This window comes from Lepidochelys kempii, chromosome 4 (assembly GCF_965140265.1).
Source record: "Lepidochelys kempii isolate rLepKem1 chromosome 4, rLepKem1.hap2, whole genome shotgun sequence".
NCBI classification, from domain to species: domain Eukaryota; kingdom Metazoa; phylum Chordata; order Testudines; family Cheloniidae; genus Lepidochelys; species Lepidochelys kempii.
The window spans coordinates 43105342-43177430 of NC_133259.1; positions in this window are offsets into that span (position 1 = coordinate 43105342).

The following is a 72089-nucleotide window of genomic DNA, read 5'->3' on the forward strand; positions in this document are numbered from 1 at the left end:
TGTACTAAGCATAGTAGTTACCAACTTTTTCAGGCAATTGAAACAGTTTATCAGACCTACCCCTAATTTATAAGTTCACAATCAGATGCTACTGCCTCCAATTTGTTGTCCATACTATCGTCTGCAATCAAGCAGATTTCTCCAAATCGCAGTCTCACAATTAGCCCAGACTCCACTGCAGTTTAGAATGCACAAAACAGAAGCTCATTTCGAACCCAAAGTGCATGAACTAGTGAGCATATCCAGGGGCAGGAACCACTGTATGGCAGGGAACCACTGCTATCATAGAAAATGGAGGAAAACTTCTCCCTTACTATGTATGTACACTGACTAAGTAAACCAGTAAACAAAGGAGCCAGGCATTCTAAACTACACTTAGAAAGCCAGGGAAATCTGTAAATCTTACCCTGATTCCTAGGAACTAATGCTGATCTTATTCACCAGCGTGCAAATTAGGAGAAGTAATTCAATGGAAGCCAATGGAGTGAGGCTGCGCCTGCTACTGAGGGCAGTGGAGTTTCTCACCTTATACGTATAATGTAAGCTCTTCAGGGCTCTTGTTAGAGATCTGTACAGGGCCTAGAACTATACAGAGGCTGAGGTCCTTGGCACTGCCATAATAATACCTTATCTGAAGAAAGCTGAAAAATGGGCTTTTGAGCTCACCCAACTACATGCCTGTTGGTAGAGGCAGGTGTGTCCTCTCTCAACTCCTTTGTATTGAGAGCGAAGTATACTATTTTCATAGGACAGGAAGGTTCCTATTGTTAAAATTTCCTGCCTAAGCCAGTTCCTCACATAAGTCTGATCCAACGTACCTTCTGACCTAAAATAGCAAAACTCAGATTGCCTTCATTGGGATAAAATCAGACTCTAAACTCAAAATGAGGTTGGGCCTATTAGTGTCCAGCATTATTCACATATCTTTTAATCAGTTCTGGATTGTTTTAATAGATTAGCTTTTCTCATTTTCTTCCTTATTTGTCTTCAGCAAGTTGATTTATATTTCCTTGAGTAACAAAGCATAATGCACGAAGATGAGAGACTACAAACATATTGGAACTAATGTGCAAAGCAATGTACCATTCAAAGCAAATGTTAATTTCCTTTCCCCTGAAGAAATGCTTCAGTCTTCCAAACAAACTACCAGTACATCATGGAAAAGAAAATCCAGAAAAGCTATATTACAGACCACAAGAAAGCAGGCAGAACAGAATTTTGGCAGAATCAGCTTAGCATGGAAACTCATACTCTTCCTAATTATTTCTGTTTTAAAAAATACTGTGTCAAATGATTTCTTGGTCCAGTTTACCTGTTATTAAGATTCTATAAACCAACCAGCATCCCCAGATCCTCTTATTAATATAATTTAAATAATGTGTAAAACCTTTGCATATTTAATCTGTCCCATAAAAAGCAAAAAAACCTAGCTCCCTCTCCCTCCCCACTTTGGACAAACCAAAATGAAATAGCAATTTTAAAAGTTCAAGTGTAGAAGCTAATTGTAATCTTTTTAGAAGAAATTAGTCATTTAAGACTTTATCAGGTAATATGAAATGAGAAAGAATAAGAAAGACATTAAAGAGGTAGTGAGACACAGAAAGGAAAGAAAGTGAGAGAGGAGAAATAGACAAAATGAGAGGGTCAGCAGTCAAATGCCAACTGAAGGCAATAGGAGTCTTTAATGGGCTTTGGATTGTACAAAAATGAGGATCCCACTGGCTTGTACTCAGTACCTACAATAAAATCTGATCACCCAAAAAACCTTGTACAGCATGAGGCTGCCTTGCACATCTTCTGGAACAAGTCCAGATTGCCTCTCCCTGGACTGGATCCAACTCCCACTAAAATCAATGGAAGCTGAGTCAGGTCCCTAGCAAGCATGGGATTTTTTTAAATTATTTTTTTAAAATTTTATGATATGATAATGTACTGCTTTCTCAGGACTTCCAGAACTGTAAATCACATTCTTACCGTTCTGCCTCAACAAGAGAGAGATTTGTTATTGCTAAACTGTCTGTCTGCTTCCTGACACACCAATCTGTTATACAGCCCAACAACAAGACTCTGCCAGTCCTTTTCCTTGCCTGGCAGGTAAGTCTAAGTGCCCCCATTTCCCAACCGCCCTGAAAGAATATCCCTCTGTAGTACCCTGCCTGTCACTGGACACTTACAGAATTACCAAGTCCACTGTCTCCAAAGGGAGAGAATACACACTTACCTGCTGGCTCAGCTGAGGATGTACACCTCACTTTAATATAACAGTACTGAGATAAATTTAGAATAAAACAAGAAAAGTTTATTAATAAAGAATAGAGATTTAAGTGATACTAAGCAGAGATACTAAAAACAGAAAATTGTTACAAAAATATAATCATGCTTCCTAGTGACTAAAACTTAACTCAGCAGGCTACAACCCTGACTAAGATAGTTCTCTTACCTAAAACAGCCTTTCAGCATCACCTTGCCACGTAGTAGGGGATTCACCCTTCAAAGACACAGAAAGCACTGACCTGTTTGTCCCATAAGTGATGAACAACAAAGGGGTTCTCTCCTCTTCTTCTTCTAGTCCAGTAAGCCTTTGAAATATATTTTCTGTTGAAGTGTATCCCCAGATAAAGTTCTCTTCCCCTGCTGTTTGTGCCCCAGAGAGCTGGCACCATGCTATCTTCCTCACCTTTCTCTCAATTTGCCTTCCTGTTGACTCAGATGCAAAGGTAACTTCCATTGTTTCTGGCCTTAGGCAGACAGGTACATCAACCTTCTTTTGCTTAGGACAAACTTGTTTATCAACTCTGCCTCTAAAACATATTTAAGGAACCTATTTCCAGCACACATGCATAACTCTTCACATACCATCCATACATGTCACGCCATGATATTAATGACTAGTGTATCACCAACTTTCATTTGATACTTCACATGACACTCTTTAGAGATAAATACTAAAACCACGTGTTAGGAGTTAGAACAGTGGGCCCTCTGCCAGTTGGCATTAAAAAGCTTTTAGGGTCACAGATAATAAAAATGATTTCCACTCTGAGATTGAAGGGAGGTGTTTTTTTCCACTGTCTCTGCAAAACTCTGTTGTATAAAATAAGAGCTGTGAAGGCAAATTTTAAAGATAGGATGGCATGGGTTCATCCTCATCAAGGCCCAGGATATGGTTTAACAGAGGTTAATGAGGTAATGTGGTGCCCTTGTCCATATGAGGGCTACTATCTGGTAGGCTCAAAGAACGGTGACAGTGTCTTCAGAAGATTGCAAGATAAAAGTCTAACAGAATGTGCAGTCTGGCTGGTGTCTATTCAATATTTTGTTTTGGGTTAGACATAGTTTGGGAAAAGATGAAGTACCAGATTCATATCCAAGTTCATGCTTCAGAGAAATTTCAAGTTTCTTATTCCAGTTTTTCCTGGATAAAGGTGAGGATGACAGTATTTAACCACTGGTACCACTGGCCAGAGAAATAGCATCTCTCTGTTTTGGAGGTAAACTACTGAGTGGAAAGGTGATAGGTTCAGAATTACAATGGCCTGGTGAAATTTCCTCAGTGTGATGTCCATGGAAGAAAGATTCCAAACCATAGGAGATCTGACAGAAATTCACCAACACTTAAGTATAACAATTTATCTTTCCTAGCATCAAACATTTTACTGTCCTATAAATGAGCAGTTTACTACTGGTAGATGAAACCCATTGCTTCCTGGAGATTAAAACTATTGTTTTTGAGTGTGATACCTCGTATTTTGTCTTGATAATCCATGACAGGGAGATAGGAGATTAGGCAAACCACCTGTCCGCTCTCTGCCTCAGTTTCCTCATCTGTAAAATACAGATTATGGTAATATCTGTCAGTTATTGAAAAAATGATACTTTTCATAACTGGATGTCAGACGCTAGCTTCACAAATCCATATTTAGGCACCTAAATAAGTGGCCTGGTTTGTAAGAGGGCTGAATCCTTGATAGCTCCCACTGACTTCAGTTCTACTAGATATCAGATAGATTACAGGTTTCAACTTCATTGGAAGCTTGTTCTGGGCTGTCAGGTGCCTAAATATGGGTTAAGACCACCAGCTTTAGGCATCTAGCTTTGAAAAAATTGGTCAATACCTACCTACCTGACAGGGTCATTTTGTCAAATTTCTTCATGTTTGTAGAATAATCTGAGGGTCAAAACATAATGCAGTATAAGTGCAAAGTATTGGAACTATAAATGTTTTGGGGAAAACATGTTCTGTGATCATTATTATTATTATTATTATTAAAGTAAAATCCACTATGATCAATGTAGGGCTAATCAAAATACATTTTTGGATAATGAGCATCCAAAGTCATGTTCTAATTGGACAGTTGGGTCTTTCCAATTATGTCAGAGCCATGAACCAATTCCCAAGAATATATGTCTGGATCTAATTGAGGAGATAAAAAATAAGAAAATCCCTGCAAACTTTGTGATAAATGTGTTTTTAAACCGCATTTAATAAAGGGAAGCATCTAAAGCATTTTTTTTAGAATCAAGATTTCTATAAACCCAATATTTTTCCTTTGTTGCTATAAAAATCCTGAGCCTTCTTCCATACAGATATTGCTGCAGACATTATTTTGGAAACACAACAACTGCCAGAAATGACGACTCAGATCAATTTCATTTCACTTGGGATCTTTTGCAAAGGATCCTTTCTTGAGTACTATAATCTACTCTTACAATTTCATCTTTTCCAATCTTATTTACACTCTTGCTTACTTTAACTTCTTTTTCTGTTTAACTTTTGTAAATAAAACCTACGCCTGCTAAATAATTGTTTTGTCCAAAGGATATATTAAGGGCACGAGAACTATATTAGAAATATTCTTTTCTATTGGGTGTTTATTTTCACAAACCTGCAACATTCAAAATCATCTGCATATTTGTCCATTAAAATTAGAATGAAAAGTTATGTAATCTTTTCTGGTTTACTACAATAGATTACATTAATAAATACAATAAATATTTTAATCAAAAAATGGATGGTCAGGGAAGTTTTTTAACTCTCTGTCACTGTTACAGGGCAAGCTGCACATCTGTCGTCTTTCTGGTCTCTCAGGGTATGTCTACACAACAACTAGACACCAGTGGCTAGCCTGTGCCAGCTGACTTTGGCTCATGAGGTTTGGACTGCTGGGCTGTTCCACTGCTGTGTATGTTAGAGGGTTTTCTCTTCACCTTCTCCCCTGGTTCTTGTCATGGAGACAGAAAGTGGAAGACCAGAAGTCCGAAGTGCAGGCAATGTGATGTTTATTGGGGTTAGTTTCCAGCAAACATGTGTCCCATAACTCTAACACTGTACAGCCTTGTTTCCCAGTGTTCTGTCTCCTCCATCCTCAGTAGACATAATTATACCTGAAATGCACGCCCACAGTCCCACCGCTTACAGCTTATGGTCATGTTCCATTTTGGAGGGTCGAGAGTCTGGGGTCTTCATCCCACCCCTTTTGTACCCCATGGGAGGGGTAAGGAGTGAGGTTGTGCTACGGTCAGGGCAGGCATTTCTCTGGTCTTTTAGTGTTTTACCTCCTTCCCCGCCAATCTCCTCTTGCCCGTCCTGATTGGTTGCTTGACCTTGCCTTGAGGTAAGGAGTTGAGGCAGTTTTCAAGTGTGCGCACATATATTATACTCCCACCAGGCCCAGTAACACTCTAACTACTCTTTTATCTGTTCTCATTATACTAACAAGCCCTGGCTTAGGCAAAAGCAACATACACAGTATCTTTGTCACATATTAGTAAGGATCCCTTAGTTCACACATATTAATAAGAATATGTATAAGAATAACAATATGCATGTATCTGAATAAGAATAAACAGGCAAGCAAAACCCAAAATATCTCAGGCAAAAATACTGGCCGGGATCCTACATTGGCACTAGCACTCCTAACAGTGTAGGCTTCCAGGCTCGGGCTGGAGCCTGGGTTCTTGAACCCTGCGACCTAGGGATGTAACTAACCTCTGTCATTGTGGTTTGTTCTCTCTCTCTCACCCTCTCCCCAGAGGAAGAATTGCACCTGCAGTAGAGCATTTTGTTTTGTTTTGGTGAACATTGCTCTGTGTTTACTTAAGATAAGGGAAGGTCAGAGAACGGTACCTTGCATTTGGAGCAGAAGGTGGTGAGATTTGCCATTGATTTTAGCCCCGTGAGAAAGCTCTGTCTCCTGCACAGACAAGTTTTACCCTGAAGATAGAATGTGGCTGAGGAACGGAGTTGGCAACTGACTCGGCAACTGTAGTCCTCTTATTGGAGCTTGAGATAGTCTTTTAGATACCCTGCGCCCAGGATACAGAGCTCCTTGAAGACACTGACTGAGACCTTGAACTTGACTTAATATAATAGAGAACAGGTTTGAGGTGCAGCTAGGGATAGGGATATTGCTCTAACGGAATATTAAAGACAATAATTGTATCTCATCCATCAACCCTTCATCACTTTTCCTTCCCTCTCCCATCTTCACTTAACTTTTCATTTTGGGAAGCTGAACTGGGAGACCTTCAGCCAATTCCCAGTTCAGCTTTCTAAAGGAATATTTTGAACTGAAATGTAAACAGAATGCTTCTTTGTCATGGCTTTGCACTGCAGCTGAGCTGGGAAAGGAACAGACTTTTTTCTGGAGCCCCAGCAGAAGAGGAAAGGTAGTAGTGCTACATCGAAAGGGCCACTTCTTCCTCACTCAGCCAAGCTATGGCACTTCGTGGCATAGGGGAGCAACTAGGTTCCTTTTATTAATTTGTTTACTTTAAAAAGCTGATTTGGGAGTCTTATACTAATATTGTATCTAGTGCTGTTTTCAGAGAAAGCCTGTGAAATGGATACATAGCTAATGTTAGAACTAAAGTCAACTGCTGTGTGTCTGATTCCCTCTGCGCTACACTGGAAACCTGCCTCTCAATATTTCTAAGTTATCATCTTTATCAATAAGTCAAGTCATTCTCTGTAATTTTTATTATTTTCTAATATTTATAAAAATATAATAGTACATAAAGTTTTGTTTAAGAAACATTTAGCATCTCTTTCTGAAATGTCCCTGAGATGGTTAAGACTTTATATTTTTTCCATTGTACTTGATTTGTGAGTTAATATTTACTAAATGGCATACTACTTATTATATTTATTTAATGGCATGATTAATCCTACAATTTTTGCTAAACTGGATTCTGGCACCACATGCTGTGCCATATTAACTTGCAATTACCAAGAATGTTAAATTAGCTGTAGAATGCTTCCACATTACCCCTTAACAGCATAAAACCTAACAACACTCACCAATGTACATGTCATCCATTGCCTTTCAATACCACTGATTTCTCATGACTGCAATGTTCATTCATTAAGAGTATGGATATTTTATTGTCAAGTATTGTATACTTACAATATGACTTCTACAGGGCCAGATAACGCTCCTGTGCATTAATGCCCAGGTAGGGGCCAGAAAACTCTCATATTGATCCACAATCTGGTTAGTGAAGTGAATTTTGTTTCACTATGTAAATGAATGCAATAGGCTCGCTATGTTTTATCAGTTTTGGACTCATCAGTATTCCCCACCAGAGTCAACCGTAGTCTCAAATTTAGTCATAAATCTAGCAGAAACTAAACATTGGCCCAATACAGACAGACATCTCCCACAATGCACTAGCATTTCAATAGTGTTGATGTTACACTGCAGTGCACATCTCTTGGCACTACAGAAATGGATGAGGACTATGAAGGTATCCAGTTTAGACATAAGTTTTCAGTTAGAGTCTTCAAAATAAAGAGCAGATACATGACCATACACCATAGCGTATGGAAATTACACCATTAGAGAAGCATGGCCCAAAGGCCAATCCCAAAACATGCATTCTATTTATACCAACACAAACCTTTTCTGGAAAAAAACTACAAAAAAAATCAAGAGTACCTGACAGAGTTGTATACCTATTGGTTTGAAAATTGACATAGTACAAAGGACTTTACAGAAATGTCTCACTGTTATATATGGGTAGATACAGAACAAACTGTGTATAGGATTTCATATACACTAGAAACAAAATTGAAGGTTTCTGCATAGCAAAGAGAAGAGCAACATAAAGAGTTTGGAATGTAAATTCATAAAATTGACATTCTATGACTTTTCACTTCACAGTAGCTCCAAACCAATAAGACAGCCCTCACATGAAAAGCAAAGTAGGCAAAAAACTTAGCAAATATTCTTGTGTGTCATTTGTAAAGCTATGAACTAAACCAAGGGTATCAAGGTCAGTTTGAGAGAATGAGTCGGAATTGATATTTCTCCTAGTAACAGAGGGGGAATGTGAATGCTCTGCATACTTCAGTTGTTCTGTCAGGATTTAGAAAAAGGCAGAAAAGACCAATTATAAATCACACAAGTCTAACATTTGATGTAGAGTTTTAGCACTTATTTCTACAACAGCCCTTCTTGGTCTCTTAAGTTGTTCCGTCACTAGTGATAGGATACTGTTCTCCAGGTTATGGCCTCTTTTTTTGATCAGCAAGTAGTGACACAGGATAGAGAAGTAAAGATCACGGTAAAAGTGGTAGGAGGATGAACTTGGAAGTCAAGGTTGGTTGATGGAACATAAGAACTTTCAGAGGTTACAGAAATGAGACTCAAAACACTGGTTGCCAATGTCTGAATTCTTATCTGAACTACTTGCCTGTTGTACCCTGCAAAACTGGGCTGGCAATCCATGAGAACAAGCACCCAAAGGAGATTTGTGGTACTTCCAGCTTTGGACAGAACTGCCTCTCATGTTATTTCATTAATGGCAGGCTTTGTCCAGTATTTGAAGTGGAAACTCAAGGAAGGGCAGAGAAAATGAAAAAACATATGAGAGTGTTATGTTAATGTAGCTGTATCTCAAACGGGTTTTGTTTGAGTTAGGGATGAAGGGATTTTGGGGGCAGTGGGGTGTACCCTTTACCACTCCTTAAATTGACTTACATAAATGTCAAAAAGACAAAGTGGTTGCAATTTGGAAAAGGGAGAACAAATGAAATGTTAAAATACAGCAGCAAGTTATAGAACAAGTACAATTATGTTTACCTAAGAAGCTTGATGAGTGCCAATGGTTCCATCAAGGATGAGGTTAAAAGGAGGTGTGCTTTAGCTACACGAGCTGCACAGAAGTTGATGAAATTATGGTCTGATAAAAACATTACCTTTAGCACCAAAGTGAAAATGTATCAAACTAGTGTGCTAATAATATCACTCCATGGTCATGAAGCAGCTGCATTCAAAATGCTGGAGGCAGTAAAGGTGAGAGTTCTTCAGAAGATAGCAGAAGTAAAGTGGAATCATTTTAAGATAAATAAAGAAGGTAGAAGGAAAGCAGGATGTGAAGTCAGGGTATGGGATTGGCTGCAATCAAAAAGATTACGATGGACGGGACAGTGTAGAAAACAAACAATGACAGGATGCCAAAGAAAATAATGCAAATACAACCAAAGTCAGTCAGACCTAGAGGCCAACCATGACTAGATGGCAGTGATGTGACCAAGCTGGGCTTAATGGAGGAAGATGCCATCGACAGGAATGGATGGTGCTGCTGCACAGCACACTGACTGTAAAGATGTCTTGGGATGAGAACGAGACGACAAAATGGATTTGGATCATTTCAGCTCCTATTATAGTCAACGAAAGGGCTGCCATTGACTTCAACAGAAGATGGATCATGCCTTTACTGACTACCCTTTGCTCTGGACCCAGAAAAACATTTACACTCAGCCTCAGTACTTTGGTGACATAGGCCAATGCACACATCCCAGGAGCAGTGCATCCCATAGGCCAGTGCACACATCCCAGGGAAGAGCTTTCCCAGTTGTAACTGCTTCCACCTAGGATTAGGCTGCATTTTCAGAGCACATTACAAGATGTCTCTTCACAGAGGCATTTTTCTAACAAATGTGCATGGCCCCAAGTCCAATAGAAATATGACATTTATAGTAAAGGGCTAAAAAGGAACAGAAGAGGAAATCCTGTGCTCCCTTTGTGTCAGTCCTTTTGGTCTATATCCGTGAGACAATCCTATCTAGAGGCTTTAGATGATGGGCCCTTACGTGTAATAAGAATGCTCTAAGTGGAACACCCTTTCCTATTTCCAATTGGTTATTTTATAAAATATATTTTCATTAAAGTTTCAATAATTAGACACAAAACACCTATATTATATAAAGTACGAACATCAAGTTTATGAAACAGCCTTTCATGGTATTTTGATCTTTAAACTGTGGTCCCAGCTAGAGTTAAGAAATGCAAATGTGCACCAAAAGGAAAAACAATGAAAAATCATCCATTTCGGAACTCACTAATTTTTACCTAAAACTGTTGGGCTGAAAATGTGGAACATTTCTCAGCTGGCAGGATGGACCAAATTGGCCATTGGCAGAGTGAACATTTACCTATTAAATCTTCAAAGGCCCAGACTCTTTTACCAAACATCTGTAGTACAGTAAATACGATTCAAAAACCTAACAGGCAAAATCTGCACACTAATGCAATTCCACTGAGGTCCCGTGGGTACAGAGTGGCAAACAAGAACACAGTTTGGCTCACAGTGGTGTTGATATTCATTCTTGCGGCAGGGCGAGCTTCACAGATTGGCACCTAACATTTAGAAAGGAAAGGATAACTGCCACAAATTATCTGTTGCAAAGATGTAAGCATAAAGGCTATTTTCACATTTGTGAGCAGCTATGCTGAAGTCAGGGGAACTATTTGTGTGCTTAAAGTTGTACCTGTGCTTAAGCGCTTTGATGGATCAAGCCAGTCTGCTCAGAATCTTGCAGGATCAAGTCTTTAATGCCTCCATGCTGGGTGGAGTTTTCATGGATGAGGCACTGTATTTTCCACCAGGGAAAAAAACCATTCAAACTTCCAAAGATAGTTGAAATGCATGAAACTTATCCCCCTAGGAAGTATTTTAGATTTGATAGCTTTCAAAAAATACAGTAAAAACATATTGCATTTACATTAGAAATGCTATGCTCATTAGCATAATTGTTGTAGAGTTCTTAAACACATGATTAATAGCTCACATTGCTTATTGGTGATGTCACTGAATGCTGTGCATATGTACATACTAGTATAATGCTGAAAAACATGAGCGTAAGGATCATTCCAGGAGAAAACAGTTAAAAGCAACTGTCAAATCTATGAAATAAAGGGAAGCTAACTTATTTCCCTCTAATACAAAACCTGGACTGTGTCTTAGAATTCTGTGGCTATTCACTGCCCACTCAGATATCGGGCCCAAGTGTGACACCCAGGTCTTCAAGCAGGGCTGCTTTTAAAATTCATACAGCTTAACAAAACAGAATGAGGTCCGGATTTTCAAAGCCTAATTAGTGTGTGCATTCCTCTGGCTAGTAAGCATCCATTTGTTTTCCCATGTTTGGGTGGTGTTTTCAGAGGCCCCAAATCCACTCATATTTCATATGAAAATTCAGCCAAAATGTGCACTTGCAGTAGGTAGCTGAAGGTTTGTGCACAAGCAAAAGCTGTGCTCTGAAAATATTTTCTACATCGTCATAAGCACGCACAAACTCCTGTGCTGACCTGCACTGTTCACTTCAGGCCTGCTGTGAATAATCTGACATCCACTGTAAATAGGGCTGAAGGGCTTGCATGAACGGTGAGCCTGGCTCACATACTACCTACCAGAATCTCTTCCTACAACAATAAGGCTGAGAGCAGGGAGCTGACCTGGTTCCAGAGCAAACATATTCAGATGCTGACCACAGTCTTTCTGCTGCATGAAACTACTGAACACCTTCCCCACAACAGACCATCTTCCTGCTCACACAAAGGTGGATCCTGGATCCAAGATCCAGGATAACGTCTGAGCCAGGTTCAATGCCAAGGAATCCCATCCTGAAAAGGTGGAGAAAATAAACCAAAAGTGGAGGGACCTCTAGAAACAAGCATCACCAGAACCCCCAATAGCTCAGGGAAGCAGCCCTTTCATCATTGCCTGGTAGACATAAGGTAAAACAGAAGCAGTTTAGCTGAAGTCCCAGATTATGGATGAACGGTAGTTCAGGGGAGCAGATGGCACACCAGTGCAGATAACAAATGCTTGAGGTGGAAGAAGCACGTGAGAGTTAATGAGACATAGTATGCCAAGAAAGCAAGAGCTCAGTGAGGACAAAGATGGCAGACCATGTTAGAGCAAATGTGGGGTCAGCCTGGAGATTTTCCACACTCTTAGTTTGGTGACTGATGCAGTATCCTCTCTGCAGTGCCTTAAAGTGGCAAAATCTGAAATCCTATTGTACATTATGTCTTTTTGCCATGACCTTTGAAACTTCATATTCGTTTTTTAAATAACTATTATGGGCATTTTTGTTCCACTCCAAGAAGAAGAATATAATATGTTGAGCATGATTTTGGCTGATCAATTCATGGGGTCAATATAGGGGAGACCAACAGCTGTAACATCGGCACCAGAAAGTCAAGGGAAAACACCACAAAAGCAAAAATAAAACATTGTCTGTTTAATATGTCCACTCCTTGGCATAGGGCTTCTCTCCTTGGGCCAATTTACAAACAGGCAAACCAAGGATTTTCCCCTCAGCTTGACTTAGAGAGTAGAGTCCAGTGACAAACCCAGACAGGGCTTATTTCAGCCAGAGAAATCAAAATAAAGAGAAAAGAAGCACACTTAAAGAAAAAAAGTCCATGTAAATGAGTAAAAGTTTAGCACTCAACCACTAGTTAAGTTTATCCTTGTAAATTAGTCAGCTCTACCAAGTATACAAAACATTATGTATTTGTTTGCCTATATGGAGATCATTAATTCCTTAAGGCCAGTGGCTCTCAACCTGCAGCCCACAAACTGGTTGTGACCCAATCAGCACACAGCTGTGGCCCATGTGACATCCTCAAGGCCATACAGGTAGTAAATATATTGTGTGGCTGCGGCCCACAATCACAGAGAGAGCTGCATAAGCTGCCCACTATAGGTTGGTAAATAGGTTGAGAACCACTGCTTTAGACCACGAGGACATAACAGGTGAAATATGAGACCTCATTGGAAATCTAAAGGAAATTATTCTTCGTATCATCATGTGATTGGTGGTTTATAAACAATATAGACTGGCAAAAAGGAAGACAGACAACATTCAGCTCTCACCTATCTCGGCAGAGTTTGAGTCTGACCATTCCCGCAAACTATAAAATAGGTATCCCAGATTATGTTATAAAACCACTAGAAGTGTTCAAGTTAAAATTAGAAAGATTGATAATATGAGCAAATTAGGGTAATTCTAGTGTAATTCAGTTTGCAAGTTCTAGCCTGAACCTTTTCCATACAGTGATCCCATGTTACAACAAAAAAAACTTCAGGATCCCCCTCCCATTTAGCTGTAAGTAAAGGGAGAGTGGTCATCCCCATAGACTTGTTCTCAACCCTAGATTGAGACCCCTGGACTAGACTCCAGATTACCCCAGAGTTTCTTTCCAACCCTCAATCTAATATATTATTAAAACTGCAGAAATTAAATTATTTCCCCTTCACCTTTTGACAGAATCCAACGAATGAAAGCTTCATTTGTGATAGGCCAAAACATTCTCCACTTCAGAATCCCTCCTGTAGTTATACACCAGCGTCTCAGACTTCATCAACCATATGATGGTCTAGTTTAAAAATAAAAAAGTAACAAATAACCATTCCAAATAATTTTATTTCTCAAGAATGTCGACAATCAAAAAAGGGAAAGGCCTAAAGAATAAATGAAAATATTAGAAATTATTCAATACACTGATATTTTCACTCTGACCTTCAATGACTTTTTTCTGTAAATGGAAGCAGTTTGCTATTGTAATTGCTCATGTAACCTAATACCTAGAAAACACCCAGCTCCAACTTTATTAAATTTAAAAACTAGCTGATAATATGCTTCCTTCAAGCACTGCTGAAAGGGTGGAACTAATGTCCTGCTGCATTATTTGTGTGGAGAGAGAATGCCTGCCAGGCACCATTTAATGCTCCTCCCCGGAACCCAATAGGACTGTTTAACACTCCTCCACACCATAGCAGCAGCAGACATACAGCTGTATGATAAAAGTACATAACACAGTTTCTGACATCTTGGGCTTAATTTAACTGTCACTTATACCGGTGTAAATGAGGAGTAACTGCAATGAAGGCACTGATGTAAGACTAGTCTGAGCAAGTGTAAATCAGGCCCATTTACTTTAGAGATTTTTAATATTCCTCTTGTTTATTCTTTGACTGAAAGGGGTTCAGTGGAAAAATTCAGGGACACCATGGGGAGAGGTATGACTTTTCTCTAGAGGTGCATATCACAGAGGTGAAAGGTATTCCCAATCAGAAGCTGGTGCCTAACTGAGAAACCCTTCAGCTGTTTGCATGCTACACACGAAGTTTATCTTTAATTAAATAAACTGATAGGCCAAAAAAAGTGGGGGCGGGGATACCAGCCACTAGCTCTTACTTCTCCTATTAGAAACATACGGCATACAAATGTTTCCCATTTCAGAGGGATGAATAAATATCTTTATGCGTTGCGCCTGGGAAATAAGTTCTAATACTGAACTTATTTGCAGACTGTGTATAATGAAGACCAGATCTGTTTATAAGAGGAAAAAAGGTTTGTTTTGTTTTTTTGTTACAAGGAAAATTAAATCAAACTTTGTTGGTCACAGTCTACCGGATGTTGGGCTTGATTTGGGAATGCCTGATGGACAAAAGGTTGCTTGAATTTACAATCTATCCAGGGTACTGATTTCATAATGTGAGGCGTGCATTATATATTTTATGTCTTCTTTCCCTAGGCATACTCCTTCCACACACTCATAATACAAAATTTACCTACCTCTCCTACCAACCTCATACAGGAAATACATATAATTTTTATGATACTTTAATGAGTGTATTTATGGCATGTAAATTATGTGCTAGACTTTAAATTAAAATCACCCCCAATTATTTAATTCATGCTCTAAACCAGGTGTACTCCAGAATGGAAAATTAGCTGCCATTTGCACCAGCTAATCTCAACCTTATTCTATTTAATTTTCAGTCAATGGATCTGCTCAACCAGATAGCTGCACAATTTGTGTGGCAAACATTCAGAATACAGTGTGAAATCTACAACTATATAAAGCACAGAGACAGAGTCTGAATGGCCACATACATGCTCAACTATATGTAGTGTTATCTTAGCCAGCACTGTTTTTTCCTGATAGGAGATATTTGCCTATTGGCAAATGTAGACATTGTAATAGTACTCTCTAGTTTTCAATCATAATCATTACTCGTCAACTACCCAGTCAGTGTCCTATGTTCCCTAAATGGCAGATTCATTTATTCTTTCATGGATGTTACGTAGCATTCAGATCATGGGGGAATTCATATAGCTGATCAACAAGAACTTAAAGTCCTTTGCCTTATCCTGGAACACTTCCACTGGACTTTTCCTATAGTACCATACACCTCAATTTTAATAAATCCACATTAGCATCTTTTCTCAGTTTCTACTTTCTACTCTCCCATCTACTGTACGAAAGGCTTTTTCCTCTTTCTGCTTGTGAACGGTGTCAAATACACAATCTTGGGGACCGAAATCCTCTTTTATTAGTAATTTTTAATTTTGTTTGTAGTTGTGGCTGAAGCCTAAATCAGGACTGGGCACTGGACAAATACAAGGGAAGACAAGATTTGAAGAGTTTACAAGACAATATCAGAAGAGTTTACAATATCAGAAGACGAGCATCATGTGAAGGGTTGGGTAGAGGGATACAATCAAAATGTGTGTAATCATTATATACATCATTTTAAAATGAATGTATTCCTGATTGCTCCTCCACCTAACCTTTCTGAAAGGTGTGTAGAAGAGTGGGGTCTTGAGGAGGAATATGAAGGTAAATAGAATAGTAGCTTTGTGCATCCCTTTGGGGAGGGCATGCCATGCATGGGAAGCAGAAGAGAAGAAACAAGACATATGTGGTAAAAGTGGAAATATGGATGGTCCAGGCTAGAGTCAGTCAGTCACTGAGCAATGTGAAAAGAGACAAGAGCAAGACCAGCTATTAGTGAGGACAAATTTGAACCTGATGCAATGAAAGGGAGAAGCCACTGGAAAGATTCAACTTGTATTATTAATCCACATCACAAGCAGTAGAAGACGCTTCCCCAGACTACCCACCACTGTGCACAAACATGGACCTTGAAAATATCACTGCTAGCAGTGCAAAGGTGGTCTTTGTCCAGTTAATCCTTGAAAATACCAATCAGGATGCCAGTCATACCGAATGCTGTGCGTGTGCTAAGCCACCTTTTCTGCTGAGCAGCCAGTGTAACTTCCAGACACAAGAAGATGAAGCTCAATAGCATGAGAGCCAGCACGGTCTAAGATTTAGCAGAAGAAATTATCTTCCAGTTGTTGTTTAAAGTTGTTTAAAATTCTTGTGTGTCAAACTCTGCCCTTATTTCCTCCCCACGCAATGATTTCTACAGGCATGCATGGGAAATAAATCAGGATAGTATTGGCTGTACTGCTAATTTTCTTAAGTTACAACTATGACACTTCGCCCCCATATTCTTCATAGAGATACTGTTATGATGTGAGTATGGCATAATTATGATGTACTTTGTGTGAGATATCATTGGAAAGGTTATGATTTACTGAATATGGTTATCCTATTTGTATGCATGTATCATTTCTGTATCTCAAGTTAGGAATATTGACTATGTATCAATTACAAGTGTGTTTACACCGGAAGAACGCCCACCAGACAGAATGCAATCAATCTAGATGGCTCCCTGAGAGGAAGAGCCATTAGAGAGAACAATCGGTCTCAGAAGATGTTTATCACCCACAGAGAAGCCTTTGAGTTATGGCTGCAGAGTCATGTGATCAAGTTACCTGATACTGGACACCATGATAAAGCTAGTATTTTTTTTTCACTGAGAATAATGGAAGACAAAGGATTCCTGCCATATGTAAAACCTATTTAAGGTAGGGGAATGAGATAATCAGGGGTTGTTCTTCATAGAATCCCCGCCCAGGATGATGGCTGTAAACATCTAAGAAACAAAGACAAGGGCGGCAAAAGGACTGAGCCCAGGCTGGAAAGGTGACTAGCCTGTGAATGAAATATCCCAAGTTTTAAGCTGCAGGCCAGTGCAGCTGCCCTTCAAGAATCTCTGCAATCTGCCTAAAACAACATTTAGGGTAAGAATGTGCTACTTGTAACCAGTATTTAAAGCTTAAATTGTGTTTGTTTTATTTGCTAAGTAATCTGCTTTGATCTGTTTGCTATCCCTTATAATCACTGAAAATGTATCTTTTGTAGTTAAACTTGTTTTTGTTTTCTCTAAAACCAGTTTGTGGAATTCAGAAGTGGGGGTGGAGGGGCAAAAAGCTGTGCATATCTTCCTCCACAATAAGGGAGGGGGCGAATTTCACTGAGCTTATGCTGTATAGTTCTCTGTGCAGCGCAAGATGATACAATTTTGGGTTTATACTCCACAGGGGGTGTGCACTTGAGTGCTGGGCAATTCCCTAGCTGAGCTTCCCCATGCAGAGCTGATCTCAGCATCTGTGTGAAACTGTAGCTGGGAGTGTTCGTACCTGTGTATGAGCTAGGAAAGTGCAGTCTGGAGCCTGTGGGAGGGCTTGCCTCAGCAGTACAGTGAAAGGGGAACCCAGGCTGGTAGGACAGGCAGGCTCAGTGGTACCCCAGTTTCAAGTGACACCCCAGGGGAACTTGTCACAACAACCGGCCCTGTATTTTGTGTGTGTGTGTGTGTGTGTGTGTGTGTGTGTGTGTTTCTCTTTCCTTAGACTATGGTCCTACGAATCACTTTCCTCTTGTAGGGATATGATCGAAATGTCTAATGGGTTTATGCAAAACCTGTACCAAGGCTAATGATTCTGTGAACTAAACCTGAGACTCTGTTGCATTCTGGGAAGCAGGAATTGCTTTAAAGCTGAGCATTGCTCTAAGAGCCATTACTTTTAGACTGGAAAACTGTCACCCTGCGAGGAGGTGGGAAAGGAACAGAGGTGAACATCTTACGCTTCTCCATACAACCATTCATTTAAAAATGTTAATATTACATGAAAAGCGGTTTCTTGTGAGTCCTGGGGAGGAGGCTATTTGGCTGGTTTTTGTAAGGGGAGGGATGGAGAGACTTGGATTGTTTCTCAAGAAATAAAGCATGGGAGAGGAGGAAACCTTTGCTGATTTTACACTGATTTGGAGTTCAAGGTGTAATTTTCATCATCACTAAAGTTAGCCCCATGTTTGTACAGCAATGAACAAAGTGAATGCTTAATAAAAAACAATAATCATGTTATTTTTCATACAACAATGTTCATGCTGTATAAAATTAATACAATAAACTCACTGCAACCACATTCAGGGCCACACATCATGGGCCTGACTGTGTGCTCACATCATTGTGAATCAGGAGGAATTCCACTGAAGTCGATGAGCTTACATAAGTGTACAATCAGAACAAGTGAGATCAAAATGAGGCCCTGTGTATCTTCTGAAACTTTGTAACAATATTCAGACTAAGGCCCTGATCCTGAAAACCCTTATACACAAGCCTCCCCTTGAGCACTTGAAGTCAATGCAAGTATTCACAAATCATGTGGGTAAATGTTGTGGCATAGGGCCTAAAATATTTAAATTCTCAAAATAATAAAAAAGAAATACCAGCGCAAAAGGTGTGTTTTTAAACAGAAACTTTGATCTCTGTATTGCAATAGTTAGCTCACGCACACACATCCACAAGCACCTCTTATGTAACTAGTGCATATAGAAATCTGCATGACAGAGGAAGCTGTGACTATGTGGGGGGGTTATTTCTTTAATAGAATATTTGATTTACTACATGTATCTTGTACAAACATTTCCTTTAAACAATTATAATTTTGCTTGTATTATTTTAAGTTTCAGCGGTTGCTGTTCAGACTCATGCTTATAATTATTCTTTAAAACTGTCATATGTTCTTTATCAGAGATAATTTTGTTAGTTAAGAAATGGAGTCATAATTTGAAAACCTGATGCTGAAAACATCATTTCCTGTAATAGAAGACATGACACACCCATTAGTACACTAGTAGGAATATTCAACACATTTGGACATTGTGCCAGGAAAGGAATAGATTTGATCTTGGCTCATTGACCAGATCCTAATAACTTTCTTGGCAAACAGAACAGATCAATTTATCAAAATTAGTTGTTTCCAAACTGTAATGGCACTAAATATTTTATCTTACTGGCAATGGGTACTGATGCTTTGAACATTAAATCAAATGCTGTAGCAGATTTAACAAGCAGAATAGCCTTACATAAACACACCCAAACCACCTGCCCCTAAATTATATGCCATATGCTTTCAGACAGCCAAGGGCTTCAACCAATCCCATCCCATCCTGTTGTTTCTGTAGGGCTACAGCACCAGTGGAATGTAGCCCATTCACCTCTGCCACTCCAGGGAACCTAGTTTAAAGTTCACATTTTTTAAAAAAAGTACATTAAAAGTAAATATACAACAGGGGAGTTTGTTGGAGTTCTTTGACCCTTTGTAAACCTGACTTATTCCTGTGCTAAATGTAGTGCTGAGCTATACAGACTGGGAGTATTCTCAAAGACTGAGATGCTAAATTACTGCCAAAGTGTGTGACCGGAGTGGTCCTTGGTTGACCTTGGGTGCAGCTCCAGAGGGAACTTTAAGTAACATTTAAAGGCAAAGCTGGTAACCCAGTATAAATATTATTGCATTACAAGCTAGAAGCCTATAAATCCCCTACTATTTTTTGAATTCCCACAAGAGAATAGATGTTAGGTTCCATATGGAGGGGGCATATCATGTGATCTAAAAAAAGCTATAGACCTCTTTGGACTTTACTACTTTATGTCTTCATATCTGTAAACTATGAAAAGCTATAAAGGTTACATTCCTTCCTACTACTTGCTACTTTGTGAAAACCAAACTGAAAGAGTAGCTGCCCAAAACTCTGTCATGTGCATTTTATTCTGGGCACTCTCTCTTTCTTCTTCCTTAGAAAATTGAATCCCCAGATGTGTCTGACTAAATAACAGAGGGGGCTGAGTTGTCTCATTTTTCTGTCAAAGAACCAGAAACAATGACTGTGTAAAGACAGTAGAAGGGTTTTTTGTTTTAATTCTACAAACCACACTGAACACTACCTGGAATTGGACTCCAAAGAACATTCCTTCAGCTGCTTTCACATATTATAAAGCATAAAGTTAACCTGGACATGCTATTTACTTTTGTTTTAGTTTATAATGGTTTTAATTCATACAATTACACTTTTCTTGATTAATCTCAGTAGATTCACACACACTGTATCTGTAACTTTTGGGGCAACTGAGCTAAAAATATCAAAATCCTTTCATTTTCTTCTTTTCTTTTTTCTCTCAAATACTATAATAAAATCAAATAATAAAAGGATCAAAACAATGGTACCCTTCTTGGGTACCCTCAGAAAATACTTTTCTCCATTTAAAAACAAACCAAATAAAAGAAGTTTTTCTGATTTCATTCATGTCATCTTTCAGTCTTAAAACAAACTTTACAAAATGCCAGATTAGCTATTCTTTTTTTCTCAATTCAGTATTCTCTTTTGAAATCTAATTCACAAGACAGCAACATATTGGAACACTGAGAATCAGAATAAAATATTTATCATCATTAGCATGTGTTTCTCTGCTTAACTAATCATTAGTTCTGCAAGATGCTGGATGGGCAGCCCTAGAAAGTGAGGTCCTCTCTGTACAAGAAGAGAGAGCAAGCCTCTTCATTCTCCCTCACCAATGTGTCTTAAACGGGACCTTGAGACTGAATTAATCCCAATTCAATTCTTGGCCTCCCTATGGAGTCTACCACCAATGGATATGTCTACATTGCAATAAAACACCTGCAAGTGGCCATGTCCACGGACTCAGGCTCTGGGTCTATAAAATTGCACTGTAGACATTAGGGCTCAGGCTAGACCGTGTGGGGCGGGGTGGGGGGGGAGAGGTTCCCAGAGCCCAGTCTCCAGCCCAAGCCTGAACTTCTACACCGCAATTTTGTAGCCCCACAGCCCAAATCAGCTGGCACAGTCATTTGCAGGTGTTTTGTTGCAAAGTAGACTATCTAATGTTACCAGTTAGTGCCAAGTGTGGTGGCATTTTTTGTGATGTGGACACGTCCTCCAGCAACTAGACTGAGAAAACCAAATTAGTTTTACCATAGGTAACAGATGGGCTGTCAGAGCATATTTGATTGCCATCAAGATGGATTTGACCCAAACAGTGCAAAGATCTAAATTTCTTTTCAGTTCCCTAAATCTTTTAGTTTCTCTCACAGTCACTCCTGCTTTAATGGAAGATAGAAGACCTGATTCAATTCTCACACAAGTCTTTATATTTCATGTAACCCAATTGACAAAAATGAAGTTACTCCTGTTTTATGTTGCTATGAGAAGAGAATGAGATTTAGCAACTGTAGCCTACAGAATACACTCTGTCTGAAGAAATGGTTTGCTACTTGTACAATTGGATTTCCAAGAGCAAATGGCAGCTTATTTTATTACAGTAACACCTAGAGATCCCAACTGAGATTGAGGCCCCAAAATGCTAGTTCTAAACATGTACAAAGTAAGAGTGTCCCTGCCCTGAAGATTTTACAATCTACACAAGGCCAACAAATGGTAGGAGATAGGAAATTTGCTGTCCCCATTTTACAGATGAGGAACTGAGGCACAGAGAGCTCAAGTCTCTGTGCCTCAGTTCCTCATCTGTAAAATGGGGACAGCACATCAAGGTCTACTGAAGGTCCCATAGGCAGTGTGTGGCAGAGTCAGAAATTGAACCCAGATCTTGTGAGACACAGACAAGGGCCTTAATCTTAAGGGCTTGTGTTTGTTCTACTGTCCAGAGATTCTGCTCTGTCATTCATAATGCCATTTCTTCTGCTGTGAGCACTGAGGGAATTAACTGCAAACATTAAATATAAAGAGAAGGAATTATGCCCTTCCTGAGTTTAACTTTTTTATCCTTTATAAAAAAAATGTAAAGCACTTTTGAACTTTTAATAGTAATAAAGTTATCAGTATGTGACTCTCCCTCACTGATTTCCTGCTTTCTCACTCCTGCTTCAAAGCTGGCCATTTTAAATTGTTTGCCTACACCCACTCAGACTCTGTTGAGTCTGCACCAAAGAATAATATAAAAAGCCTAAAGGTGGCTTACAGATACTGCAATGCTTAAACGTAATGCTTAAACTTAAATATTAGAAGCTGGTAATAAAATGAGCTGAAGGATCCTTCACTGAAAAGCAGATGAAAGTAATAAAAAGGGGCAAGTAACTGAATGTGAAAACTTGTGTGTTCTTTAATGTGCCAGATCTAGGTGGGGGTCAAGGAGGCAGTGTGGAATGGGGGCATAGATCAGGTGTACCTACTGTGGAGCAGACAGAGGACAGAGCTCCCGCTCATTCTGCTGTGAAGCCCAATAGTGCTCTAGCTACTCCTCCATCCCCTCCTTTGGAGCTCTGCAGGAACCCAATGTAGGGAGAAGGAGAAACTGCATTAATCCAGGCTGGAATTTTGAAAAACCACTGAGTTTTGACCTAACTCTGCTTCTATTGAGTTCAATGGGATCAATGGGAGTTAGGTCATTGCTAAGTGCTTTTGAAAATCCTTCTGTAATGTTTAGGTTAAGAAATCATGCTATCAGAAGTTAAGGAATTTCAATAGTAAATACTCAGCCTACATGGTTGCCACCTTGAGCATATGCCCTAAAACATTTTTTTAATAATTTGTCAAAAGCTATAATCCAAACTGGATTTGGCTGTACCTACAGTTCTCACAGCATATGGATTTATACTGCATCGCTGTAGGGCCTGTATTTGTGACCATTTTGTGTAAAATAGCATTAAATTTGGATCAAATGCAATAGCCCTTGTAAAAAGGGACAGTTGAGAAGTACCGTTGGCACAGAGGCAGCTTCACTACAGTAAACATTAGCTGTTTTCTGTCTATTTTCTTTCTACAATCACAGCCACTTCTGTCCCCCTTCCATGTATTCTGAAAAAAAGTTGGAGGCAAGATAGCCTGATTTTGTTTATGTAACTGCAGGACATAAGAGGAGCTTTCACATTCAAAGAGACTCATACCTAGGACTAAGCTAATAGTTGAGTTCTAAATCCAAATGCCCCCACTGCCCAATACTTAGCATTCAGGGGTGGTCGAGCTTGTAACTGAGCGACCTCGCCATGGTGCAGCAAGAATTCAGGGATTTATTGTATGCTATTGGCATTCATCAAGTCCTTTTTGGTGCTCTATATCTCAAAGTGCTTTACGGAGCAATTAACTACATATTGTACCTACAGCACAGTTCCACTGAGGCCATTTAGAGCAGTTTTCATGCCCTTACCAGAACCTAACCCTTAATTCTCACATGATTAAAGAATAGTTAGGAATTCTGAAATCCAAAGCTAAACGCAGAACAAGGGAACACCATGCCCTCTTTTTTTAATATACATTTGTTTTATATATTTAACTATATAGACATTAAAATACGCTTTCAAAGGTGCCTATCCAAAGCTTTACCTGCAACTGGCACATTATATATAATTGGCCAATTTTAAAAGCAATGGCTTCCTTTCTTTTGTTGCCATAGTTTGTGAGTGCAAATCATTGTGGACACAATTTTGTATCCATGACTATTTATAGGTACACTTTAGTCCCTTAGCTTTCTAAAGCTTGGGGAGAGGGTTGGACTTCAGAGTCCAAGCTCCAGCTGAAGATGGAACATCTACACAGCTATTTTTAGCAGTCTAGCATGAGCCCCACAGCCCAGGGCTCCGAAACTCACCCTGTTGGGCTCTGAAACTTGCTGCAATGGGGGACAGAGGATGAGGATGGGTATGAAGTATAGCTATATCCCCAGGTGCAGTCCTATACATCTAAATGACCTAAAATGTACACAGAAATAACTACGCCCACACAATTTAAGAAACAAAGGTCTAGTTAAGGCCAGGCTATAAATCAGGTCCTAAATACTGGGGCTGTCAATTAATCACAGTTAACTCAAGTGATTAATGCAAAACAAATTAATTAGATCAAATAAAATAATTGTGATTAGTTGCAGTTTTAGTTGCTCTGTCAAACAATAATAGAATACAAATTCACATTGATTATAAATATTTTTGGATGTTTTTCTACAGTTTTCAGTTGACCTCAGACAAGTACTACAATGCAACCTCTTTATCGTGAAAGTGCAACTGACAAATGTAGAATTATTTTTAACATAACTGCACTCAGAAACAAAACAATGTATAACTATAGAGACTACAAGTCCATTCACTCCAACTTCTTGTTCAGCCAGTCACTTTTGACAAGCAAGTTTGTTAGCATTTACAGGAGATAATGCTGCCTGTTTATTTAAAATGTCACCTGAAAGTGAGAACAGGCATTCATATGACAGTGTTATAGCCAGCATTGCAAAGTATTTACATACTAGATATGCTAAACATTCATTCATACATAAATATTTATACCCATTCATGCTTTGACTTGTAGGCTCTAACGTTTTACGTTTATTTTTTTTAATATAACTGCACTCAAAAACAAAACATTCTACATTTGTCAGCTGCACTTTCACGATAAAGAAATTGTGAGTACACGATAAAGTACTTGCGTAAGGTCAATTGAAAAATACTATTTCTTTTATTTTTTTTACAGTGCAAATGTTTGTAATAAAAATTATATAACGTGAGCTCTGTACACTTGTATTCTGTGTTGTAACTGAAAACAATATATCTGAGAATATAGAAAAATATCCAAAAATATTAATAAATGTAAAGTGGTATTCTATTAACAGTGCAATTAAAACTGCAATTAATGACAACTATTTTTTTAAATCTCACGATTGATTGTGATTTTTTTAATCATTTGACAGTCCCACTAAATAAATGTACATTTCTGTTGCACTTAGTCTGAACTAACGGAAGAAGAAAGAAAGAGCGGAAGAAAAAAAGACACATCAATTCTGAGCAAGAACAAATTTTTTAACTAGATTATTTTTTAACTGGATAATTTGTCATGGGACAGCAGCAGCTGAAATGACTACTACTGAAACCCAACCCAATGCTTTTTCAGGGTCTCTTGTCAGCCATTTGTCTGTCTGCCTGTGGGAGATGTACAGAGTTTTCTGTCCTTGGCCCCCCTTTTCTTCTTCCTTTACACCCATCCCATCTTAGTTTCTCGTGTCATTTCTGTGTTGAAAATTCACATTTATACTTCTCCACACCTGCCTGTCCTTCCCTAATTGTGTGACATACCATCTTGGATCGCCCACCCACAGCTTGACGTCAACATACCTAAAACTCAGCTAGTTATTTTTCCTCCTAAACTCTCCCCTTTTCCTCATTTTCTCTATGGCTGTTGACAGTAATACCCTTCTCCTGCTATCTAGAACTCATAATCTTGGTATCTCTTTTAACTATTCCCCTCCTTCTCCTCACTCATCTACGTAGTCTGTATATTTTGTCACTTCTTTCAAAAATATAACCCTTTTTCTCCATCTCAACAGCTAAACCAGTCATCCATGCCTTGTCATCTCCAGCCCTGACCACTGTAATCTCCGTCTCTCTGAAGTCACATCATTACCCTCTCATCAATTCAAAATGCTGCAACCAAAATTCTCTTCCTTGGACATAAATTACATCATGTCATTCCTTTCTCTGGATCGTTCAACTGGCTTCTTCTTGCCCACCAACTCTAGTTTAAACATCTCATCCTCCTCTTCAATTCATATTCCACACATATTGTCTCCTATACCATTCCCACCTTGTCACTTCTTTCCAGTGATGTCTGCCTCTGCACCACTTTGTTTTTCTCTCCCACTCCTGTCTTCGTGCCTCCTTTTGTGCTGGCTCTGTGCACGGAACAACCACACTATCCCAGTCCTCAAAGTTCTATTCTTTCAATTCCTTCCCAAAGACTCACTATTTCTGAAAATCCCACAAGTATACACAAATAAAAAACAATAAATTAAGGGATTAAAAAATATCTGAAGTAACTCCTTTCTTTGGATCGCCCTGTGCAACTTGTCTTTCTGTGACTGTCTGTAAGCTAGACTGCAAACCCTTCAGGGTAGGTACTGTCTTGCTATCTGTGCTTTGTACAGAGCGCCAAGTATATTGTCATTACTTGACAAATGATAACTCTGTCTCCACAGAATCCTCTTCCCACTCTCTAGCTGACCAGTGACAAGAGCATAACAGCAGGACTTCTGCCCATCAGCTAATCAACATAACCCAGAAAACCAACCCAAGTATCCTGAAAAAACTTCATTGCACTCTCCGCCTGCTGCTTGAAACAAGAGACAGATACAGGAAGGGAGGACTTCTAAGAAACACTGCCAATATAAAATCCTCATTCCCTCTTCTCCCCATCTTAATTACTTGGGGGGAAATGTGATAGCCTGTTCTCTCCTATACCCTATTCTGGACATGGGTTCCACTCTCCTGGGGTGGAGGATTATATATATACACCATCATAGCTCTTTGCTCAGAAATCTGCTTAATGTGTGTATATCATGCCATTTCAACAGCTTTCCTGTTATCAGTGCACATCTCATTCTGCCTGGAGCAGGTACAATGAGCAGCCAATCAGATACACAGGTGGAAGCTCATGAGGGCCAAAATTAGGACAGTGAAGAGCCAAATGAGACTCATAAGTCACAGGTTGACGGTCACTGCTCAACTGGGCACACTATCACCAATTACTTACTATAGATACATTATATTTTCAGAAGTAATGTGATACTTACATATTAGTCCTCCAACAATCTTCATACAGGATAGAAGTTCTGTAATTCTTAGTCTCTAGCGCTACTTTATCTCCCTGTTTTTGGAACAGTGTATAATACTGAAGTTTCTTCCCAATTTGCAAGGTGATTAATCTTCAAGGGATGTCAGGTTTTGGGTTGGGCACAGGGAAGCTAAATAGCCCAGTTATCTATTAGACCCTGAAAGAACACTAATATTTTAACATTTCAGTCTCAGTTACAGGGAACAGTGGCATCCAAAAGTCTCTCCTATAAACCCATTCCCACTCAATTTCATTTGGTAACTTTTCCTCTTCACCCATTAAATCAGGTCATTCTGGCTTCCCAATGCCACTGCCCATGACTAATAATAATCACTAACATATTTTGCTAGAAGTTCAGAAACTTCTACCCAAAGAGGAATAAGTGGCTTCCTTTATTGTTCAAGTAGCACTTTTAATATGCCAAGACTTTGGGGATTCCGATACATCGACACATCAAACTCACCTTAATAGGGGTAGGGCTCTGAGAAAGCAAAGCTCCAGTTACCTTCCCCCTAGATTTGTGAAAGTGCAAAGGTGGCAGCCCAGACAGATGTAGAAGGAAAGGGATAGCCCAGCTGTGAAAAGGAACAGAAAGAGGTATTGTTAATGTATTCATTTGGTTTTTTTAAACAAAGTATTATTTGGTATGAAGACAGATTGCATGCTCGCTCTCTGAATCAATGACCAGTATTCAATCACTGGACTGTGCTAGCTTGTTTTCAGACATATAACTAAGAAAACATTTTGTGAAGCCAAAAATACAGTAAAGTTGACAGAACCCCAACAGTGTGTGTGGTCCCCACAATGAGAGAACTCTTCATCTCAGGAGCTAGTATATCAGTTTGATGTTTAGCTAAGATGTATACAGTTCCAGCAGGTGTAATAAATGTCAAGTAGACAAGCATAAGTAGTGCTGCCCTCTTGCTGTCTTTCCTGCCTGGCTAGAATTCTACTTATAAAATACATCAACAGTTTTTCTGAGCAGAGGAATTTCTCACTCGGTCTGTCAGTCCAATCCACAAAGGTTCTCCCTAACACCATGCAAACACACATACAAATGTTGACCTCCAGGGCAGGAAATCTTCTGAAATCAATGACAGACCTGTTTAATTATTATGATTGTTATTTATTTGCACAGCACTGCAGTGTGCAAATTGTTTCACAGGTATTTATAAAGACACAGTCCCTGCCCCCAAAGACTTGACAGTCTACAGAGGCATCCAAAGAGAACCCCTGACTGGTCTGTAGTAAAGGGCCTTGTGTTTGCTCTGTAAAGGATATCTGTGAGAGAGCTCCTGCACCCTTAATGTTTACAGAATAAAAGAATAATCATTAGATCCTTGCTTGCTAAGTCTCATTTTGCTTATTCTATGATGAAAATTCAGTATACATTTAACCTGCATTTATTTCATTTTCCAGTAAACAAGGAATTGATGTACTGGCTCAGAAAACCTTGAACTTGGAGGAAAGATCATGTGTTATTTCAAACTAAATGAAGCGTGAAAAGTTTAGTTTGGTGGTGATCTCTCAATAGAATCTTATATGGTTGAATTTTCCATAAAGTAATAAACAGTCACTGAAATGGGTTTGTATTCAGACACACTTGGCTCAGCAAGTTGTGGTTTAGCCCCATAGGTAAGCTCAGGTTTGACGTGGGTTAATATAAAATACTCCTTGACGACTTATTGCGGTAGCTGAAATCTTATGCTTGGTGAACCAGTAAGAGGGTTCAGATCCAATTCTTCCACAATTCCTGAAACTGGAACAGGCCTGGTCAGTCAGTGCCCTACTTCATCAATCCTGTGAGGCTGATCGGTCTGAGTTTCACTAAGAAAACAGAATCAGGGAGTCCTGAGACACACAAATGTAACATAAATAAAAAAAAAATACATTCACGTTTCCAACTGTCCACACATTCTGAAGCAAGTTGCACCTATGTTATATTACTCAGCATGTGGTTTCAATTGTAACAACAATGCACATTTGTTCGACTACATGCTGGCTGCTAACTACACTACTAGCTGTGTTTAAATATGGCCATGGCCTATGACTGACTCCCTTTCAGGGGTCAAGTGTCTGGCATGCGCTTGCCATGTTATGGTCAATATAATCTTATAGATTACCCAAGCACAGATCTAGACTCTTTGATGTCATGAAGGCTTATGTATACACAGTATATATACTCTGTGTATATACTGTTAGGGAGGGAGAAGGGGAAAGGAAAGAGAAAGCTCGATGTCCCAATAGGCCTTTCCAGCATTTGTCGTTCCCTTCTCATTTGGATTTACTTGAAACTGTCTTTCCCATAAAGAATTAAATAACATTCCCCACCACTCACCAAAATGAGTTGATCACCTCTTAACTGGTGTTCACAAGGAGACTTTTCTTCTTTTATACCACTGACATGTTGCCTTTCTCTGCAGGAAAGCTGACGACTAATGTTACACCATGGAATTTCACAGCAATATTTGATAGTACTTAGTCTCTATGAAAACATTTATGTTCACGGCTTTCAGTGTTCCAGACTCATGGATTTATGACATGGCCTATTTTTTTTTTTTTTTTTTTTGCTTTTAGTTCCTGCACAAGTGGAGAGATAAAAGTGTAAAAAGAATTAAACATCCTTTGATTAAAGCATACCCTATTTTACAACTGCCATGGATTAGTTAACAATAAAAAGGGGCTGTATCCATCAGTCTACTGGAAAAAGAAATTGATCCCTGCCATATATCTTGGATGTGCTTTATTCTTCTTTTGAGCCATTTTGTTTTTTAATTGTTAATATATTAGTGCTGCCTGTCACTTCCCAATATTAGAGCCTGTTCTCAGTGGTTTATAACTTTGTGAAAATTAACTATTTGGGCTGAAATTTTACATTCCTGATTCAGAGTGGCTTTTTAAATTTCAAACCAAATGGCTCAGCCACTTCCAGGTACAATATATTGTTTTGCCCAAAAGTCTCTGAAATGCTGTAGCACCCCCAAAGCTCATTTGCACATGCTCAGTAAAGACTTTTTAGAGTTCACCAGCTAAAATAATACATGATTATGTAATAAAAGGCTTCATTCATATTGCATACACACAAGGCGGCCAAAATTACATTTCAGAGGCAACCTTCATTCTGACATTTCCAACTTTTGAGTGCTTGACTTCACAACCTTAATAATGTTCTTTTAATGTACCTTTCTATGTATAATTAAACAAATAGAGAAGACTAGCAGTTCGGGACACATTTGTTTCTTTTGCTTCTGGAAACAACCTTTAAATACATTTCTCCAATCCATGTGACAAAAAAACCTGAGCTTGGAAAAAGCTACCAGCAAGATCAGAATTTTAATGAGGCCATTAAAAGCTGCAAGAAAAAAAAACAAAAACAAAAAGCTATTTAAAGATTTTACATCCATCTCCACCATAAAATATGCCATCCTGTTCCTCCTACCCTCCAGGCTATGGGGCATCTACAGGCTGCCACATGGAGCCATGTCTTGCAACCACACCCGAGACTTTCATGGTGCGACTTCGGTCACAGAAAAAGATGGTCCTAAGCATAATGAATAAGGACTCTGTTTTGTGTTAAAATATAGATCAAAGCTTTCCAGTGAAAGTCCCTGTCATAAATATAAAGGGAAGGGTAAACCCCTTTGAAATCCCTCCTGGCCAGGGGAAAGCTCCTCTCACCTGTAAAGGGTTAAGAAGCTAAAGGTAACCTCGCTGGCACCTGACCAAAATGACCAATGAGGAGACAAGATACTTTCAAAAGCTGGGAGGAGGGAGAGAAACAAAGGGTCTGTGTCTGTCTGTAGTCGTCTTGGCCAGGGACAGAACAGGAATGGAGTCTTAGAACTTTTAGTAAGTAATCTAGCTAGGTATGTGTTAGATTATGATTTCTTTAAATGGCTGAGAAAAGAATTGTGCTGAATAGAATAACTATTTCTGTCTGTGTATCTTTTTTGTAACTTAAGGTTTTGCCTAGAGGGGTTCTCTATGTTTTTGAATCTAATTACCCTGTAAGGTATCTACCATCCTGATTTTACAGGGGGGATTTCTTTATTTCTATTTACTTCTATTTTTTATTAAAAGTCTTCTTGTAAAACACTGAATGCTTTTTCATTGTTCTTAAGATCCAAGGGTCTGGGTCTGTAGTCACCTAGGCAAATTGGTGAGGCTTTTTACCAAACCTTGTCCAGGAAGTGGGGTGCAAGGTTTTGGGAAGTATTTTGGGGGGAAGGACACGTCCAAACAGCTCTTCCCCAGTAACCAGTATTAGTTTGGTGGTGGTAGCGGCCAGTCCAAGGATAACGGGGGTAATATTTTGTACCTTGGGGAAGTTTTGACCTAAGCTGGTAAAGATAAGCTTAGGAGGGTTTTCATGCAGGTCCCCACATCTGTACCCTAGAGTTCAGAGTGGGGGAGGAACTGTGACATGGTGGCACAGTGGTGGGATTAACCTGAAATCATTTTGAGATCCAGTTGAGATTTTTTGAACTAGAAATACAGATTTTAAAAAAGAATTGTTTTTTCCTTTGGAAAGGAAGCAGTTGAAACTGAAAGCAGATTGTTTTTTCTCTGCTTTGTGGCCAAGCAGAGACAAAAGGGGATTATCTTGTGAATTGCAGGTTTTCTTTGCCTGGAGGCAGGGTACTTAACTCCTGCAGGGAAATTCACAGTCTTCCAACCCAGAGGTTTTTTTTTTTTCTTTTCTTCCTAAAAGTAAATAGGGGGTGTGTGCTCTACCCATTTGCCTGGAGACAAAAGTGGCAGGGTTTTTTTTAGGATTTTGATTTTTTTTTGTTTTACAAGGAGCACAGGTTTGAAAAGAAATTCTTTTTTCTTTGGGCTGGGTAAGCAGGTTTCCAAGTAGTTGGAGGTTTTTTGCTTTAATTTGGGCCCAGAGCAGAGACAAGGGAATTGTCTTTTTCTGTAGGCTGACAATCACTATCAGAGAATAGGTATTCTATTCCAGCACAGCAAAATTTTACAGCCAAGTTTTGTTTGTTTATTTCTAAACCTCGGGTGTAAAGTTAGTTAAAAACAGAGAGGTTAGAATGGCCAAATCCTCGGCTCGACTACAGCTGGAATTAGCCAAATTTCAGGCTGAGGAAAAACAAAGGGAACATGAAAGACAAATAGAACTCATGCGGCTGGAGAAGGAGGTACAGGAGGCTGCCCACAAGAGGGAAATAGAGGCAAGGAAGCATGTGGAGGAGATGGAGAGGATAAAGGCCCAGCAGAATATACCAACAAACCCTAGCAATCCTTCTCCAGGTACCACTTCCCATCCCAGAAAGTTCCCCACCTACAAGGCAGGTGATGATACTGAGGCCTTCTTAGAAAACTTCAAAAGGGCCTGCCTTGGGTACAACATCTCTACTGACCAATACATGGTAGAGCTGAGGCCGCAGCTCAGTGGACCCTTAGCTGAGGTGGCAGCTGAAATGCCTAAAGAACATATGAACAAGTATGAACTGTTTAAATCCAAGGCGAGAGTCAGAATGGGGATAACACCCGAGCAGTCTCGTCGGAGGTTCCGAGCCCTAAGGTGGAAACCAGACATGTCATTTACCCGACATGCCTACCACATTGTGAAACATTGGGATGCCTGGATATCAGGAGCAAGTGTTGAATCTCCAGTAAATTTGCCCTTCCTAATGCAAATGGAACAATTCTTAGAGGGTGTTCCTGAGGAAATAGAAAGATACATCCTCGATGGGAAACCCAAAACTGTAATCGAGGCAGGAGAGATTGGAGCCAGATGGGTGGAGGTGGCAGAGAAGAAGAAAACTGGTCGCAGTTGGAGCGGAGACCAGAAGGGACCACCCCAGACCACACCCTATTACCGGGGGCTGCCCAAAGCCCCACCTACCTCCCAAAGAACCCTCCAGACCCCTTATCGTCCCACCACCCCGTTCTCCAGCAACCCACCTCGCCCCGGTGACCCGTCAGCTGGACGATGTTTTAAATGTAACGAGCTGGGGCATGTAAAGGCCAACTGCCCCAAGAACCCCAACAGATTACAGTTCATTGCACCGGAATCACACCAGAGGTCCACAGGCCCAGATACCTCCCAGATACCCTTGGAGCGGAGGGAAACTGTGAGTGTGGGCGGGAAGAAGGTCACCGCGTGGAGGGACACCGGAGCACAAGTGTCAGCTATCCATGCTTCCTTAGTGGACCCCAATTTAATCAACCCAGAGATCCAAGTGACGATTCAACCCTTCAAGTCCAACTCTTTCAATTTGCCTACAGCCAAGTTGCCTGTCCAGTACAAGGGCTGGTCAGGAATGTGGACTTTTGCAGTCTATGATGATTATCCCATCCCCATGCTGTTGGGGGAAGACTTGGCCAATCACGTGAAGCAGGCCAAGAGGGTGGGAACGGTCACCCGCAGCCAGGCTAAACAAGCCGTGGGGCCTAGCTCTGTTCCGGAAACTTCTATCAGGGCCCGGTCAGAGGTGATGGACCCGGACCCCAGGCCAATGTCTGCAACAGCAGTAGTGGATCCAGTCCCAGAACCAGAACCAGCCAAACAACCAACACCAGACCCCGTGCCAGCACTGAATCCAGTACTTGCAACCTCAACACCAGAGGGCCCCACCGAACCTGAACTGGCAGCAGCCGATAACCCTACACAAGAGGCTCAGCCGGAGCCTGAATCCCAACATAGTGCACCAGCGGAGAGCGGTTCACAGTCAACAGAAACAGCTCCATCCCCTATATCGCTTCCAGAGGGACCAAGCCTATGTCCCCAATCCAATGAGGAACTGATGTCTCCAGCATCAAGGGAACAGTTCCAGACCAAACAGGAAGCAGATGAAAGCCTCCAGAGAGCTTGGACAGCGGCACGGAGCAACCCACCGCCTCTCAGCTCTTCCAATCGATCCAGGTTTGTTGTAGAAAGAGGACTTTTATACAAGGAAACTCTTTCTGGTGGACACCAGGAAGACTGGCATCCTCAGAGACAGTTGGTAGTTCCAACTAAATACCGGGCCAAGCTCTTGAGCTTAGCCCATGATCACCCTAGTGGCCATGCTGGGGTGAACAGGACCAAAGACCGTTTGGGGGGATCATTCCACTGGGAGGGAATGGGCAAGGATGTTTCTACCTATGTCCAGTCTTGTGAGGTGTGCCAAAGGGTGGGAAAACCCCAAGACCAGGTCAAAGCCCCTCTCCAGCCACTCCCCATCATTGAAGTTCCATTTCAGCGAGTAGCTGTGGATATTCTGGGTCCTTTTCCGAAAAAGACACCCAGAGGAAAGCAGTACATACTGACTTTCATGGATTTTGCCACCCGATGGCCGGAAGCAGTAGCTCTAAGCAACACCAGGGCTAAAAGTGTGTGTCAGGCACTAGCAGACATTTTTGCCAGGGTAGGTTGGCCCTCCGACATCCTCACAGATGCAGGGACTAATTTCCTGGCAGGAACTATGAAAAACCTTTGGGAAGCTCATGGGGTAAATCACTTGGTTGCCACTCCTTACCATCATCAAACAAATGGCATGGTGGAGAAGTTTAATGGAACTTTGGGGGCCATGATACGTAAATTCGTAAATGAGCATTCCAATGATTGGGACCTAGTATTGCAGCAGTTGCTCTTTGCCTACAGAGCTGTACCACATCCCAGTTTAGGGTTTTCCCCCTTTGAACTTGTATATGGCCGTGAGGTTAAGGGGCCATTGCAGTTGGTGAAGCAGCAATGGGAGGGATTTACACCTTCTCCAGGAACTAACATTCTGGACTTTGTAACCAACCTACAAAACACCCTCCGAACCTCTTTAGCCCTTGCTAGAGAAAACTTACAGGATGATCAAAAAGAGCAAAAAGCCTGGTATGATAAACATGCCAAAGAGTGTTCCTTCAAAGTAGGAGACCAGGTCATGGTCTTAAAGGCGCTCCAGGCCCATAAAATGGAAGCATCGTGGGAAGGGCCATTCATGGTCCAGGAGCGCCTGGGAGCTGTTAATTATCTCATAGCATTCCCCACCTCCAACCGAAAGCCTAAGGTGTACCATATTAATTCTCTAAAGCCCTCTTATTCCAGAGAATTAAAGGTTTGTCAGTTTACAGCCCAGGGAGGAGACGACGCTGAGTGGCCTGAAGGTGTCTATTACGAAGGGAAATGTGCTGGTGGTGTGGAAGAGGTGAACCTCTCCATGACCCTTGGGCGTATGCAGCGACAGCAGATCCAGGAGCTGTGCACTAGCTACGCGCCAACGTTCTCAGCCACCCCAGGACTGACTGAACGGGCATACCACTCTATTGACACAGGTAATGCTCACCCAATTAGGGTCCAACCTTACCGGGTGTCTCCTCAAGCTAAAACTGCTATAGAACGGGAGATCCAGGATATGTTACAGATGGGTGTAATCCGCCCCTCTGAAAGTGCATGGGCATCTCCAGTGGTTCTAGTTCCCAAACCAGATGGGGAAATACGTTTTTGCGTGGACTACCGTAAGCTAAATGCTGTAACTCGCCCAGACAACTATCCAATGCCACGCACTGATGAACTATTAGAGAAACTGGGACGGGCCCAGTTCATCTCTACCTTGGACTTAACCAAGGGGTACTGGCAGGTACCGCTAGATGAATCTGCCAAGGAAAGGTCAGCCTTCATCACACATCTCGGGCTGTATGAATTTAATGTACTCCCTTTCGGGCTGCGAAATGCACCCGCCACTTTCCAAAGACTTGTAGATGGTCTCCTAGCGGGATTAGGAGAATATGCAGTTGCCTACCTTGACGATGTGGCCATATTTTCGGATTCCTGGGCAGACCACCTGGAACATCTACAAAAAGTCCTTGAGCGCATAAGGGAGGCAGGACTAACTGTTAAGGCTAAGAAGTGTCAAATAGGCCTAAACAGAGTGACTTACCTTGGACACCAGGTGGGTCAAGGAACTATCAGCCCCCTACAGGCCAAAGTGGATGCTATCCAAAAGTGGCCTGTCCCAAAGTCAAAGAAACAGGTTCAATCCTTCTTAGGCTTGGCCGGTTATTACAGACAATTTGTACCGCACTACAGCCAAATCGCTGCCCCACTGACAGACCTAACCAAAAAGAAACAGCCAAATGCTGTTCAGTGGACCGGAAAGTGTCAGAAGGCCTTTAACAAGCTTAAAGCGACACTCATGTCTGACCCTGTACTAAGGGCCCCCGACTTTGACAAACCGTTCCTAGTAACCACAGATGCATCCGAGCGGGGTGTGGGAGCAGTTTTAATGCAGAAAGGACCTGAAAAGGATTCAGTTTTAATGCAGAAAGGATTCCACCCTGTAGTGTTTCTCAGCAAAAAACTGTCTGAGAGGGAAAGCAACTGGTCAGTCACTGAAAAAGAATGTTATGCCATTGTCTACGCTCTGGAAAAGCTACGCCCATATGTTTGGGGATGGCGTTTCCACCTGCAAACCGACCATGCTGCACTAAAGTGGCTTCATACCGTCAAAGAAACTAACAAAAAACTTCTTCGGTGGAGTTTAGCTCTCCAAGATTTTGATTTCGACATCCAACACATCTCAGGAGCTTCTAACAAAGTGGCTGATGCACTCTCCCGTGAAAGTTTCCCAGAATCAACTGGTTGAAATCGTCCTTGAGATGTGGAAAATATTGTTAGTCTTTATGTACTTGGTAGTATATTTAGAGATGCATGTGTCTTATTAACTCTGTTTTCCTAGAGCTCCAGGAAGAAATCCCAGCCAGTGTTTCACCCTAGCTGAGATTTGGGGGGCGTGTCATAAATATAAAGGGAAGGGTAAACCCCTTTGAAATCCCTCCTGGCCAGGGGAAAGCTCCTCTCACCTGTAAAGGGTTAAGAAGCTAAAGGTAACCTCGCTGGCACCTGACCAAAATGACCAATGAGGAGACAAGATACTTTCAAAAGCTGGGAGGAGGGAGAGAAACAAAGGGTCTGTGTCTGTCTGTAGTCGTCTTGGCCAGGGACAGAACAGGAATGGAGTCTTAGAACTTTTAGTAAGTAATCTAGCTAGGTATGTGTTAGATTATGATTTCTTTAAATGGCTGAGAAAAGAATTGTGCTGAATAGAATAACTATTTCTGTCTGTGTATCTTTTTTGTAACTTAAGGTTTTGCCTAGAGGGGTTCTCTATGTTTTTGAATCTAATTACCCTGTAAGGTATCTACCATCCTGATTTTACAGGGGGGATTACTTTATTTCTATTTACTTCTATTTTTTATTAAAAGTCTTCTTGTAAAACACTGAATGCTTTTTCATTGTTCTTAAGATCCAAGGGTCTGGGTCTGTAGTCACCTAGGCAAATTGGTGAGGCTTTTTACCAAACCTTGTCCAGGAAGTGGGGTGCAAGGTTTTGGGAAGTATTTTGGGGGGAAGGACGCGTCCAAACAGCTCTTCCCCAGTAACCAGTATTAGTTTGGTGGTGGTAGCGGCCAGTCCAAGGATAACGGGGGTAATATTTTGTACCTTGGGGAAGTTTTGACCTAAGCTGGTAAAGATAAGCTTAGGAGGGTTTTCATGCAGGTCCCCACATCTGTACCCTAGAGTTCAGAGTGGGGGAGGAACCGTGACAGTCCCCCCAAAAAAGGATAGGTTTAAAGGTTTATCTACCCCCCAAAGAATGTTCTCTCCACAGCAAAGTCAAGTGTTTTCTATAGACATCAGTGTATAGAACCGTCAACAAAATGTGAGCTCTTCGTATGCTAGAATATCAGTCCACAGCTGAAAGAGTGTAAACCTGAATTATGATGGGACCCAGAGAGCATCCCCACAAACACACTGGGTGAAGAAAGTAGGATTTGTTTAGTATTAGGTTTCCTCAGAGTTTCCCCTAGGTATACTCAGTTTACATTTTCTAATTCAGTTTGTCCCCTTTCGAAGTCTTTGAGAGTTTGCAGGTCTTCTTGCAAAAATAAAAAAAATTAAGACAGTGTGGAAAAGGACAACGACCAAATCACATTATCACTATAACTTGGTAGACATGTTTTATTACATATCACCAATAAATTGAATAAGACGGATCCTTTAGTACAGGAATGCGGTGGTTGTCATCACTATCTTCCTTCAGAGCTCACTGGGCACTCATTGCTTACATACTGAATGTAGGGGCTAGGAGCTAATATTTTACAGCCAGAGTTACTAGCTATAGGTGAGTAGCTGATAGGAACAGAAGTGGCATGTGGTAGACTCCTTTACTGTTTTTGGAAGTTGAAAAGTAGCCATTCACTGACAGATCTTGGTGCATCTAGAAATAGGGTCATTTATTGAAGCAGAGAGCATTTGACATAGCCCAGAGTTCCCATCATACTCTCTAACTATCTGGTTTCTGATATACCATGCCCCTCATCGTAGTATCAGAGCTTCCATGGAAGCGAATTACTCAGCAGTTTTGAAAATCAAGCCATTATTTAAGTGGCCAAATAAATACTGTGACAAAGTTCCTGCTCTACCTTGTTGGGTCTTGCGCTTATTGGTGGATCTGCTCGTCTTGGAGCTTCACGGCAGCCCTCAGCCTGGCCGTTTTTCTAAATTCACAGTCCAGGTTGACTCCTCCTGTGTCTGATCAGGAGTTGGGAGGATTTGGGGGGAATCTGGGCCCACCCTCTACTCCGGGTTCCAGCCCAGGGCCCTGTGGAATGCAGCTGTCTAGAGTGCCTCCTAGAACAGCTGTGCAACAGCTACAGCTCCCTGGGCTACTTCCCCATGGCCTCCTCCCAACACCTTCTTTATCCTCACCATAGGACCCTACTCCTGGTGTCTGATAATGCTTGTACACCTCAGTCCTCCAATAGTCCGTGTTCTCACGCTCAGCTCCTAGTGCCTCTTGCTCCCAGCTCGTCACATGCACACACCAATCTGAAGTGAGCTCCTTTTTAAAACTAGGTGCCCTGATTAGCCTGCCTTAATTGATTCTAGCAGCTTCTTGATTGGCTGCAGGTGTTCTAATCAGCCTGTCTTAATTGTCTCCCAAAGGTTCCTGATTGTTCTGGAACATTCCCTGTTACCTTACCCAGGGAAAAGGGACCTACTTAGCCTGGGGCTAATATATCTGCCTTCTGTTACTCTCCTATAGCCATCTGGCCCAACCCTGTCACAATACTTAGAAACCTAATTCTATTTTGGAATATCCTGGCATAGATGTCTACATAGAAAAAAAGATAGAAGGAAATGGGATCAACAGTGGACATGCTAAAGTCACCTTTGGGGGAAAACTGTTAGTGACATTTAAAAATGGGGACAGATGGATAAGGATAATTGTCAAAGCAAGCAAGGTAAGCTAGGGCATATCTCAGAAAGGAATAATTGCTTGCTGATCTAAGAGGTGAGGATCATAGGTAGTCACTCAGCCAATTGACCTAGTGCTAGCTGATTGAAAGGTAGTCAAGTGGAGTCAGCAGGAGCTAGGAATATATGGAAGCAGCACACACAGGGCCTGGGAGATAAAGGGAGGAGGCCTCACATCACAGAAGCAGCTTCCACAGCCAACACTCCATGTGGTGTTGATGGACTCTTGAGGCAGAGAAAGAGAGAGGCCCCCACAACAAATGGGGTGGGGGTGAAGGGGGAAGGAAGGAAGGAAACTGGAAGAAAAAGTGTGTGGGTGTGAAACTGGAAGATATTGTATCTGAGAATAAAAACACCTCTACTTTCACTTAATGAAAATCACTCCACAATAAAGTTGTTGGGGTGGGGGCAAATTAATTTTGCATGTGTGCAGCACAAGCATGTGCAGGACACATTGCATTAAATAAAAAATTACACACAAAAGATTTGCTAAAAGCCTCAGGCCATGTGTTGACAGCTACAATACAAAGTTACACATTATGGGCCAAATTCAGCTATCAGTTATACCCACATAGACACATGCAAACATAGTTGGGCTATCAGATGCCAGACTTTGGCCCATAAAGCATATAGATATAAAGTATATTTCCCTACTGCCTAAAGCAGGACAAATGGGAAGTGGAGGCTTACATTCTCTCAGCTCTTCCACTTAACAGACCAGGCATTTGTGAAAAGCAAATAGTTTGATTTATCCACTTGCTTATTGTTCTAGTCTGTGGGTATTTCTTTTCCCATGCACAGTGCCAATGAAGAAATAAATGTGTTAACCCCTTTATTGTAAAAGCTCACTTGGAGCTAGACTGGTGGTGTCCTATTTCTTCAGCCAGCACCACCTAGCAGAGAGTGTTGGCAACCTCCCCACCCAGAAATGGAGGTGTGAGACTTTCAGATGAACCTCCCTTGCAATCCAGTTTCTGGGAGATTCTGTGATGGGTCCATTCCCCTTCTTCAGCCCCAACAAAAAAAAATTAGAAGTCAGCACTTATGGTCAGCCATGTGCGGCCAAGGCAGTCATGAAACAAAAAGCCTGACCACACATACTTGCTTCACTCAGTAGCAGAGAATTTTATCAGACCCATACTACGCAGCCTATCAGTATGATAGCTGAGGGTCCATCTCAGGATGGGATTTAGTCAATAAATTATCTGTTAGTTTTAGTTATTCTGCATGTCAGGTCATAGTTCTGCATTTCATTGTCCAGGTGGTTACAGATGTTTGCATATTTTTGTCCTTGTCTTTTCACCTCCTCAGCTTTGATTTAAGAGTTGTTATTCTCGGCAAATAGAAAGTGTGAGAAAATCAAATCCATCTGTTTCTGCCAAAAAAAGGGAAATAGAAGAATGGAATCAACAGAAAAATTCACTTGCTAAAAACCACTTACGCACACCACAGAAGACTCTGCCAACAAAACCCGTGTTCAGACACGATGATCAAAGTAAACAAACTGCCTTCCTGGTAACAAATCCACATCACCTGTCAGTCTTGCCAGATGGTCAGTTGCCTTTGGTCAATTGCCACTTAACCAATTTGAGAAATATTTGACATCTACCCATCATAAGCTTTCAATTTCTGTATAGCACTCACAGATCAGTTCAGTGGTAGAAAAATACCAGCAGTGAACCAGAGGTAATAATTTTACTCTATAGATTCAAACCAAATTTTTTAATTTTATGGGGGGGGAGTAATTTTCAGGCATCCTACCCATCACCATTTAAGTTTTTAACCATAAAGAAAGGATTCTGTGCTATTTACATACACACATAAAGGGAGGCAGCATTGCACAGTGGATAGGGTATGGGACCAGGACTCAGGAGGCCTGGGTTCTATTCCCAGCTCTACCACTGACCTGAAGAGTGACTTTGGCCAAATGTCTTTGCGGCTCCGTGCCTCAGTTCCCCCATCTGTAAAAAGGGGATAAAAATGCTGACTTCCTTTGTAAAGCACACTCAGCTCTTCTGATGTATAGCCCTAGATAAGAGCTAGGTATTATTAAATCTGATAATATACAATATATTTACATTAATAATTCCTAATCATAATGCCCACGTTCATCAGATCCAATTAATGAAATAAATTTCCCTTTGGATTTTTTATCATATTAGTTACCTTTTGATATATACCTTCTTAAGTGGGTGTAGAGTACATTAGGTCTTTGATTCATAATCTCACTGAAGGTGCAGCATTTCTCATCCAATTTAATGCACTATACTTCTTTTGCAATTAATTAAGCACAAACCCAGTCACTTTTATTGCCATTGCTATTGAATTTCAGACACGTTTTAAATGACATTGCCAGGATAAAAAACTGTGGACCAGGTTCACTCTGGCTGCTTTGTGCCACTCTGCCAACAAAAAGCAACCTAAATGGCCACTTTAACTGGGTTTGTGGCTTATTTGCTCACCACAGCAGTGCAAAGCAGGCATTGTACTGGTGAATTTGGTTCTGTATTTTCTTTTCAAAAAAACAAATGTCCCTATCTATGATATTAACAAATGTTTGCTCATTAAAACTAAAATAATTTTGAAAATCTGATTTACTGTTCAACATTACCACTGTTTGCTTACTAATTAGAAGCTCAGCTCGGTGTACTGGAGTACAAGTGACAGAGTAAGGAATTTATTTCTTCTAGTTCTGGCTCTACCAATAACTCACTGAGTGGCCTTGTGTAAGTTGCACAGCCTTTCTGTGCCTCTGTTTCCCCATAAATAAAATAATAATTACAACAACAACCACCTACTTATTGGAGAGTTGTGAGAAATTGTTTTCCCCAGGTTAAATCCCTATTATTATTATTTTGCATTTCACTCAACTTGGATAAAGACAATAGTCACTCTGGCTTGCATTTAGTCAGATTCTAGCCAATTTTACTTTCATGTTTTCATGCACTGGCACAATACTGTAGTATTTGAGCTGGCAATGCTGAATGGGCACTTTCATTTAAAAAAAAATCTGCTACAATTTTTAAAAGGCCATGGAAACATTCTGTTTCTCATAGGTTTTACAAAATCTTGTTTTTACAAAATCCAATTCCTGGGCAAGCTTGATCTGGTAATGTTCCTTTATGACCAGTTCCCACCCTGCCCTTTCCTTACCAACTCTGAATGTTGGGTGTGGGGAGGTACAACCTGCTTCTCCTTTTGCACTGCAACCCATGGTAGGTATTAGGTAACCTACGAGTGGGAGTAAGGTAGGGTCCTTAAACCCCTTTATTCCCTTAAGCAGGCAGTGAAGATCTAGTGGTAGAGGCTCTCAATTGGTATTCTAAACTAGTACTAACCTGGTACTTTGTTATTCAAGATTCTGGAACATAAAATAAGAAACAAGGCAACCTACATTTTGAAGTGAAAGGTTTTGCTTTAAAAATTTTCAGTTTCACCCAACATCCAGCAGATATCTGTATGATGATGCAAGAGCCCAGAGTCTTTTAGAGGGTAATGAGACACACATTCCAGTAGTCAGCACTGGCCTTTCCCACACGTTGAAAAAAATCCCTTTCCCATCACACTTTAAATTAGACTGGGCACCCAGGCACCTTCTGCTTTCACAGTGGATCAGAATCTCACCTTCTCCCCACCTCTTTCCACATCCATCTAACAAATCAGAATCATGGAACCATAGTTCGTTCATAGTCTTCTGATTGACTGGTTCTCTCTTTAGATGAAAACTGGAGAAGATGTTTTTCACCTATTTGCTGCAAAAACAAAAAAAAGTATTCCCTCTCTGATCATAACTATTTGGTTTTTTTAACCTGAAAACCAACTGAAAGAACTTTTTAGGTAATTAGAGAGTATCCCTGTCCCAAAAGGAAGTGTTGGAAATAAATCCTGTAAATGCAAAAACACTCTTCAGTTGTATAAAATTTGTCAATGGCAGTAAAAAATGTATTTAGTTCAGTCTAGTACTTCAGAGAAAACACTATTTAAATTATGACTCATGACTAAGGATTCACGTCATCAGATATACGTGGAACATTTCTAACAGCCCAATACAGAACCAAGGGTGTTCGAGGCATCAACACCACTGGACCTGTGAGATTTCCAGTGCTGCTGGTGATTTGTAGAAAACACCATGCTATACTGAGAGGCACAGATTTGTCTTCTAGGAATAAAATTTACTTAATTACGTACTTAATTATAGCGTGGGTTTCCTTTTTGTAGTATTTTCTTTTCTGTGCTTCTTTTTAGTCAAACTGTGACTCAAGTTTTAGGAGTCTTATTAGTGCTTAAAGTATTATTTTCATTGAAGATTGTAAATAATTAAAAGAGGCCCTGTTTAGAAACTTTGGGCTATGGGACAATACTTCCCATCCCCGTGGATGCATTCCACCAGCATCCTTTCTCCAGGGATAAGCCAATGCAGCTTTACCAAGTGCCACTGTATGAGGGAACAGGCTGAGGCTGTATCCACTAGACTCCTCTGGGGCTTTCTCCCTACCCACAAGCGGATGGTGGCTATTCCATGCCTCTTCTTCCACCCTCCATCTGTGATCCAACCACAGAATTCAGCAACCCCACAGACCATCACTGGGCAGTCACGGCTCTTATGCCCTGGCTGTCCACAGCACCAGCATACAAGTTGCCCTGGGCGGCTAGGGGTTCCCTTGTGCTCCTCCCGTCGCTTGTCTACCAACTTCCCAGCAGGGTACTCACAGGGTTTCTTGCCTCCCTCTGAGTTTCTCAAGGTCCAATGCTCCCTCGGGGGGAAATCTGCCTCTGCATATTCCTCCGTCCTTTTGACCGCAGCTTCTATGGTGTCAGACTGATGTCGCCGCACCCAGACCCACATACTACTGGGGAGGAACTGCACAAACTGTTCGAGGATCACCTGATCCATAATCTGTCCCACCGTTTGGGCATCGGGCCTCAACCACCATATCGCCCAGTCTGTCAATTACTGGGCGAAGGCCAAAGGCCGCACACCCCATGCCCTCCGGGCTGCCCGAAACTTTTGCCAGTATTTTTCTGATGAAAGCCCCAGGCAGTTCAAGATGGCTGCCTTCTCCGTGTCATAGTCCCTAGCCTGGTCATCCGGCATGACCATATATGCCACTTGCGCCTCCCCCGCAGAATATGGGGCTAGCCGCAGTGCCCAGGATGTCCTGTCCCATCCCAGGCCCAGGGCCACCCACTCAAAGGTGCCCAAAAAGACATTGGGGTCATCCACCGAGGCCTTCTTACAGATGCTGATGCCCAGGGGGCGGGATGGGACTCACCAGTTTCTGCAGGAGCTGCTGCTGCACCGCTGCCTGTTCTTTGATAAAGTCCTGCAATGTCCATTGTTGCTCGCCTGCCAAGCCAGTGGAGCTTGCCTCTCCAGCTGGTGGGACTGTTGAAAGGCCTGCAGTGTCTTCTGCATCTCCCAGTGTTGCTCCATGATCCACTGCAGAGTGCCTTCCATCGCCAGGTCACCAAACTATGTCTCTGACAAAGGATCCCAGACAAGCCCCCCACGTGTAACAGGGTTCCATTACCTGCCCCTCTTCCTGGGGTCCTCTTGCCCTTCCCAGTAAGGCTCGGAGAGGCTTCAGGGTTGTGCAACACCAGTGTCTTTATTTACTTATTGTTGTCCCACCAGCAGTATCCATCTATATACAAGCTTTACAGGTTTGGTTACTTCCCTTACAGGCAGGGTCAGCCTTCAGCTAGGAGGCCTCTCGCTCCCTCCCTGACTAACTTCTCCCTTGCTGCACCCCACTTCCTTCTGGCTCACTCCCAGCGCCCTCCCAGCCTTTATAGCTCTTGGCCTGTCAGACCAGCAGGTGTTGCCAACCCTCAGGCTGGCATCAGGCCTTTTCCATCAGCTCCAATCTGCTTCCCTTGATTGGAGCTGACCGGGCAGGGGCTAATTAGGTGCTTCTGCACCAGCACCCTGCTACAGAATTATATAGTGCATTCAGCATTCTCTTTAGCCAATAGAAAGTATCAGTCCCTTGCTGTTCACAATACTTGGTAGCACCCAAATAGTCAATGAATGCATTATATAATACCAAAAAGAAACAGGCACTGAGGCCTTAGAAAATATATGGAAAGTGTAATGCTGACAAAACTCTGTTAATAATAAGTGCACTTCTCTCCTTACAGCAACTATGGGTGGTCCTCCAAAAAAAATCTGGCTGCTAGCTGGCTAACTGGCAAATTCAAAACCAAATATCTGCCATCAGGTGTGAAAGGAGTGAGACACTCCAGTTTCCCGCAGCCATTAGAACTTTGCAGAATTTCCAGCACTGGTAAGACTTCACAACTCACACCTCCTTTGTTAGGCCTCATGACCCTGCCTGAATTGCCTTGACACTGGGGATAATCGTTCACCAGTTACAATAAGTGTTTCAGACATATCTGAATCAAATATATTGCACAGTCCGGATATATCACTTCAAGAACTCACACTGTGTTAGTTACATATTCCTGACCAAGGGTTGGGGATGTGGAAGTTGTGAGTACAACCATAAGATGTACATCAACCAAAACAATCAGCATTCCTGCTGTTCACATCTAATATGGATAGGCACTGTATACGTTTCACATACGAAGTACTCATCAGCTAAATCAAAGCTTTTAATTATTGGGTGAGTTTGACACATGTGAATACACAAAGTTAATCTATACTTTCTATTTTTTTAAACACCACATCTAAAAAAGAATCTGTAGGTAACCCCTCTCCACTACCTACCCAAAATATCAAGTATAGATCTCTGACTCCCCTGTCAGAATCAATTTATTCCCGAGTCGAATCAGTCCCTTTCATTCCTGCTTATATCAAATGTCCTTTCAGATCTCTTTCTAGGTCTCTGTCCCTCATATAGATGGCACATTGTGCAAAATGTTTGCTTTAGCATTTGCCATCAGGGATGAGGGATCAGATGACAGACTTTCATCTGGATATAATTTATTCATTATATCAGTACTTTATATTAAAGAAAGGGCACCAGTGTGAAAATATGAAGGGAAAACACATTTTGGCTATTGAATAACCTGGAAATTATTAAAGTTAAAAGCTCCTGGGTCAGAGGGAGCAGCATCATGTTATTATAATAATATGCTAATGTTTCAGTCACGTAACCTCTGTGGGTCTTTGGAACACCTGTGATGGAAATGAGTTTTGTGCTATTACAATGCTAACAAATAGACTGAGCCTGATTCAGTTTAAGTGCTTGAAACTGTTCATGGGACTGAATTTTATTAGCTAATAAAACACATCCTGGCATAAATATAATAAAGATTTCATACATACTAATACCCTAAGACAATTTTCAACAGATTCTTCCTTTTTTTTATTTTATTATTCTCTATTTTCCTGTTCCTTAGGTTTTATATTCAATACAGCTCCTGCTCAAGAGGTGGCTGATGCCACTGCAGTGAGATGGAAATTGTGGGAGTGCATATCAGCTACCATATTATCTGTCATTAAAAAGAGGAGAATACTGCTGGTGAATTTAACTCTTAAAAGTAGCCTTGTCCAAGATCTCAGTCCTCCTTTTTTGGCACAGCAGAATATGTACCATTTGCAATGCTGTTTTCCCATTCCTTGTCAAGGGAGTCCCTCAATATTCCCCGCCCAGCTTTATCCCCTCCCCCTCTTTGCTCCCATTGCCTCCGCATAGTGTTATTGACTTACCACAATGCATAGCTGCACAGCTATTACTGTGCAAAGCCACGTGCTCCATGTATCCCCAGCAATGTCACTGAGAGTGGCATCTGGGAAACCATTTTCCTTTTCTGATGTCAACACTCCTCCTTTTCCAGCCAGAGATGGAGAGACCTATGAGGTGAAAAGACAGGCCTGAGCTGCAAAGTTCAGAGAGGGAGCCAAACTTTCCTAAAATCTTGTGGGGGAGGGTGTTTGGATCAGCAGTTTGATTTGGCCTCATCTCTAAATGAGTTATCCATTGTACTATTTTCTGGTGGGGAAAGTGATGAAAACATCAAGATGTTTCCTCTGACTATTATGAAACAATAAGCAAGTTATAGAAATATTTAAAAATTTAAGGAGGGAGAGGAATAGAGCGAGTCCCTTCTGATTGGAGAGAAAAATGTGGCTAGTGGCAAAATCAACTGCATTGCATGTAGAAGGTAGTACATGGCAGTTTATGCTGATAGACAGGCCTTAGTTGCTGGAATCTAGAAACAACTGGAAAATAAGCAGATCATCACACTATTGAATTCATTAGCTATCTCCTCATTTTAACTGCAGCAAATTTGAAAGCTGCTGATCAATGTCACAAATGGGCCATTGCTATCTATGAATTACCAAACAGAAGTATATGAAATACTACAGTTGAAGGAAGTAGTAGGAAACAAGCAATTCAAGGGACCCAAGGTAGTGAAAAGAGATAATTCTTCCAAAATAAAACGTAAACATCATTAAGAGTTAAGTAACAAGTTAATTCATGCTCATCTCAAAAAAGTGCAGAAAGTCAGTTTCTTCAGACTCTTCAAAATCAATTTTGTTATTGAATGATTTTTTGTCTAATAAAGTGGAAGAGCAGAACAGAAATTAATTTTATATTTCTGCATGTCAAACATTTTTGATTCCATCTTCTTCACCAAAAATAGCTGAGCAAGACAATTGCTCAAACAAGAGAAATTAACCGATAATGTCACAAATGTGTAGAAAAAAAATGTATTCCGACTTAATACTATTGATCCTATATCTGAAAATAGAACTACAGAGTATTTGTTCAAATTACTAAAAAAGCCAACCAAAATTGAAGAGAGAAATGACAAGAAGGCTGAGAAGGAGGCCTTTGTCATTTGTTTAAACACCCCAAATAAAATGAAAAAGATGAGAGAACTTTTCAGGCACAATCCTCCTATACTTCTGTAATATGGGTGTTAAATACATGATTTAAACCATGTTGAGGAAGAAATAGCAGCTGCCATAGTCCTAAAGCACATGGTGGAAGCTGAAAAATTCTTCCACAGCCATTATCTGTCTCAAGCTTGTTTAATAAATGTTGATTCCCCAGCTTCCCAGAGATGGTTGGTGGAGCGCCTTTCCACCTACTGTGCATTCACTTTGAATAGGCACAGAACAACAGTGAATCAAGCCTTATATCTGTACATCTGTGTCCACCTACCGCAATTACATTGAAATCTGCACTGAACACACACGCTTTATTCAATGAGGTTGTTTACAGATGCACAAAAAGAAACCGAAGGAGGTTTTGAAATCAGTTGACGTATTACAGGCTGATGACAGCACTGTCAGAGTCCCTGTGGAAATCTGGGTTGATATAATTAAAAACAAGAACTGGAACCACAAATGGATAAAATAAAATAAAAAATCCAGAGAAACTATGGAACTTCAATTATTTCAATAGGATTTGTGGATGCATCTTTGAAAATCAGAACACTTTTATTTTTGCACTTAAATTTGGATTAAGGAACCTAACTTTTAGAAATTTTTGATAATTTGGCCCTAACTTCTCTATCTTGATTTCCCATTTGTAAAATGAGAATATATCATTAGATCTGTGTGAAATTCATAAATTTTGTTTCATGGAATCATAAAAATGTTTGGTGTTTAGTTCCATTAACTTTCATACAAGCATAATTTATATATATTTAAAGTTTTAACAAAGTAGCTAATTTTGGCATAAAAATATGAATGTTCATGTTTTTGACATGATCACAATATTTATGGAAAAGATGAGTCCATTTTGGTTCAGAAATGTCCCTGTTTGCTAGATCAATTCAGCTTACATAGCACAACTTTGAACAAAAATGGGAACATTTTCATGTCTGCAACTACAAAAAAAACTTTGAATATTGAGTAGTTTTGAATTTCACTAAAAATATTTTACACAGTAACATTAATATTTGTTATGAACATAGGGATGTCAACCCTCCAGGATTGGCCTGGAGACTCCAGGAATTAAAGATTAACCTTTAATTAAAGATTATGTCATGTGAGGAAACCTCCAAGAATATGTTCAACCAAAACTGGCAACCCTATAAATGAACAGTAATCTCTGGGTCCTGTTATCACATTATGCAAGGCGCAAAATCAACAAATCATCAATTTAGAGGGGGAAAAAGCCATAACCATGAAGATATTGCATCTTGCATAATCTTTTTTTTAAATGAGCAAAACAGGCTGTAAAGAGAACAGATTCTCTATAAACAGACGTAACCTACCTACAAACTGACAGCTGCAAAACAATGCTGTGAAATGGAAGAAATCCCACCTTAGAAAAATCCATTTTTTCCATCAGCCACACTGTCTAATTAACAGCTCTATTCATTTTCACTTTTAAAGCCTTTAGTAAATGTGGCCATTTTTGCAAGATATTTAAATGTCAACATTTTATTGATTTAATAGAAATTCCTTGAGTAGGATTCAAGCGTAATGTTATTTTTTCCTCCCTTTTGCACATATGTTTAAATAATTATGTAAAAGGATTCCTGACTAGGTCTTCAGTTCTTTCAGAGGATGACTCATTTAATTCATTTTCACAAGGCACGGTATTGCTTAGGTGTAACTGAATGTTACTTTTATATATTTAATGTGGACTACGACCAACATACGACCAGTACAGGGACTAAATGAAACTTTGCTAATTATGTCAGCAGACAGAAAGAAAATACGGGTGTGGGGGAGAAAGGGTGGATGAGGGAGCGTAATTGGCAGTCAGAAGAGGGATGAGGTGCTTGGTGACTTGGTGATGTGTGGGAGAGGTTTGGCAGCCTCCCTCTGGATAATATATCTCCATCTATCCCGACCCCTGAGACCTACCGCTCTTCCCTGACCATTTAGGTCCATATATTCCCCTTCTGTGCAAAAGCAACAAATAAATGGAAAAAATCAGTAGCTCAACTGAAGCTACTGAATCAGCACACTCACCCCGGCTCTCTGGCCCCAGTCAGCAGCACTGGGAGGGTTATGGGACAGGGTAGGGGTCAGAACAGGGACTGCAGAGCCATGGCTCCAACCCCATGGAGCACACCACTCTGCATGGAGGGAGTATCCTCCTCACTACCCTGCAGCCCACCTCCTTGCAGCTCTGACAGCATTGGCTTACTGCCTCGGGTAGAATTCATTCTCTGTTGCTCTTATCTACGGATTGGCTGAAGATTTACATGGCGAAGCATGCAGCTTCATGTGGCTTCTTCCCTTCACCTCCCCAGCCTACTTGATACTTGTCAAAGGGAGGAAAGTGGTCTTGTGATGCAACAGCATCCTCCTTAGCCATTTTCACCTACACAGAGCTCCATAGCCATTCTGCTCCTCTCTGCACTGCACTGGGTGAGGTGGGTTGGAGAAACAGTAGGTGATCCTTAATTTGAGGCTCAAATGCAACTGTTCTGGGCCCCATTTTGTCCCATCCCCACTGAACTGTTGTCCAATGTCATTCAGAGCTCACAAAATCTGTGTCTCATACAATCGGCTACACTCCAGGATAGCTCGCAAAAGCACACAACTGAATGAAGTGCAATCCCAGAGGCCAGCACAGATTCAGCTGGGATCCAAATTAATCTTTCAATGTAAGGATGACATACCAGGCCATCCAAACTTGCCTGCAAGCCATTTGAAACCCAGAGCCTGCCAGCTGGCCATCACTGACCTTGAGGACCATCTTAAAAACACTGATATCCTGTTCCATATAGAGTAACTCAGCCGATCGTGGAAACTCCACCTTGCCCTTATGCAACGGGATTAGAAAGATGTCATTTGCTAATAAATCATATTAATTTAAGCAGATATTAGACAATTAGAAACCCAGATTGATTGTACTTTGAAGTTCACTTACAATGACAGAACTATGACACGGGACAACCCCAGCAAGCCCCATGAGACAACCCCAAGAAGATAACTATGATCCGCCCCTGGATAGACCCAGGTTCCAGTTATCGGGACTGTCTCAACAGCACATTTACAGCAGTGGAGCTCCTTTCCAGAAGAGATCAGATTGGAGCTGCAACCCAACAATGTGAGTTCAATAAGAAACACTCCTTTCTGAGAAAGTGTTCCCCCAGAATCAACACTCTTCATATAAACCTTGTGCATACAAAGAAAGGCTTCTCTGCTATGGAAGAACAAAGAGAGAAAAACAAATTTTTCTGTGGCCTTTCATGGTCCTTAATTTTCTTCAGCCCTTAAGAACTAGGGTGATAGGCACTAAGTAAATCCCTAAGACCAAGAAAATATATATTTGATAATTTAGTTCCTAGGCCATGTCTTGAAAAGCGGCAGATAGACTGTCAAAATATACCAAAATGTTTTCCTTTTATTTCCTAGCATGCATGAACAAACCTAAGTTTAAAATAGGGTAAAAAGTCAGATGGGAGTGTCTTCTTTTTTGCTGATTAGTAGGCCAGAGATGTTACAGAAATAGATGAATGCAAATGTTCACTGATTGACTTTTGCAATTTTCTTGGGGCTCTTCACAGCTTTGTTATGAATAAACAAAAAGTGTGATCCAGAGATATATCCAACACTGGAATTCACAAAAAGCAAGTCTGAAATATTGTCATAGGCAGCCAAAGAGTATTCTAGAGTCCTTCCTAGGATTCCAACATACACTGTGAGACAGGAACTTCTTTTTAGGAATTTTTACTAAAGGTACCAGACCGAGTTGCCAAAGGAAATTAAATTAAATAGCCAAATGTATCTGAAAATAGTAAAAAAAAATTGCCCAGTTTATCACAAGTGGGAAAAAAAAATATTTCATTTACATTTGTTTTCACTGTACATTAGGAAGTCAGTTTGTACTGGATCCATTTTTGTATTTCCATCCATTTTTAATTAAGTTTCTTTTTACCTTATTAGAGCATATAGGAATAATAATTGGGTCTGGTGGAAAAGTGGGATCATCAAGGGGGTTTTGGAACCCTGGCTCCCTGCTGCATTAAGCAGCATCTCATCCCACATAAAGCATAACAGCATTTACTGGTCTGTAGTTTTCTGTCATCACCACAGTAATTGACATGTATTACCCCATATAAAATATTCCAGCACAAATGGGACTTTAATATTCTCTGCCTGTGAGTGCTTGCCTGTGCAATGTTAATATTCCCTTTTCGCAAGCACTTATACAAGTAGCTAACAATAGCTTGAATGTTCATGGGGAGCTAACACAACATGAGCAGGAGAACAGCTGAAGATAATAAATAATTCATTTTTGGATTCATGTGAATGCTCACAGCAGCGTCTTCTCCAGTATTCATGCAGCTATTTATGCTGCTCCTTCTTCCCTTTCTTTTCTACCCATCCATGGTGGAGAGGGGATAGCCTATCTACAGAAACCACCAGAGATACTGCAACTAATGCTGCCCCTGCCCCATGGCTGGCTGTCTCTCCCCTCAAATACAGCCACCTGATGAGGCAGGGCTGGAGACAAACACATTATAATGGAGTCTCCCATCAAGTTTGATGGGTGAGATAGTCACTTATTATGGGTCCTGAGGTGAGACTAAAAACCAATTTCGTACCTGCAGACCCAACTGCAAGTGCCACAGGTGAAGGCAATTGAAGATGAATGAGCATTGCTTTTAGTTTTATACCTCGCTCATCTCTCCTTGATTGCAACAATCTGTGAGCTTTCAAAATCTTACAGTCCAAGGTGGCAGAGGTGCTGTCATTGGATCTCATCATGGGCTAAGAGGTCCCAGGTGGTGAAGCCAATAATACAAGATTGGAGTTTGACCTTAATAGTGTCTTTGTAACATTTTCTTGGTCTGCCACTAAAATGAGTTCCAGTCTGTAATTCTGCATAAAAGATGGCCTTCAATATTCTACTGTCAGACATACGGACAACATGACCAAACAGTCTCAGCTGTGCTCTCACTATAAAAGCTTCAATGCCTTTGATGTTGCAGCACTCAAAGACCTCGCTGTTTGGAACCATATCTTGCCATGTAATTCCCATTATCCATGGTAGACATCACAGGTGGAATTGGTCCAAGTGTTTTATGTGGCACTTACAAGTAGCCTACATATCGCAGTCTGCTGAAGGCATCACTGGCTGCACCAATAAGCTTTGAATGTCATCATCAATCATTGCATCTCGTGACACAAAACTGCCTAGGTAGCAAAATTTGTCAATGACCTTGAATGGTACATCATCAATGGACACAACTGGAGTAGTTGCAGTACTTCCCAGTCAAGGCTGGACTATGACTGCTATCTTCTTTAAGCTGATTGTTAAGCCAGAACATCATGCACAAAGCAGTCAGTGAGCAACTGAATGTCCCTGAGGTTATGGGCCACTAAAACACAATCGGCAAGCAGTAATTTGTGTCTTATTGTCTTCATAACTTTTGTCTTCGCATGCAGGCGATGCAGATACAAGACACCTCCATGCATGCAGTACTGCATACAAATACCACATAGTTTCTGAATGGATTTTTAGAATAGCTGCAAACATGATTCTAATAATGTGGGAGCAAGAACACAGTTTCCATTGGTGACAACAAAGGGAGCTGAGTTGTGGTCTTGGTCAAAGACACTAACCTGCATGAAAAGACTTTAAAAAGTTGTGAAACTTAACAAGGCGACTGAACTTGTGGAGGACTATCCACAGGCCATCTCAATTTACAGACTCAAGGGCCTTAGTAAGATCAACAGCAACTTCATATGTGTCTTGATTCTGTTCACGACATTTCTCCTGAATTTGCCAGAGTGCAAAGATCATGTCTGAAGTACTAGGCCCAGGACAGAAGCCACACTGGCTTTCAGGCAGTATCTTTTTTGGGCTAACCTCAACCATGGACTGCTTGTTGTCCAGTCTCTACCCTTTGACTTGTCCAGCTGGGGTGCCCTACCTGACAGAGTCATAATAGGGTAGCAACTCTTGCTGCTGCTACTGAGCAGCAACTGTAATGGAATGCTAAGCTTTATTATACACTTCAGCCATTAGGTGGCATTGTGTGTAAAATACCTTCTTTAAGCTCATCTCAACCATACTTCTCAGAGCACTAAAGGATCTTTAGTGAACATGTCTGTTGTAAGAAGAAAAGGAGTACTTGTGGCACCTTAGAGACTAACAAATTTATTTGAGCATAAGTTTTCGTGATGAAGCTGTAGCTCACGAAAGCTTATGCTCAAATAAATTTGTTAGTCTCTAAGGTGCCACAAGTACTCCTTTTCTTTTTGCAAATACAGACTAACACGGCTGCTACTCTGAAACATGTCTGTTGTGTCTCTTTCTGAGAAGGAAGGTCTGTAGCCAGTCCATATTTGGTACAGGAGCTTCACCTGCTAGTAGGAGCCCTTCAGCCTACCATATACAAGTAGTACATGGCAGCAACATTTACGAAACACTCAGTGTCACTACATCTTCCTTATCCCTCCCTGCAAGTCTAGGAAACACATGATATTTTTCCTCCAAATTGTGACTCTGTAGAAAAGAATGGCTTTTTCCAGCGAATCTTACCAAATCCTCTTTTTCCAATTCCTAGGGAAGAGTCCTGTATCAGTTCAAATAAGAACAAGTTACTCCCAAGCTTTCTCTCTTGTTATACTCCACTTCTCCTCCTTTAATGTGGAAATTAGTATCTAAATCCTTCCATATTGCCATAACTGGATTCTTCTGCAATCCGTGCAGTGTGGACTGACACCCATTACTCGCCTGGCCACAGACAGGTTTTTTACGTTCTTCCTCCTAGTCAGTGAATGGAATATTCACAAGGTAGGGTACAGTTTGGTTTTATCTACACATTGCTTTTCTATATTCAATGTGGAATAAGAACACCACAGATCAGCATGCAGACCGTCATGAAAATCTTGTTAGAAAAAATCCTCATCCAGTAAGTGAATAGTTGTATCGTGGAAATTCTGATAGTCACATCAAGAGCTGAAAGTGACAGGAAATTCTGAACTCGATTGGATAGGATTTTCATAAGTGCTTAATGCACCGTACCTACTTAGTAGAGTACTCTACTCTGTAGTGGTACCTGGGTGTTCTACTTAGAAGAGTACCACTATCCCTCTGTAATGGTACCTGGGTATTCTAGCCCAAGCAGTAGAGGTTCATGCTTTTAGAATCAAAGGGCCCAAATTCAACCCGCACTGCCAACAAACCACTCAGTGGCACAGTGCTATACCTGAGTTAGGAACCAATGTCCCACTGAATTTCAGTATGGCTTGTGCTTCTAACATCAGCATACCTACCCTTTTCACTGACCTTTTCATTGCAAGACCTCACCGTCTTCTACCTCAGACTCCCCAGGGATACTTAGAGTATGTCCAGCTAGCACACTAAAAATAGGAGTGTGGCTGCAGCAGCACAGGTGGCGGCTCCGGCTAGCCACCCAAGTACAAACTGACTATGCACATGGGTGGTTAGCCCAGTACGGAGCCAGTGCTGCTGCAGCCAACAGCTATTTTTAGCATGCTAGCTCGAGCACAGCTGGCACATATCTATCCACCCAAGATGGCAAACACCATTAGGGTATGTCTACGCTGCAGTTAAAAACCTACGGCTGGCCCACGCCAGCTGGCTTGGGGTAAGGGGCTGTTTAATTGTGGTATAGATGTTCGGGCTCAGGCTGTAGCCCAAGCTCTAGGACCATGCGAGGTGGGTGGATCCACGAGCTCAGGCTCCAGTCTGAGCCTGAACGTCTACACAGCAATTAAATAGCCCCTTAGCCAACACCCATGAGCCCAAGTGAGCTGGCATGGGCCAGCTGCGGGTGCCTAATTGCAGTGTAGACATACCTATAGAGACAATGAAAAGGAGTCAAGCCATAGATAGATGATGTACAATCGTGGCTCAAAATCTCCAATCAATTCTCAGAGAAGCCATTAAAATTTACAATTGAAACCACTGCACCAACCAGACAGCCGAAAACCTCATGTAGCATTAAAAAAAAAAACTCCGCAAATGACTATCCATGGCCCCTGAAAATCAACCCCAGCTGTTGCTGAAAACTAGTCCAGTTCCACAGGAAACCCATAGAACTGGCAATTTGAAAAACAACAGCAAGTTTCCCCAAACAATTTTTAATCATGTACTGGTCCAAAACAGATGCATCACCTATTTCTGAAAAACCTCATGATGGTTGACTAAGTGCTGACCTTTTACATTGTCAATCACAGTCCTCTCCAGCACACAATGGCCAAACACTAAGCTATTAAAAATTTCCAATATAAATGATAAAAATACTTATAGGGAAAAAATCATTTCAATATATTTTAGATGATGCGATATGGAACAGAGGGACAGCGGTTTATATGCAAATATATATATCCCTTTCCCAAACACTACAGACCAAATTCTGAACAGAATGAGCCTTATATAACCCCATTGACTTCAGCAAAGTCAAACAGATGTACTGCAAGTCAGCACAGAATTTGAACCTGTGACTGTAAACTTGGAACCTCAACAATCTGAGAGGAAAATAAAGGCTATCGCTCAGATTTGGGGCTGCATTGTTACCAATTTGCACTGTACTGCTGGCAAGAAGTGGTTCTGCAGTCCGCACATCAGCCTGCCTGCCTGCTGGCATAAAGTGGTTCTGGGATCATCCCAGTATACGTGGGTCATCTGGTAGCTTAGAGCAGCATGATACACCAGCCATTCTCCCTGCTCCTTTTGCAGAAAAGGCCAGAGGAAAGGGAAAATAGCTAGGACTTCTCTCCACTCCACTGATCCCCACTTATTAGCCTCATATTATCTCCTTGGAGCTGTTAGCAGCTAGCCCAAGTCAGAGCAGCAATTTAGGCTCTTCTAACTTATGCCAAATGAATGGATTGTTGCACAGCTATGATAGACATCACCTTTGAAAATGTCCCCCTCTAAATATCCCTCCAGGAACCTCAACTGCTCGTACCTGAAACTGGCCAATTGCCTTAGCTAGAGAGCCCAGGACATAGGGATGGGAAAACCAGATAAAGTAAGATGCCACAAATTCACACACATCACCAAAACAAGTTGAGAGTTAGCACAGTAAGATCTGCAACATGTATGTCCAAGGGGCAAGCAGGCAAGCAGAGTGGGAATTCACCCTGAGATGAAGTGCCCTAATCACATGTAGAGATCCACGTGCAATGGATTTCTCTGACAGGAGACTTTTGTCTTGGATGTTCAGTTTTGCCTACCCACCAGTGTGTTGAAGATATTGATTAATCACTTTGAGGAAAGAAAAAATATCATTGGATTTTGCCTAGCTCCAATTCAAACACAATCAGCTATCTTGAGGATTCTTAAGGGACAAATTTCACATACACAGTTCATATCTGACAAACTGCAGTTAGGCCATCTCATCAGACAAGATGTGCTTCACAAATAAAGGGTACCTACCCTTATATTAAAAGATGTGTGGCTATATTAAAAGATGTGTACCTACCCTTATATTAAAAGATGTGTAGACTCTTAGGTAGTTTAGCTATTATCACCTCTGATTATTGGATAACCTATTTGGTGCTGGTACTTGCCCCAAATATTGTCAGATGGACTGGGACTACAGATAAATGTGCCAAAATTTCATAATCAACTTGGGGCACTATTTCCAATACCTACTATAACAAGATCTTTCATTTGTTCTTAAAACCAGATGTTACAGCAGACAATAGCAACTACTGACTCTGACACACGTGTATATCTACTGGATGGACTTTCTAAACATGGTGCTGGATACGCTGCCTCATTAGGGGAAACTCATCCCCCATGCTCCAGGACTGTTTGCAATTCCAGTGCTTAAGGAATTACCTCATTGATAGATATCACCAGACACCCTTCCATTTTTATTTTAAGAAGGTTTGCCAATTGTTTATGGGATTAATAAATATTAACAGGAATGGTTGCTTCATGCCTCCCTTATGGCCAAAAATATTAATGCAAAAGTTGAAACCCTGCTTTACTCCATCATGAGTCAGTGATAGGCATACCTGTGTGAATGATTTTGCTTTGATGGATAGACTGGCATTGAAACTAATTGATAATTGGATGACTCATGATATGTCTGTGTTTCTGGTTTAATAATTTAAATAATTTAATAATCAAAGTATTTATATTTTACATATACATTCTCATTATTTGTACTTAGCATATTCCACTTGGTTTATTTTTCCAGACTTTCTTTGTTCTTCACATATTTTTCTTTATTCTTCTGACAATCAGTAAAATAGTTAAACAATTTAACAGAGAAACAAGGTAGATGAGATTACCTCTTTTATTGGACCAATTTCTGTTGAACAGTCATGTATATTAAGTCCCACCAATGCTTTCAAAATAAATATTATCAAAAATACATCCAGCATGAAAAAGGGGAAAATAAAGTATAGCAATAGCCCAGATTTATCACTGGTGTAACTTCACTGCACTTTTGAAAGAGTGACAGCATGGTCCCATTTAGCCCAGTAAGTGTTTGAGCTAAAAAAAAATGGTCATTTTAATAAATGTATACTGATTTTGTGCATTTTAAAAATATAAATTAACCCTGCAATCATTTCAAAAATAGCAAGGTAAATTCATCCCTGGTGTAACTCTAGTGTGGTTCATGGAGTTAAAACTGGGATGATATTGGCCCTGTGTTTTTGTAATGGGAGTACTTAACTTTATTATTGGCAAAGTTGGTGTGTGATCATTCCTAGAGCTGTTTCCAGGTGTTATTAAATAAGCTGGGCTCAAATACAGTATTTTAGACACAATAATGAAGCACATTATTTTATTTTTTATTTTTTTGCATTGAAGTTGCATACATGAAGCAGGGATGGGTGAAAGGTTCAGACAAAATAAGATACCTCTTCTGGTTCTGACTGGAACCAGAGATACAAACCAGGCAGATCCCTATATGAATTGTGTCCTCAGTGCTTAGTAATGTCTTAACACTGAAGATCTGAGTCAATATAAAGATTGGGCCCAACCTACTAACCCTGAATCAATGGCAAAACACACATTGACTTGACCAGGATCAGAATCAGGTCATTCTGTACAGCCTCTGAAATTTAGATGTCACAAAAAACAACTTTAAACAAAACACACGAGGCAATGGTATGTTTGGTGCACAACATTACGGAAACATATGATGTAAAATTTATAAATCAATACGAAGCAGCAATGGTTTAAGAGGTGTTACAACATTTGAACCTGATCCAAAGCCTACTGAACTCAGTAGGAGTTTCTATTAAATTCAATGTGCTTTGGATAAGGTCCCTTATTTGCTTAACCCATATCTACTTATTGCAGTTGTTTGGGGTGCAAATTCACTCATTAGATCAAATCAAGATCAATAAAAAATGTCCTAGTGATTCCCATTTTCTCTACTTAGGTTAAGGAAACAGATTATCCTGTGTTATTTGTTAAGTACAAATAAAAACTTCTGTTTTTAAACATATTTCTGTAACTCATGGCCAAGCCCCCTGGAGATACTCGATGTGAGATATTATTCAAAATCTGTAAGCCTACTAAATTAAACATGGAATTCTGGGGTCCTTGAAAATTATGTGTGGAGAAATCAGAGATTTTTGGCTAGATAACTCAGTGAAAGTAAGTGGCTACACAGAACAGTGAGGGTCATTGTTCTGTGCCTTCTTCAGTCTGGTTACTCAATTTAAACCCAAAGGCTAGATTTATGCGTTCTTTCCACAGCTTTCATGTTTCTAGTATTCTTTTTATGCTAGCTAGAATTGGAACGTTTTCTGTCCCTTCTTCATTTTCCAAATGAGAACTAAGACTATATTTCCCTTGGATATTGTGTCATTAATATTCCTGCTCCAGTCTGTCATATTGTTTATTTTGCTGTGTTCCTTTGAAGTTTCTAGCAATTTTGCTCATTATTTTCTGATATTCACTTTGTTCTCACCCAGTGGTTAGTTGGGATACTTGAAAAGCTGTTTGCGAGCATGATATTTAAGTAATCACTTGTTCACCTTACTATTCTCTGTGGGGTTTTAATATACATAGAAACCTTTGTAGTTAGGTTTGTTTACTGTATTTTTCAATGCTTGCAGTAACTGTAAAGGATTCCTTCTCTGCTCTTTTCACTCTCTTTCTCTCTCTCAGCTTCCTTATTGATTTGGTAGGCAATTACAAAGAAGTTTCCTAACCAGTATTTAGGTCTCTTCATTTCCAACTCATCAATATTTTACTTCTGTTCTTTGTGAAAGTCCTCCTTATCTAAACTCTATATGCTGTTGGCTGACTAGGATACCTTGCAGTAATCACCAAAAATGGCATCTTCAGAGTGGATCCTCAATGTGGCCTTTCTGCTTTTACAAAAGATGGCATCCCTTGGGGAGCTAGGATGAAATCCTGATGCTGCTAATGGGAGCAGTGCAGAGGGCATGATAGAGGCTGTTGAACATGACACCTCCCAGAACGTTGCTGAGTGTACTTTGCTGCTCTTTTAAAGAGGAGTAGCGCCCCCCTACCCACTGCATGCTGCTCACATTCACCTGAGTACTACATGAGAAGCCTGTCACTTGCACGAGAGGTAGCGAGAAGACACCTTGTACTTTCTTCTCCACCAAATGCACTCACACAACAAAGGTCATATTTTGGCCATTCCTGTGCAACTGTAAGAACCCTAATATGTAAAGCTGAGTAAATTAGAATATAGTGTGCAGCATTCTTGTTTCTTTCTGTTATGGATACATGCTATCCAGTGTAATGTGTCAGCACCTGGCCCAGGCATTGATTCAATCCCATGTAAGCCCTCAAAAAAAGATGAATATCACCCTTAAAGAACTATGAAGCGAGAGCGCACTAGTCTTTTTTTTCCACATAAGGCTATGTCTGACTTGGTTATGTATTAAACTTGTCCTCAGCCTGCAGTCTGCAGACCTCTGGTGGCCCAGAAATACAGATGCCTTAAGAATGATGTGGAATCAGGATTGGAAGTTTGTGAGGAGAGCAGTCAAGGAGATGATCTGCATTTTAGGAAGTGGTTAGTATATGGAAAATATTGAAAAGTCACTGGCCCAATGCTTAAGCATTACTGGACTTTTGGGACTAAAGTAGCTTCATAGATTCCTAGGTCAGAAGGGACCACTGTGCTCATCTAGTCTGAACTCCTGCACAGCACAGGCCACAGAACTTCCTCAAAATAATTCCTGTTTATGGAGTGTATGGGCTACAGATTTACGGACTAGATCACTGCTCTTTTGTTTCATATCTAGATTCATTTCCTGCCCGGGACACATCTGCCAAATGAATATGGAAGGTGTCAGCCCATGTCCAGGTAGAGGCATTTCCAGCCCATGTCCCAGCCAAAGCATTTTCCCATTCACTCCATCCACTTCTCATAAAGAACAGTCAGAAAAATAGACTAGTCTCAGTAATATAGACTCCAGAAATAGAGATAAACCAAACCAGTTCAGCCCTCCCCAGATTCTATACAGATGAATAGGAATGATTGTCTAACGGAACTTAATACCAAATCCTGACACAGCACAGCTCAACCACTGAACCTTGCTGTGTAGTTCTGTAGTCTGAGCAGTTATCTCTTTTCTTCAATAAGCATATAGAAAAGGCATTTTGTGCTGCCTATTTATGAGTTACAGGAATTGAGAAGTTGTGAGGGAATTCTAGCAGTTGGCAGACAGAATGTATGTGGGAACACCGGAATTCATGGATTCCAAGACCAGATGGGCCTACTGTGATCATCTAGTCTGACCTCCTATCTAACAGAAGTTGTAGGACTTCCCTGAAGTAATTTTTGTTTGAAATCGATCTTTTAGAAAAACATCCAATCTTGATTTAAAAAGTCCCACCACAGCCCTTGGTAAGTTGTTTCAGTATTTAATTTCCCTCACTGTTAAAAAATTGTGCCTTATTTTGAATCTGAATTGGTCTAGCTTCAACTTCCAGTCATTGGATCTTGTTATATCTTTGTCTGGTAGACTGCAGAGCCCTCTATTAATCATGTTTTTATTCCCAATGTAGGTACTTATAGAGTGTGATTAATTCACCCCTTAATTTTCTCTTTGATAATTTAAGTAAATTGAGCTTTTTGAGTCTTTCACTGTAAGACATGTTTTCCAATCCTTTAATCATTCTCTGAACCCTCTCCAATTTCTCAGCATCCTTCTGGAACTGTGGACAAAGTGTTCCAGTAGCAATCACACCAATGCCAAATACAGAAGTAATATAACCTCCCTACTCCTACCCAATATACCCATTTATACAACCAAGGATCACATATGCCTTCTTGGCCACAGTGTCATAATTCAAAATACCCTTGTAGTTAAGGAATGGGGCTGGGAGTCAGAAAAGTTCTCTTCCCACCTCTAGCTCAGACATCCTGTGTGATCTACAGTAAGTTGCTGCCTTTGCCTCTCACTTTCTTCATCTGTAAAATACATAAATAAATGCCCATCTGAGTGTTTTGGAGAGGCTTAATTTGTTCATGTTTGTAAAGTTCTTTGAGATTCTCAGATGGAAGATGCCATGTACATGCCAAGTTTTATTATTAAAAGCTCTCTCTGCGCTACTGGCTCCTGGGACCTATATTCATTCGTAATGAGTGTGTTTGTGCAAAATGGCAACTGTGTTCCACTGCAGAGGAGGCAGCATTGAAAATCATTTCATGGCTCAGTGTTTGTGCCCTTGGAGATCTCAAGATGAAAAATGACGTATTTAGCACAACAGTATAACAGTAATTCATTCACTGTTGTGCTATTTTCCTTTCATTATGCCACGGACCATTTTTGATAATGACTTAGAAATAGCAGTATATTTTTGCATTTTACAATTTTTTTCCAGGCACACCCCAGCTTGTGTTGTGTCTGAAAGGTGTTTAGTTTCTGCAATAAACTCCTCCCGGTTAAATTCGTCTCCTGCAAAATTTAAATGTGGATTTATGAACAGAACATTAATAACCAACTCCAGAATTCATTTTTAATCAGAATTGTTATTTTCACTCTTCCAGATTAAACCATTTTTTCCAAACTAAAAAACAAAAGCCCCATTAAATAAAAGACAGAAAAATGGAATTTGATTTCAAACAGAAAAAGGTTGCAATAACAGCTAATGTGATTCAAGCAGCATCTTTCCTTTTGCTGCACCTGAGAAAAGAATTTCATCTTTGAAACTGTATTTAAAAATACTGTGTACAAAATGTGCTATTGCTGTGCCAACTTTGGCATACAGCAAAGTCTCTACTTATCTACCAACTTCTCAAAAGCCTACGATATATTGTGTTCCTTTGAAATCTTTTTCTTTCTTGGGACATCAGACATTATTGATTTTGTCTGGAAATAAAGATGGTCAAAAGTACTAAAATGTGTAAAAAAAAAAATGCACGTTATGTGAAATCTTCTGAGAGAATCATGAACAGGAAACGGACTCCCAAACCAGGAACAGCCACTGCAAACCTTCAGTGATGTGACTTGCACTGCAGAAGTTCTTGCATTTTTAGTACTTCACTTGTATTGAGATTTGAATTTGTGTTTTGTCTTCTTGGGCCAGGCATTACAGGACAAGTCTTCATGGCTCACACAAAGCTAGAGCTCAACAGAATGTCTTCAGTATTTTCAAAATTTGTTTCATTTTTGCTATCGACTAGACTTCATATAATAAATTAGGTCATTCAATTTTTTTAAGTATGCAGTTTTGAGGTAGCCAGCCCATATTTCGAAGATAATGCCTGCTAAACTTTTTACAACTGATTGTGTAGTTAACAGAACATAAAAAGTCATATGCAGATAGTTATTTTGCTTTACTTAGCCTGTGGTCTAAATTGAAGTATCTGAGGGCCTAAAAATTTAAAAGGTTCATTTAACTAATAGCTATTTATTAATAAAGAAACAAGAAAAAAGTATGAGATTTTCAATTTGTTTTTCTACACAGTGAATGAGAACTAATACAATCAAGTCTTAAAGACATGAGAACTATGTAATGGTTGAACATAAGCTTTTTCTAAATTTTGCAAATATAGATCTTTCCAGATAGTATATACAGTAACACTAGATAATGGGAAGATGCACCAACGGTGACTGGAATTTCCATTGCTTTTATACACCTAAATTATTTAAAGTGACAGATGATGTTTCCTGTTAGCAGACTTTCATGCAAATACTGGTACAGTGGCACTAATAGGAGTGATAATGGAAATGGTATAATGTATATATAACGTCTTGTGTCTTTCCCTTTTTCTTTACACTAACATTGGACAATGGTGATGTAAGCATGAAAATCAATTACATCTCCAGAATATGCAAGCAGGCATATTCAATGAAGGAAACAGTGCCTTTCACCAAGTCTTGTAACTTAAAATTATGCCACAGTGACTAGTGTCAGCACAAAGCTACATTTCAGCACTATTTACTGCACTCTGTGGCCTCCCCATGCCAAAGGTGAACAACATGGTACAAAACATATGCGTGTTTTCAACCAGCCTCCAGACTCAAATTTCAGAACATATGGGACTAATTTTGAAGCCATAGTCAACTTCTAAATCAAGAGAGAATGAATTATTTTAAATTATGCCTTTAACCAGCACAATGGGAAAAGCCATCAACTACCCATGTACTATTGCTGAGGTAGGATTCAGACTCATGGTGGGCCAATAAAACTTGTGGTAACTTTTCTGTAAGTTAAATGAGTTCTTTCTGGTTATGCATGTGTCTTATTTTAAAATTACTGAATTTCTTCACACACACACACACAAATCCCACTGAGTCACTGGAAATAAGATCCCACAAATAAGAGAATGATTCTACTGCTTTGTAGACATCAGTCTCCAATAACACCTATCCAGAACATCCTCATCTGCACTAGGCTTATAACCATTAAGATTTATGGGATAAATGAAAAGTTCTTGGAATGGTCAGTGGGAGAATGCTGTAAGAAACAACAAGCAAATATCTGAAATCTATTCTGTATTCGGAGGTTCCAGTAAAACCACAATCTAGATTCCCTTTCTGCCTAAGTTTCCCCATCTATAAACTGGTGTTAATATTTACTTGCCTCACCAGGGCAGGGGGACGATTAGTTAATTCATGTTTGTATAGCTCTTTATTATTATTAACTATCTATATTACAGGATCTTCCATGACCAAACAGATTTAGACTCATTATGCAAGACACTGTACAGAGTTACAGGCTGCCTCTAAGATCTTACAATGTAAATGGACAAGAAAGACAAATAGCGGGGGAGAGGGATAAACCATACAAAGGGTGACTCTTCAGCTCATGTAAATTGCCTCACCTTGGTTTGAGTTGATGGAGCTACTGTGACAATTTACAGCAGCTAGGATCTGCTCAAATGTGAACAGAGTGGTGGTTTGCAAACATCATGTTAGTTCCATGCTATTTTTATTAGTATTAAGAATAATTAGTATTGTAGCATAAAACCCAATTCTCCCTCCTCACCTCCCTTCAGTGTTCCAAAGCTCACTGAACTCAGTGGAAATCTTTCAGTAGACTTGACTCAGAGCCTTGCTGCCCCCATCAAACCAGCTCTCACTTAAGTCAATGAGAGTTTTGTCTCTGATTTCAAGAGAGGTAGGAACAGACTGAGTGATCAAACATAAGCCAACCCATATTAGGTATTATAAAAAGAACAGCAGCTCCCAGCTTGGAAAAGTTATTTATTCTGGGCTTATAAACACAGAAAAGGCAAAAAGAAGAAGAAAAGGTCCAAAATAAACATTTTTGACATGCATGACAAGAAACTCTCTGTGCAAAACAAATGTCATGATACCACTACCACCATGAGTCACTGCCCTAAAAAATACAAAACAGTGACAGAAAAACAAAACCATCAACTATAAGAATTATAAAGCTACCAAACAACATCCTTCCGGACAGAGTTCACCACAGTTCAACAACCCTGGGAGGAGAAAGTAAACAGCTTAGAAAGAAAGGGAAGAAAAAAAATCGGATCAGCCTCATGCCCCAAAATAACTAACCTGTTCAAGAAAAGCCAGATGCACTGGATAATGAATGTGCACACATCTAGCCATATTAAAGATTGTAATTTGTCGGCTTATAATTAAGTATTAGTATGTTGCATCACACAGGAAAATTTATAAAGTGTGACAAAGCTCTGTCCTTGCCTCCGTGGGTCCCGCGTTTCCTGGTGGATTTTGCTAGCCTCAGAGGCTCACTGTGACCCTCCATGTAACCCTTCTTTCTCTAGAGACAAGGGTTACAGTCTACTGAGCCATTTTCATCATAAGACAGCGAGGGAGGTGAGGAGAAGTTATCCTTCCTTGCACAGTCTCTGTTGTCTCAGTGGTTAATCAGGGGGCAAAGTTCGGGGGGAGAGCCCGGGCCCACCCTCTACTCCGGGCTCCAGCCCAGGGACCCTAATAATATCAGCTATGGTAGCTGACCTTTTAGAAACATAACATGTACAATTCCCTGGGCTACTTCCCCCACAGCAGCCCTCACTTCCTCAAGCTCCACTTCACCCTTACCTCAGGGCCTCCTTACTTGTGCCTGATATGGTGTGTACTACTCAGCCTCTCCAACAGCGCAACTTCCTCCCACAGCTCCTGACACACACACACCCACCTGACTAACTGGGAGGCTTTTAACTAGTTTCAGTCAGCCCCTGATTGGCTTCAGGTGTCCCAATCAACCTAACCTTCTCCCTGTCTTCTGGAAAGTTCTTAATTGGCCCCAGGTGTCTTAAATGACCTGGAGCAGCTGCCATTTCACTTATCCTGGTACCAGGGATTTGTTTAGCCTGGAGCTAATATATCTATCTCCCACTACTTTTCCATAGCCATCTGGCCTTGCCCCGTCACAAAAGGTTACTGATTATAGCAGAGAGACAAGGTGGACGAGGTAATACTTTTATTGGATCAACTTCTTATTGTAATATCTGTTATTGGACAATAAGAAGAAATTGGTTCAACAACAGATATTACCTCTCCTATCTTGTCTCCCTAATATCCTGGGACCAACCAGCTACGACAACCCTGTATGCATACTAACTATAGCAAGCAGCAAGTAGCCACTGCTACAGACCTGCTTTTAACAAAGCATTTAGGCACATGCTGTATTCCCACTGAAATCAATGAGACTTAAGGGCATGTTTAAAATTATGCACTTGCTTAATGATTTGCCGAATAGGGGCCATGGATAAAGTTAAATTGGGATTTGTATTATAATCCCCTGTTTTCCCCATGCTCCCAATACTGGATCTGGCTCAACTCCACTGTGACCTTCTCCCCTACTCCAGCTCCACGAGGCCTACACCAGCATAGAAGCACCCTACAAAGGGAGGAATTCTTTGCCGGAAATCTGACTGATCTAAAGCAGGACAAAAAGACCTTGGTAGATATGCAAATCTGGCTCTAAGGTTAGGAAGTTAATGCTCAAAAATCAGGAGTTGTCAGAAGGTTTTCATTGAAAATCCAGCTCAGCAAATGGCTTTGAAGAAGTTTCATTGTGAAAAGGTTGGTTGATAAAACATTAGCATGGAAACTGGAAATAAGAAATAGGAGTCACACTGCTAAATTTTGCAACTCGTATGTTGGTTTGGCAGACCTAACTTTCCATGCGATGACAACATTTTATTTAAAAGATAAACAGTAGAAAGTTAAGGAAATCTGGTCCAATCTTCTGTTAGTTTACAATGAATACATTTTGTAATTGTTTTTACATCAAAGTATAATAAGAATGTGTGTGTGTGTGTGTGTGTTGTGTGTTATTTATGTTCGGTCTTTAGGACATTTATTGGAATTATTCCATGTTTGTATATTTTATTCCACTTTGGAAAATAAACATTTTAAAAGCAAACAGAGGCAGACAAAGAAAACAAAGGGCAGACTTCTGGTAACACTAGGGTGACCAGACATCCCAATATTAGAGGCTTTGTCTTCTATTGGCAACTATTGGCCAATATTTCTATTGGCAAAATATTGGCACCCCCTCCACGTCCAAAAAAACAAGGGCTCAAATTTTCACACTGGTTATCCGGTCACCCTGCATAACACAACCCAATAAGGGACCAGTGTACAGCTCCTTACACATTACTACTGGGCTCGAGTGTGCAAAAAGCCGTTCTTCACCTCAAGAAGCCCTCTTCCAACAGTGCACTACTAGGCAGGGAGTGGGCATATTAGCAGTCTCTGTACTCCTCTAACTGATCCATGTCAGGGACTTATTATAAAAATAGACATACCAAATCAAAGGCAGTGGTCATTCTAATCCAGAATCCTTTTTCTGACAGTATCCTGTACCAGCTGCTTCAGAGAAAGGTGCAACAAACCCCATAACGGACAATTATGAAATAATGCTTCTAGAGGGGAAGTTTCTTCCAAACCCTACCAATTAATGATTGCCTTGTGCTCTGAAGCATGCAGGTTTATGTTCTACTTATATTTTATCCTATGCAATGTATCTCTTCATGTTCTGATTATCCATATGACTCATCTTTTTCAGAAGTCTGTTAAGTTCTTGGCATCAGCAGTTCATGGCAATGAACTCTATGGGTTAAACATATATTTTATCATAACCACTGTAGCAGTGGATGTTCCCATTCATATAAATGTGTAATACTTACTGAATCATGCAAAACTCTTGGTTCCAGTTGCACTTGTTAATTATGCACTGTACATAAGTATTTGCTTTAAATTGATTTTCAATTTGTTGCCTTACAGTTTCACTCAATGTCCTCTTGTTCTTGTAGTAAGAAACAGGTAAATGGAAGCATCAGATTTACCTTCCCTATACCATTAATTATTTCATATATATCTCTATCATATCTTCTTTCTACATTAAAAGTCCCAGTCTTCTCTTTCTCACGTTACATGTAAAATGTCCATGCCTCTAATCTTTTTTTATTGCCAGCTCCTCGGTCTCTTCTATTTCTGTTATAACCTTTTTTGAGAAAGGGTGACCAGAACTGGCTATAGTACTCCCTCTCCTTGGAATACACTTGATTTATATAATGCCATCAAACTATTTCCCAATATTATTGTCTATCCTATTCTTCAGGCTAATATCTCTTTACTTTTTAAAGTACATTGAATATCTAACATGCATCATAACTACTATGTATTAGTAATTGTCTCAGAAATCAAAAGCATGTTTCACTCTAATGCAAGTTAAGAAATGACAATAAAACCTAAACACATATCACAGAGAAGCTTCCTTTTGTTACATTTGCTGTTCTGGTGCTGATTCCATATTTCTATTGAAGAAGTTAAGCTGAACTGAATACTATGAACATTTTTGATATTGATAAAAAAGAAACAAATATTAAATACACAGCTGAACTGTAAAATGGATCACAGGTCCAAAGAAAGACAAAGGGCAAAGTTTAGGCTATTAAGGATTACGATATATACTCATTAGCCTGTTCATTTGTAAGCTGACCCCACAAGATGGATAAGTAAAAATAGCAAAAACTGTATGACCCTTTCATAAGACAACCCTATATTTCAGGGGTTGGCAAGCTTTGACTCCTGGACCGTCAGGGTAAGCCGCTAGCGGGCCTGGACATTTTGTTTATCTGGAGCATTCACAGGCACAGAGTCCTTCAGCTCCCAGTGGCCGCAGTTTGCCGCTCCCAGTCAATGGAGCTGCGGGAAGTGGTGCCACAGACGCTCCAAGTAAACAAAACGTCCCTACCCGCCAGTGGCTTACCCTGATGGGCCGGGAGCCAAACTCTGCCAAACCGTGCTATATTTGAAAAGCTTGCTAGAATTATTTTAATGTAATCTAACAAAAAACCTGTTGTTGTTATAATAACTGATCAAATATCTATTCACCTTCCAAATTACAGTCAATATTTAAAATCAGTAAATGGATATTTAAAACGAGTCTTTAAAAAGTCTTAAAATCCTTCAAAGTCTGAATCAGGCTCTGATTCACCAAACAGTTCATTAAACTCGGCTTCAGTCACAGCTGCACCTGCATTGTTATCGTAGATGTTGACAGTATCGTCTTCAGACTCAGATTCCTCCTCATCATCAGCCTCCGTTGTGTCATCATCAAATATGGCACCATCTTCTGACCCGTCGAGTGCATTGCTGATATAGCATTTCTTAAATGATTTTTCTGTCATTTCCGAGGGAATGGACACCCACTCATCCTTGATGCACTGGTTGATCAGATTGATTTTGGGCTTCATAAGATTCCTGTCTTTTGTCAACTTCGCCATGCCTGAGCACATCCATTCAGACCACATTTTGCATTGCCTGTCTTTAAAGGGTTTGTTCAGGCAGACATCAAGCGGTTGTAGAACTGAAGTTAAGCCTCCAAGTATTACAGCTAACATAGTTTTCATATTTGTGGCCACATTTTTCACCTCATCCGTCTTGTGTGCCTTGAACATGTCCCAAATGAGCATAGCAGGTTTCTTGAAAAGTGCTCCTGGTCTCTTATTCCACACTTTTTCCAGCCATTCAATAGTCCCACTTTCATCCATCCATCCCTTTTCATGTGCACTTACAATGACACCAGCAGAAAATTTCATGTTTTTAAGCAAGGTTTTTCTTTTAAAAACAACAACAGGAGGGAGCTTTGATCCATTTGCCAAACACAATAAAACCACCGTAAAATGGATTTTTTCATGGCCAGTGGTTTTAATTAAAACTGTTGTTTCACCAACACCAGTTACCGTTTTGTTGCTCAAGAGATCGAATGTCATCGGTGTTTCATCCATATTTCCTATTTGTGACAGTTCAAATGCATATTCCTTTTGATATTTTAGAATAAACCTTTGGAAAGATTCAATTTTTTCTTCCAGATCTCTCGGCAGCTTTTGTGCTATCTTTAGTCGCTGACAAAGACAGAGACCATGTCAGTTCATGAAGCAAGTACACCAACCCATTGATGCAACAAACATTGATGGCTTTACTGACTTGCATTTGTCGTCTTTTGACATTTGCAGAGCACGCAGATGAATTCCAGTTCGAGTGACAATGTACCATTTTGTCGACATTCAACAACCCAATTATCGAGATCTTTCTCCAGCTCAGGAAATGAAGTGCACCTCGTTGGACATTTTTTCTTTCTTCTTGGCATGTCTTTTAGTGTTGTTTTATATTTTCGCCATTCTCTTACTTGCTTCTCATTGATACAGAATTCATGAGGAGCGGCGCAATTATTGTTTTCTTCTGCATATTCAACAACTTTAAGTTTGAACGCTGCGTGATAAGCAGACCTTTTTCTTTTGATTTCACCATTGTTCATTTTAAATACTAGTGTGAAAATAGATTATTATTATTATTGTAGTTATAGATTTTGTAGGACTTTATATAGGAATGTCACCTGCTTTATCACTGACAAATTATTATTGTTCTTTGTTTATTTATTTGTTTAGATTGGCATGTCTGTGGGGACAACAGGCTATTTCAATTTTACTAGAGATTCCATTGATTCTGCACATTATATTTTCATATTGACTCGAGACTTATGAGGTCCATTGGTAGAAATTCATGAAGAGATCAAATTACACAGTAGCGAACTGACACCAGTGCTATAGTACTATCATTCATTGTATTTTTCTGATTGGCTTGTAAGGCAAAGCATTTTGTGAAATGCATAGGTCAAATGTCATGCAGATCTGCAGCACTGCTCTTTTAGTACTCATTTCAAGCCAATCTAGTCTACTAAACAAAGCCTTTGCAACTTTAAAAGGCTGCAGTATTGACATCAATAAATGGGGCGGCAAACTTTGGCTCCCAGTTAAGCCGCTGGTGGGCCGGGACAGTTTGTTTACCTAGAGCGTCTGCAGGCATGGAGCCCCTCAGCTCCCTATGGCCAAGGTTCACCGATCCCAGCCAATGGGAACTGCGGGAAGTGGCCGGTGAACCGCGGCACAGTGTCATGTGCAGATTTTTCAAAGCTTTCTCCAGAATGTAGGAAAAGTTATACAGAATTTATCAAACTTCCTCAAGATTTCTAGTCGCCCTGGCAGTGAGCAAGCAAGCTCTTGTCCAAATACAATTTGATGTTGGTAATGTTACTGTAGTCAGTAAGTAATAAAACCATTAGCAGCAAAGGACTATAACATAAAGAAGTGATTAG